At 47.1% G+C, this 70,663-nt stretch overlaps 1 protein-coding gene across 2 annotated transcripts; it reads left to right on the plus strand.

Annotated features, from left to right (window-relative positions):
- The first annotated feature begins 15,472 nt into the window (after positions 1-15,472).
- On the plus strand, positions 15,473-45,663 carry CD82 (CD82 molecule). Of its 2 annotated transcripts, none has more exons than XM_032189153.1 (9): positions 15,473-15,570; positions 28,672-28,753; positions 33,127-33,199; positions 35,553-35,677; positions 36,502-36,576; positions 42,409-42,513; positions 44,338-44,520; positions 44,765-44,848; positions 45,397-45,663. In XM_032189153.1, exons 2-9 carry the CDS (start codon positions 28,691-28,693, stop codon positions 45,472-45,474), a joined length of 786 nt encoding a protein of 261 aa, XP_032045044.1. In that variant the 5' UTR covers positions 15,473-15,570; positions 28,672-28,690; the 3' UTR covers positions 45,475-45,663. The 2 variants fall into 2 exon arrangements, with proteins under 2 accessions (XP_032045044.1, XP_032045043.1); XM_032189152.1 differs by having other exon boundaries at positions 15,473-15,558; positions 28,670-28,753.
- Positions 45,664-70,663: the final 25,000 nt, after the last annotated feature.

Raw genomic sequence — 70,663 nt, forward strand, 5'->3', positions numbered from 1 at the left:
GAAAGGAGATACTGGTAGAAATGGTCACGTCATCAGACTTGTGGATAGGTAGAACAAGTTCCTGATCTCACATATCCTATTGATAAGTATAAAATAATGGAATGAGAACTCAGGTAAATGAAACCCTTCTCTTCCTCCTCTTGGAAACACCAGCTAGTTAGCACAAGCCAATGCAAACAAGCAAACCTTTCAACATGCACTAAAAGGCTTTCAGCTCAGCTGGGAGGAACCTCAAGATACCTCTACTGAGCAATTCCTGTGCTAAGACATGGAAATCTGGAGACCAGAGGCAAGAACCCTTCAGAAACTGCTAGGTAGTGGGAGAGCGCTCATGACTTTAGCCTGGATCCAACACAGGAGGTCTAACACAATGGAGAACATCAGTAAAAGATTGATTTGTCAGTAGTGATGAGGCAGTCCTGGACAGTGGATGTGACGGGCATTAGAAGATAAGAAGTTATTTTTAAAGCTGCAGACCCATTTGCAAATATCAGGTGGGTTTTCTGTGGGTACCCACCCAGGAGGCATCACCCCAGCTTTTCTGGAGACAGGCAGAACTGCAGCATTCCCAGACATTGTTCTGAGCATCCACCCCTGCAGAACTGCCCAGCAAATGCCTCCGTAGCGTCACTGGCAGTTTGCAAGCTCCAGATAATGCTGAAGCTTAACCACCTCCCCTAATTTCTCCCTGACTCCCTTCCCACCTCCCCATCCCATCTCCGTGCAACACAAGCAGCAGATCTCCCTTCTCAGGGCTGTTTTCCCAATTTTTGCCTGTGATGCTCTGTTCTGGCATATGCCCCACACATGTCCACAGAACTCAGCTCCTGGGGCTCCTGGGGCTGCAGGCAGGGGGGCGGCTGCATGGCATGGATGCCATTATTAACCCATATTAACACACCTCCTCCCCGGGCCATGAAACTGGATGTCTCCAAAATGCTCGGGGGGCAGAGGGGCTCTCTGTGGCTTCTCCTGTGCTGTCTGGCATGACCATAGGGAAGGGCAAAGCCAGGTTTTTCAGGGGCTGCTCCTTTCCCTTCTCGCTAGCCATCAGCACACCCAGCGTGTCCGTGCTGGAGCTGTGCAGGCAGAGCGTGGATGCAGTGCCCAGGCACCCTGAGCCAGGAGGGGGTGAGGAGCCCCTCAAAGCCCGGAGGAGCAGAGCCCTCCAGCTGAAAACCCAAGTGCACCTCTGCGATGCTGAATGACAGACACATTAAAGGCATGCATTTCAGCTCCTTGGAGCCAGATGCCTCCTCCTTCCTCCGCCGGGCAGAGATCCGGCTCAGCATGGAGTATTCTCTCCCATTTCCTAGGGATGTCAGTCAAAGCCAGGCTCTTGGAAGTTCAAGCGTGGCCAAAAGGAAGCAGATTTCAAAACACACCCCTCCCTCCGTTCCCCCCTTCCTCGGCCTTTTGTTTCCAGTTCCCCCTCCTCCCATCAAAGACAGAAACAAGAAAAGATTCTGGAGTCACCAAGCCATGATCTATCATTCTTTCAGGGGAGTTTCTTCTAATATTAATCAACACAAGCCTCTCTCTCCCTGCCTCCTCTGCCCCAAGGGAGCAGCGGGCTTGGAAAGCTCAAGCGGGTTTCTGATGGGTCTTGCGGCAAAATTCCTCAGTTCTCAGCTGGAGCAAGATGGTGTTGGGGCAGTTGCCAGGCTTTCTGAGATTTTTGGAAGATAAATGAGATTCACTGCCTCTTGCCTAGTGCTGTGAATACATAAGACACCCAGAAACTCTGTTGTTTTCTGCAAAGCGACTGGCTTCTCCATCCCATGAATGAGAGCCAGGATCCCCGCATCCCTGCCATCGTCCCCAGCGAAGAAGGTGAGGCTCCGGCCGGCAGCTGGTGACACTTTCTGTGTTTTGCTTCTCGGCCCTGGACCAGACTGCAGAAGTGTAAAGATTATCCTAAATACGTCAGCTGCTGACAGACCTCCAGGGGTGGTCTCCCAGTAACAGAGGGTGAGAGTAGAGTTTCTCAAGCCACTTTTTTCCCTTTCAGTTCCCTCCCCTCAGTCTCTCAGGGAGGGCCAGCAGAGCAGGACAGGAGCAGGCCGCTCCCTGCCTGCGCCTGGTGGTGACAGCTTGGGACAAGAGGCAAGCTGGGGCTGTTTGGAGGGTGCAGAGGGACTGAAGCGAGGTGTAGAAGTTGCCTCATCCTGCAGTCTCTCCCCTCAGTGCTGTATGAATGCCCCTGGTGCTAATCCCTGCAGATGAACTAAAGAATGTCCCCTCTGGTTGCCAAGTGGGACACTCCCATCTCTGCAGTTTCTTGGAGACATTGGTTGGCCTCCCTTCTGGCCAGGGTTCAGGTCCCAAATAGCAAGATCTCCCAGCTCCTCCTTACCAAGAGGTAAAGCAGGTGGCCAGTCAGCGTTCAGCCTCCCGGGGAAGAAAGAATGCTTTTGGGTTTCCAGATAATCTTAGAAGGGTCTCTTCTCCCCTCTGTATCTGGCTCCCATGCCATGCCCTTCACTGGGGATGGATTCCTTTTTGCTGTGCCTATCAACGCTGATTTGTCTGTTTTGCAGAACATCCCTTGCAAAACCTCACGCTCATGCTGTTAATATAATTTTGCTGCTAGTTTTACTCCAGGCCATTAAAACCATGGTGAAGGTGCTTCAGTCTTCCAGGAATTGTCACAGGCTCTCCTGACTTCAGGGGCCTTGCCATGCTCCCTCCCAACTACACTTGGATTTCTCCAGCACTTGGCTCTGGTCTATCCTTTCTTTTCTTGTTTTGTTAGTTTAAGCATCAACAGCCATGAAGGCACTAAGCAATTGTCTTACTAATCCTCCTGATGGCCTTAAAAGCACAGCAGACAAGAGGGAGAATGAAAGGAAACCTTCCAAAACCCCACATGAGAACCTGGGTGCTGAAGCATAAGTGGACCACACCACCCCTGAGAGATCTCCTTGCGGGAGTCAAAACCAAGCCACAACAGGGCTGGCATCCAGAGAATTTGCTGAAAAAATAATACAATTTTCTGACCAGTTCTGCTGAGAGCAGAACTATTCAGTCTGATGGATAAAAATGGTGACCTGACCCTCCTCCAATGCCAAGGGTAGGGCCTGCCGTTAAACCAGACCCATGTTAGTGCTCCAACTGGGGTGCAAAAGTCATCTTCGTAGACCTCGTAACAAGCCCTTCAATACATGCTATCAATGATAAGGAATCCTGATTGCCAGAACACTCTTGCCATATTTTATTCAATATTTTCCTCACTCTACAAGGAGATGATTTCACATTCCTTGATTTCTTATTTTCACTGTAGAGGCTTTGCCCTGGGCCACCAACTCAAAGTGAAGTTGCGCTGGCACACGTGAGGAGAGCTCGCTGCAGCTTTGCCAGAGGAACCCTCACCTCCGTGCTAAATATAAATATTTTAATATACATACATAGTGAATATACCAGTGTTTATAGTTTGCCTTGTGATCTCTTTCATGGCTCAGAGTGCACCCCTGATACAGAATTAAAAACACAGCCCGTGGCTCGAAGATGTTACAGTCTGCCTGAGATAGACCCAAATGCCTCTGGGCATTTTGAGTTGAGGTCCAACCCTAATCTAAATTTCCATGAAGCCTCATCTGCTGAGGCTCATTTGAGAAGATTTTTGATTGGATGTTTGAAACACTTTTCAATCACTTTGGGGAAAAGTGTTGAAAATGTATTGATTTTGGTGAAAATTCCCACAGAAAAAAAAATTGATACTGTATCTTTCTCCAGTTTTAGATATCATGCTGTAATTTCAGAAGTACTATCTTGATTTGTTTTGCTTTATTTCATTTTATTGTATCATTTGTATGTTCTTGTTCTTTCCATTATGTCATTGCACATCACTATTGGCAAGGAAGGCACATGGTAGTTAGGGACTCAAAACTAGCATTAAGAAAAAAAAATAAATAAGCAAATATAATATAAAACGGAAGGAATTCAAAATGGTATTTTGAAATTTGACGCATTTCCAAAACTGGAAGCAGTATTTTTTTTTTTCCTTTCCTGAAACAAAAGTGTTTATAATGTCTGAAATGATCTTAAAATTTTGCTCCACGGAAAATCACAAACATATTAGTTTTCATTTTTGGTTTAGCCAGCGAGGCAAATTCATCAACGATGACATCTCCCGTACAAGCGATACTGGGAGGCCAAAGCATCCCCCAGTCTGCGTCTTTAAGAAGGAGGGATGACAAGATGCTGGCGTGCGGCGGCTGTTAGCATTTCCAAGATGCTTTGTATTATGGCAGGGCAGAAGAGTTGACAGTCTCTTCTCAGTTCTGTGGTTAGCTGGCTACAGGCATGCAGTCATTACTCTATATTAATGTGAGATGTGAACATCGTTTTGCTGGTTATAATTATTCTCCGAGTGGTACAACCTTAAAAATTACAGCTTTGGAGGATCTCTCCCTCTGTAGTTCTTCCTGGGAGTCCCTGCCTGGGTTGGTTCCCAATAATGAGATTTGCTAAGGGGGCCGGGAACGTATTGATTGATTTATTTGCTTTGGGATGCTAATTGACTTTGATGTTCTGCAGCCACGCTCCTGGCTGCCATGCTGCCTGCCAGGGAGCAGCGGGGCCGGGCCCTCGCGGAGGCAGAAGGCCGCAGTGGGGCTGCGGTGGGAGCGAGGCCTTGCAGAAGCCAAGGCTGGTCTGAAGGGCTTCCACGTGAGGTCCTGGTAGACAGCAGTGGGGACATCCCACGCACCAGGCCTCAGTGGATGGAGACACCCCGGTGTGGGGCTGCCCGCCAGTGAACTGGGCAGGGAGCTGCCCGAGCTCCCCCCAGGGAGCCGTACCTCCTGGCAAAAGCTGTCCCACCACCGCCAGGGCCCCCCCAGCTCTCCCTCCCTCCTGAACAAAGGAAGGCAAAGACATCTGAAACAACTGCTTAAGCGGTGATGAAAGGGATCAGCCTCCCTTTATCTCTGCAGAAGACACTGTGTCATCAGTCTTTGCACCATATTTCAGCACTATCCTCTCCACTGCGCCTGCCAGCAAGGGGCTGCGCGGCTGTACGAGCAGATGTGGTGATGGGCTCAGTGCTGCTGAGTCTAAGGCTTGGAAGAAAACCAACCTGCTCCTCTCACACAGGCAACAGCCTCCAGCAGCGATGACCTCCGGTAACATGTAGCTCTCAAAAGGACTCCAACCAGCAGCAAAAATCTGTCCCCTCCATCAGCACTCATTGAAATGAGGTGCTGAAAGCCTAGAAGCCCACCCAAAAGCCCTGCTAGGCCTCCTAGCCTTACGCCGCTGTGGCACACCAGGTCTTGGGCCTGCTGAGGGTTATTTAGGAAGGAATGTAGGTGGCTAATACCTCAGCCCAAAAGGCAGGTAGCCATTTGCAAGCTTTCCAAAAGTGGCTGGCCTTCAGCTATAGGCCATGTGCTTCATGGTCTGTGAAAGGCTGCGGCATCCAGACTGCTTAAATGCTGGCAGTGCAAAAACGTACTTCTCTTCATTACTGCCCTGCTCCTTACTCATTCTTCATTTTGTTTTAGTGCACAGTAAGGTGAAGTGACATAGCAACAGAGGGATATACTCATTTCTTCTGGTAATGGAGAAAAGAGGTGCCCTCTTTAGCAGAGCAAACAACCCTGATCTTGCAGAATGCCATTTTAAGTGCCCTCGTGTTAATGTTTACACGATGCTGCATCTACTGGAGCAACACATGTGATCCCCACATTTATGGTAGCCACCTCCTCAGCCATCATTTTGCCACACACATCATAAGTCAGCACGACCTCCTGTGTGTTGCTCGTGGAGCTCTGGCTCTGTGCCTCTCCCCCAACCAATTTATACCATACCCTGAGCATTGCATGGCTTGCCACAGTGTGGAGCCAAGCCATAAATCCTGCATGGGGATTCGTGCTGTAAATGCCCACTTGGAGCTCTGCACCACTGGGATGAAGAAGACTGACCCCTGAGGCCACCACGAGTGGCCTCTTCCCTGCTCCCAGTCATGGAGTCACCCCCAGCATGGGAAGGGCCAGGTGCCTGCTCCTGCTGTTTAGAGAGGATCCAATGTGTCTCAAGCATGGTGGTGTGTTCAGTAAATGTAGACAATTAATTCCTGGGCAGGATGTAGAGAGCCTTGCTGAACTTACAGTGAGACAATAGCAGCTCTCCTCCACTGGGATGGATCTAGCATATGTGGATGGTCCAGCAAAGCAAATGCAAATGCTTTCACACTGCAGTAAAAGATGAGAAGGGACAAGAAAAGCTATGGAGATACCCATCCCTGACCACAACATGGAATCAGAAGAAAGCTGGTGCTGCTCCTCAGCTGGATAGATGCAAGTGTCCCCCCAGACAATACACAAGTAAAAAGGTGCCATCATTTATTCACAGTTAACCAGATTCTGGGCTACTGCCTTCTCTCTTCCTAATCTTCCTAACATCCCCCAGAATTATTCAAATATCTAATGCCTGTTTAAACTTAGAATTCCCATTAATGTTAATGAAATGTTCCTAAATAGGAGACAGATGCCTAAATCCTTTAGAGGACCTGGGATCCTGGCAGTCACAGATTTCTGTCAATTATCTCATTTTTTCTGCTGATAGAAATAAGAATTTATCCCATTGCTCTCTGGGCACTTAATGGGTACATTTGCTGCTGTACCTTCAATGAATAGATAACTCCAAACACTGTGATGGCTACATTTTGTTCTCAGCAGCAGCAGCAAAACCTGATTCCTTTCCACAAAAATTATTTCTTTAGAAGTCTCTGATTTATATTTCATCACCCCTTTTTGTGTATTCACTTTGTGTCTTCCATTTAACTGCACTCTCTTTCTTCTTCCTCACAGTTTCTGTCTTGAGATCAGACCTGGAGGTTATCAGTTTCTGTGTCCTTCTCCATCCTGGCAGATCCATAAGGTCTCCGAAGGAAAACAAGCAAGCCAGTAGAGCAGGACTAATTTTTATTCTTCCAAGGAAGACCAGTGAAACCATCAACCTTTGTCCTCCTAAACTTTCTGGAGCACTGCAGAGAAGCAAAATGCATTCACTCACAACAGAGTACTCCCTTTCTCTGTATTTCCCATCCCATCCGCTGGATGGCTGAGGTATGCGGGATGGATGAATCCATACCTCACGGTGTCTGTGGTAGAGTACAAAACTGCCTTAATGCCTCATGGCATTTAATTAATTAATGCTCAGGACCAGCATGGTAACCCCCAAAGACATGCAGAGGTCTCCAGCAACATGACACAAACATTCAAAATCAAGCCTCGAGTGTCATTCACCCTGTCTCCAACACCACCCAGTCTATGTGAAAGACTTTGTGAAGCAGCAGCAGCTGAGCTGGATTTACCAGGGCTCTTTTAGTGGCCATCAACTGCACTTGAAATCCAGATATTGGCCAACAGTCTGAGCTGTCTGCAACAAATGACTGGGTGCTAAGGGATCTTTCTCTGAGCTCTCAGACAATGAAAGGACTTGTTTTTCCCAAGCTTGCTCACTGACTGCCATATTTAATGAAGACACATATTGGGACAGTCAGCACCTTAGGTGGTGAGACCATCAGTTGTCTTCTGCAATGAAAGGGGCTCTTTTTTTTCACCCTTCTAGTTACTGGAGATTATTGAGAGAGACTGCAAGAGATGAATTATCCCAGCTGAAAAGTCTGGGCCTGTTAAATCTTGTAGGGTGGCTAGCTGGGCAGCACTGTTGCAACACGGAGATGACTCAGCCACATAGCATCTTTGTTGGCATCCTATTAGCTGCTGCGGAGACGAGTATTTCTTTATTGCTAAACAGTCTGTCAGTGGCTTGGGGCACTTATGTGAAAAATGTAACAGAGACAGAATAATAATTCAAAACATGCCAGACCAGAAAGCCATGGCTCATCGTATCAAGCTCCTTCTGCCTGAAAATCAACCAGTCCAGATTGCTCAGGGTGGGAGACCCAACGCCGCAGATGCTTGTGACTTCACCAGAAGCAGTGCATCCTTCCAGGAAAGCAGGATCCCCTTCTCATACAAATGGCCTTACCAGTAACAGAAGCAGAAGGGAGCAAAGAAATACTTTGAGTGGAAGCTACATCAGCAGCACTGACTCAGAAGTTTGCCTTTCAAAGATTTCCATGAGGCGTCAGCCGCTCCTGGGTGAAGTGATGCTAGCAGGCAGCGTCCCAGTTACTTTCCCACTGTGGGAACTGAGCCCTTTTAAAGCTGTTTTGACTGTAACCAAGGAATTAGAGAGATGGATGAAGCCAGCCGAAAGTGTGACAATCTCCTAAAGGCGCACAGATGGTGAGCAGACCCTGGAAACTGATTCACTTTGAGCGATCGCTTTCCTGAAGCACATTTTGGACCATTTTCAACCTCTCTGAGGACCTAAGAAAACCTGTAACTTCTCCGAGGCAAAACGGGGGGCATGGGGGAAAAAGGGAAAAAAGCATGATTTTTCCTCGAAATGCACATTCCCATATAGTTATTTATTTACTTGCCCTTTGACATCGAGAGAAGCTCATATCTCAGAGAACGATCACCCGTGGCTCAGTCCAGATGGAGGTGGGATACAAATTTCATTGCCAGTGCTAACCATGAAAAGATTTTCCTGTTTTACCAGAAACCACAATCTCCCATAGTTCCCAGACTGCTCAAGTGATGTATAGCTTGGTAATTGTCCTGAAAGATAAGGGAAAGCCTCCTCTGCGGTTGCATTTGATATTGGCCTGATGTATGGGATCGCTCAGTGCCGGCTTGGTGGAGGGTGTCTCGAGACAGCGTGGAGTATGCCTCTGCCTTCTTCTTCTCGCTGGGGAACCTCTGCTGGTGGTAGGCAGGATCCTGAGGGATGCAAATTGCTTTCCCACATCTAACATCCCTTTCATAGCAGCCTCAGCCAGTTTTTGGCATGAGGAGGGGAGCTACAGAGTGGTTTATAGCCGCTCTGGAGCCTCCTCTGCAGTGCTGCCACCCCCGTGGCACCCCTGCGCTGGGGACGGGCAGGGGGGGAATGAGAGGTGGGAAGGGGAAAGCCTTGCAAGCAGAGGAGGAAGAAAAGCTGCTGGAGAGAGAAACCTTCACCCATGGAAAGCAGCAGGAACCCCTTTTCCTGGGTCGGTGCTAGGGGCACTGGACAAACCCTCCACCCACTGAGTATCGGCTGTGGTCAATCCTGCCAGCCATCCACAGCCAGGTACAGAGACCTTCCAGCTCCGTGCTGTTTGGGAACGATAGCCCACGTGAAATTTTCCGATAAGAATCTGCTGTGCTTAATTTTCCACTTCCCAGAGACAAACGAGTATCCCGTTAAGAATTTGGGCTGACAAAGTCCAAGCCGCGCTTTCGTGCTACGAGCACTATGGGGACGAGCAGCCGCTAGATGGCACGTCCATCCTGCTGCAGCCTCAGCATCCCACAGCCACGAAAGTCCAGGACGTGCCTCTCATCCCACGCAGGCACAGTAAAAGGATGAAATGTTATCTCAGCGTCTGCTTTTAGCAAACGCTGGCACGCGCTGCAGTTATTTTGCGTTGGGGATCTGCAATCTGATGAACATTCCTCTGCGATTTTGAAAGGGTTTAAAAATAAGCTACACGCAGATTTTGCAAACTTGCTCTCGCTGGTTTCAGTGGAGATGTACTAGGACTGCAGAGAGCATTTATGTGCAAAACAGCTCGTAAAAGGAAATATACAGTGCTTTGTTCTCCCACAGGAGGGCTAGTGAATTATTTGGGTAGAACCCACATGAAGTAAGAAGTTATTGGTAGATATTATTTTCCAGATCCTCGGCTGCTGTTATGTGGTATACTTCACTCGTTTATACTAGCTGAGAGTCTAGTCTCTAGGTCTCCAGATCAGAATTAAGCAAGACACCAAGAAGGCTTTGGAGAAAGGAGCTTTTATTTGAGGGGACTGCCAAGCACATTAGATCTGGACCACTTTCTCTCAGAGATTTAATCTCAGGGGAGCTGGCAAAACAGAAAAGGTCCAGAAATGGGAGTGAATCAGGCACATTAAGGCATTTATGCTGCGAGCTACAGTGTTTTCCATGTGCAGCAGCAAGTATCTAAAGAGTTTCACAGCAAAGAGTTTCAGTGTAGTTTTTGCCATTGAAAAGCTGGCTTGCACTTCATAGCAACTGAAAAGGAAGCCAAGCTTATGGGTTTCCATGTCAAGTCAGTCTAATGTACCATAAAGATGTTGGGTTCTGGTGCAAAAAGGTTTAAATCACCTTCCCTCCAACCCCCACCCCCATTTTTTCCCACTGCGACATGTAGAAGAATTAGAAGCATTGTACGGTGCTTTTAAATTCTTCCCCATGTCCTATGTTTGCACCAAGGACAAAGGCAGCATTTTAATGTGACATTATTTTGAATTCATCCCTTTAAAAAATGCTATTTTGTGGATTCAGTGAAATAATGCTTTGTGTTTCACTTGCATGCCTGTAAGCTCTCGCGCTGGTGAGAGGGTGAGGCAAACCAGCCCTAGCCTTCTGTATCATGGATTAGACCAAGTTGCACACAAAAAACTGTTATTTCCATGAAAAAAAAAAAAAAAAAGGCACACAAAAATAAGTATTTGAATTTTCTGAACACATTTAAAATGGATGGGGAGGGTGCAGCAACACTATACTGCCTGGGAGAGGGGGAAGGAGAGTCTCATGTTCTGATGGTTCTGTACATTGCTGATCCCTACGGGGCTGTGCTGCCAAACCTAAACTTTGGGGTACTTCTAAAATGCAAACAACAAATAATAGTCCCCCAGGAGAGCAACACGGGAGATCCAGCCCCAGATTTGAGACTAAAGAGAGACACCAAGTGGAAGAAAGGCACAAGGGCAGTTGCAAGTCACCCGCAGGCCCCGAGGTTGTGATTTCTACCAGCGGTTCGCTGCAGCTGTACCAGCATCAGTAGGTGACCAGGGAGGTATTTTGGCACTGCTCTGCCCACGTGGACATTGAAACTTGTATCTGTGTGAGAAGGAGCAGGGAGGCAAAGGCAGAAAAGAGACTTCTTTCAATGCAAGTTTTAAAATTGGCTCTATGTAGAGAGGTACTTGAATGCCTTCAGAAATGAAATTGGAGGGAATTAAGTCTTTAAATACTCCAGTGGACCTGAGCCTACGTGAGAAGTTTTAGTGTCATAGGATTGCTTGTTCCGCTCGCCTTGCTCCTCCAGGTAAATCATGCCAGTGTTGCACACATTTCACTGAGAAAATATTCAGCCTGCCAATGTCAGCTCCCGAGAGTTTTCATTTCCTCTGGCAGCCTTTAAACCGGGTTCTCCTTCCCGAGGTTTTCTCAAGTGTTTATGTTAGCTGGACTGCAAGGGATAACTTCTCACCAGTCTCTGGGGCCATGGGGTGTGGAATTCATACTGCCAAAGCAACAGCATCTGTCCCAGCTCATCCCCAACACAGACCAGCAAGGACACCTCTCTCTATTTCTGGGTAACGTTTTCTCCTCTCAAGCCAAGGTGCTTACTTCAGTTCAGGTGTTTATCCATGCAAAGCGTGCAAGGATAATTGTAAAATTAGGCTAAGTCCTACCTCCACCAAGGCCCACAAAGTCACACCATGGCTGTTGTTAGCCCAGGCACTAACCAGAGCTCAGCAGCATCAGCAAGGGCTTCTTAAGTGACGATGATTTCTATAATTTAATGACGATGAATTCTGTAATTTAATTTGATGATTTAAGTAAGCGATGATTTCTGACACTCACCTGGCATTTTCTGACATATCCAACTCAAATCAGCAAGCCCCTAAAAGTAATGATGGGCTCTTCTCAGTCCAGAGATGTCTGTGACCTGCGCACACTCTGTGGAAGACCTTTTGAGATTTGTTTGTATGATTTTTTATTATTATTTATTTTTAATTTTATTTTTATTTTTAACAGAGAAATTCTGGAAATCAGAGGATGGCAAATCTTGATGACACACCTTGTTCCAGCAAGTTTCCCATCCCAAAGGTTAGACAAACATCCACCTCATGGGGGCACATGCTCTCATACTTTCCAGTGCTCAATGGATCGCAAAAGCTCAAATCACGTAGTGCCTAGGAAGACACGGCCCCGTGTGCTACATTTTCCAGCGCCCATAGAGGGGGCAGCAGTGTTCACTTGCAAAATACTGAGTTTGGGGGTGCTGAACCCTCCTGTAGCAGTCAGCTCTGAGGCACTCCCACCCCGGTCCCAAACTAACAACCTACAGAAGCTGCTCCCCGGTTCTGGGGTGTCTCGGGGCACCAATCTGGCTCCCTTCGCCTTGCCCAGGTTTCACTTCTGCTGCAAAATTTCAGTTGCCTGCATTCCTCACTCCAACCAGGGGAGGGCAACTGGTCATCAGGAAAATTATTTCAATGTACTGCAGCTCACTCCTTTTCTCAGAAGCCATAAAACTCAGAATTGTTAGGAATAATTAGTCCTGAAATAGAACAGACTACTTTAAAATCGTACCTTTTGGTAAACATGTTTTTCCCTAATGTGAGTTAAAATAGTCTCCACTTGCCTCAAGTGCCAGCAACCACTGCACTTTTGTTGCTGTTCACTCTAATCATTTTTTTTTTTTTTTGTATACAATTAATCCACATCCTAGTTTTGCTAATAAAAGCACAGCTTTGGGCAAATAAAAGGGGTGGATTCCACTTACGGTGCCATGAAAGCACTTCTGCCAACATTAGACTTGACAAAAGCTATAATCTTCAACCATGCTTTGCAGTCTAGCTCTTATTTTACCCTGTGCTATTAAACAGACACTAAATGTGGACTGCAGGGTGGTTTTTTTTTGTTGTTGTTTGTTTGTTTGTTTGTTTGTTTTAACCTGGAATTTAAGCAGAACAAATACAGCAGTTCTTAGCTCTGTTTTTGATTTTTTTTTTCTCTTTAGGAGATCAACATCAAAAGCATATTTTTTTCAAAGTAAGGCGGTGTGTAGGGATTGTTACAGTGCACGTCACTGTATCCACCTAGCCCCTCACTATTTGAAATCCTGCCCCTCTGAGATTAACAGCAATTCAAAAATATATATTTTTTTAAGGAAATAAATCTGGAAACATTATGGATTCGCATATGTCTTTCTCCTAAACTCTGCTGTCCTTAATGCCAAGTATTTGTCTGAGGCTGCCTAACAGTGGCCGCAGCGTTAGGACAGCTGCTTCAGCAACCGCTGCAACGGTGAAGGCACAAACCCAGGGCTCATTTCCTGCTCTGGTGTTTGTCTTGTCAGGCAGCAACCTGTGCCAGCTGAGCCTCGGCCCCCTTCTTCTCAGAGAGCCTCCAAGAGCAGAGAAAAGCCATTTGAGCTCCCCTCTCATTTGAGCTGATCTTGCTGCAGGACTCCAGCCCTGAGACCTCCCATCCCCGCTGCACAGGGAGCACTGCCTGTGTGTGCGCTGCTGGGGACGTGCTTGCTTGCAGCCCACCGGCCCAGCATCGTTCCTTCCCAGCCAGGCTTGGTTTTACCAGCAAAGAAGGGGCGTAGGTCCCTCAGCACCGTACACAGGCACCTGTGCAGGGCCTTTGCTTTACATTGCAAAGCAGAAGGGCTCTGAGGGCTGCGCAACTTCTCACAACACACAGCAAGGCTGCAACCGGCTCCAAAGGTGCAGCAAAGCCAGCTGTGTGGGGCATTAGTAACGCTCTGTGCAGGCATTAGGATTCCCCATGCTGAAGGGACCTCCTGTACTACTGAAACAGGCTGCATCCCAGGGACCTGGGCTGGCGAGCAAAGGCTTCCCCTGGTTCCTCGCAGAATAGGCCATCACTTGATTGAGTAAAGAGATTAATTCCTTCTAAAAAGAAAGGATTCATCTGACAGGGAACGGTTGTTTGGTTTGCAATGAAAATGACCCGAGGCCAAAGCAGATTGCTTGGCTGAGTGACCTCTGGGCGGGCGTCTAGCCGCCTTCGAAATGGCATTCGGTCTTCGGCGTGACACACCACATAATGGTGGGTTTCTCCATTCCGTGTGTTTTCTTACAAGCACTTTGGTCTAATCACTAGCTGAGAATCCAGCCTACTGTGTACATTGTAAAAGATGCTGTTTATACTTGGGCTTTTAGTTCACCATCTGTGCACAGCTCAGCTGCAACATCTCCGCAGATCTGTTTCTGCACCGTTGCCAACTCCCTGTTGCAAGCCCTCAGAAGAGCATGATTCACATTGGACTTTCCAGCAAAATTCAAGCTCTTTGCGAGCTATCTTTTAAAGATCTATCCCCTGTCCTCAGAAAACTCAGTGATACAGACCTAATGCTTTTCTACAGCCTCACTTGTTCATATCTGAGCAGCAGTGAAGCATAACCAGCTATACATGCAGCCACTGATGCATACATACCTCCACGCTGCTGTTCCTAACATGTATCCTATTCTCAGAGCCATTGACACAAATTCATTTGGGCACCAGAGCTGCTGGCACACGAGCAATCCATTTGCGCTGCACCTTGCAATCTCTTTTTATTTTAAAACCAACTCTTTTTTTTTTTTTTTTTTTTTTTTTTTTTAAAGAGCCTTTCCACTAATCCTCAGGGGCAATATTCTGAGCCCAGACTTCCTTCCTCAAAGTAGGACACTCATAAGAATCAGAAACAAGCTATGTGCTCAGCGTGTATAGGTCAGACACCTGAGCATGAGGACAGGCAGGCTCCTCCAGACCCCCACACATTTACAGGTGAGTTTACTACGGGCATAAGCCTGACCAGGTGCTTTAATTAAGGACAAAGCCTATTAAAGAGGGAGAGGGGGAAGAGAAAGCCCCCTTAATGTGCTGTTTGAGTGTTGGGGTGGTTTTACTCAAGGTTAACTCTGCTCAGAAGGAGACGCTGGGATACTGCCACCTTCCAGAAGGACAGGTAGGAGTGCGATCCCAAGGGCTGGCCCTAAACGTGTTTCCAGATATGGCCCCAGCAATTCTGACGCAAAATGTATCCTCAGCTTCGGCAAACAACACTTTTAAGGAGAAAAAGGAGCCTGAGCAAGGCCAGGTTTCTGAGACAGTTTGTTTTCAGGCTGGGACTAGCCTGGTATAGCTACAGACAGCTGCAAATGGGGGTGCCGAGACTGCGTGAACCTCCAAAACCCCAGCGTGGCGTGCGTCACCCCTTTCACTTCCACCTCATCTCCTCTGTTCTGCCTGGCACCTGCAGGCCGGGCACCTTCCCTGGCCAGCCCACAGCACAGCTGCAGCCCTCAGTTTCGCCCTGCTGGCCCCCATGATGTGCATGAAGGAGGCCGGGGGCTCGTGTTTGCCCATCGTGTGGCCACAGTTACAGGGCGAGGGGACTCCCCACCTTCCCTTGCCTTAGGGCTGCTGTGGTTTTACAGCCTGTTAGAGGAGGGTTTAAAGTTTACATGGCAGCAAAATGCCGGGTGTTTAGCAGGTCGGGGGGCTCCCTGCCACTCTGGGGAAGGGCCTCGGGCCTTTGCTTGGCACATGGAGGGGCTGAGGGGGCGGTGGGTGAGGGGGAGCCCGCCCCGGGGCCGGCCGAGCGCAGCCTCCAGCTCCGCCCCGCGGGGTTGGGAGCCCGGCCGGGGACACGGCACTGGAGGGAGGCAGGGAAGGGAGGAAGGAGGCGACACAGCACAGCATAACACAGCCCAACACAGCCCAGCACAGCAGGTAGGTGAGCGGGGCGGCCCGGCTTGTTTAGGGGGCGAGGGCTGCGGCCCCTCCGCTGGGCTCCGAGCCCCCCCCCCCCCCGGTCCCCCCCGGGGGCTCTTCCCGGAGCTTTTCGGGGCTTTTCGGGGATTCCCGAGCTGGGCTGGGCCGGCAGCGGTGTGCTCCGGAGCCTGGCAGCCCCGCTGGGGGTGGTTTGGCGTAAAATGGAGCAAAGGGGACAAAAAAAAAAAAAAAACCTGCCCTGGAACCGAAGCGTTGGTTTCTGTTGCACAGAGCTCGCCCGGGATGGAGCGTGCCCTACCCGGGGCCAGCTCTGCTGTTTCCATCTCCTGTTTGAGATCAGAGCTTGGGCTGGAGAAAACCCTGCGGGGCTTGCTGGCTGTCCAGGAAGCCTGGAAGCCCTGCTCAAACTCCTCTTAAGGCATTTTCCAACCATAGCCATGGGTTTCGGTGTCTGGTGGGACGGTGGAAGGCATCCAGCAGGGGTGAAGGTGGCTGCTGCAGCAAGGACTTCAGGCACTAGTGGTCCTGGACCTGTTACGGAAAACCCAAAGTGAGGTTGGGCATGTCCCTTGCTATGTGACATGGTCAATATTGGTTTGCTTGAGTGGTGGCTGAGGTGTGGCAGCTCCTGCAGTCGGTATCTGAGAAGCTCTGTCTTCTCCTGGCTTGGATGTTGACCCAAAGAGGGGCTAAAACGAAGCAAAGGTGAAAAATCACAGTCTGTTCCTTGGCACGGGAGAAAAATAACCCTGGAAGCACGGCCAGCAGTTCCTGGGTGAGCAGTCAGCTGTGGCAGAGCCTATTTGCTGCCCAGCTCCGTGCTCTGCTCAAAGTCCCCTGGATTATCAGGGCTGAGGCACGCCAAGGTGGTTAACAGCGGGCTCGCACCTCGGCAGGGTCACCAGCGAAGCGCAGGGCACTGCGTGCTGGAGATGGCTCAAATCACTGCTTGCACGCGCTGACAGCTTCAGGGCTGGCGAATTGCCTGTAAGACAGATGAGGCATTGCTGTGGGCAGCTCTGCAAGAGGGGCTGGTCTGAGGGTGATAGCAGGGGAAGGGGATAAAACCCAAGCCTAGTGAGATGGATGGGGACCAGAGCCATGATCTCGTAGGGTCTCATTGCCGTAATCGAGCATGCACGCAGCAGAGCCAGGGAAGCTGGGCTGCTCAGTGCTCATCCAAGGTAAATACAGGGGAAAGCAGAGAAGTAAACTAAGCCAAAGGCAGGCTTTCTCCTGTGGGAAGAGGCACACGTGTGGGCTGCCTGGTTCTAGTTCTTTGCTCTCCTTGGTGGAGCTCCAGAACTGGGACACCACTGATTAAAAGCGAGTCAAAGCAAAGCGTGGTGCACGTACGCTATTTCTGACACTTGCTGCAGAGGTAAGCGTCCTGCCTGACTTTAAGGAGCTCAGCAGCTCTGCTATGCCATCAGGAGCATTTTAAACAGCGAATACCACTAGTCCTTTGCCTGAGGACACTGCTGGGCTGCTGTTTTAGTTTCCCTGCAGCGCAGCAAACAGGTGCCTAACGAAGGGCCTGTTACTCATTACTGCAAAGTTGTTGCCCAGCTGCAATAGACTGCTGATCTCTTGCAGTACGATGATAATCCCATGGCCATGTGTACCGGAGAAATGCTGAGCTGAAAAAGAGCTATACACGTTGGGATACCCAGCAGCCCAGGGATTTGCAGTTATATAATGCAGAGTTCCCCTCACAGGCAAAAATAATCCCTCTGAAGTCAGGGGGAAGAGTCTCCTGAGCAAGCGAAGGGAAGGTTGAGACTTGGGAGCAGCAGCTGTGCACCTTCCTACAGCTTGAATCCATCCTCCTTGTCCCTGTGGCTGCCCAGTAGTGGCCCTGGAGGTGATTTGGGATTTGGGAACGGGGAGGGAGAGCAGTGGTGTGCTGTGAGGCAGTCCTGCCTGCGGGGAGCAAGGGAGCCTGTTTCCCAGGCTTGCCCTAGAGAAGGGGTTTGTGGTCACTGGGTATGGCTGTGTCCTCTACCAGCACAAAGGCTGCTGCTGTCATCCCATCCTATAAGAACATGTAAATCCCGAGCACCCGGAGCCAGCCTGTCTCCTGTGATGGATGAGTAGCAATTTGGTTGGAAGTCAGTAGTGAAGCCTAACTTAACGAGAGGAGCTCTACTGCTGCATAAAATGGCTGAATGCTGCCTTTCAGACATTCACGTTAGTCCTTTCCAGGACATTCCTGGAGCTTTTACAGCATTTCGGTTTCTGGGTTGCTAGGTGCTCTAGTCCTAGGCAAAAATATCCATGCTGGGAATGTTTTATCCCCTACTTTATTTTTTCTGATTTCTCCCTGGTCCAGCAGCTGGCTTAGCATTGCTTGGAACATGAGGGCTGTGCAATGTGTGATCAGAAATTGAATGTGGAGGGGATTTCCTATACTCAGTGATGTCAGTATCGAGTATGTACTGGGACTTTGGTCCCTGGAGCTCATGTGCTTGTTTTTGAAACGTGTCCTGTGATCTGCTCTGCTCATCCCCGTCCCGCTTGTGATCGAGCAATCTGTAGGCTCCTCTTCACGTCAGAGGATGCTGTGCTGGCAGGACGCCATCCCTAACGCTGTGGTTATAACTTCCCACTGGGTCTGAGGCTTGTTTCATGCTGGCGGTGTGGCGCAACCGGGGCACCCTGAGTGCCGTGGAGCTGCTCATGTGTTGGCGTGGACGGGGTCACTGGCAGTGAGTCAGTTCCCCCCTGCTGTTGCCTTGAGTTTTGTACTGACCAAGCAGAGCCAGAGACTGCTTTACAGCATCGACACCGTGCTCAGAGGGCAGGCGGTAATTCTGATTGTGCTCATTTCTGAAGCTTCTCTGGGAAAAACCACCCAGACCCAAAGGGACTGCCTTGAGGTACCTTCCCAACAGCCGAGGAAGCTGCTGAGCTCTTTGCGTTCAGGCTCCTTTCTAATGCAGGCTTTGCAGAGAATACTGCATGTGCAATAACTAAAGAGCTCTCCGAGTTGTGCAGTAGATCCGTGTATTCCCTCAGGAAGCTCTTTTAATTAGAGAAGATCTCTGCTCAAAGGCTGCTGTGCTGAACAGCTCGCCGAACCAGCAGCTGCCTGCAGACCGCGGTGCTGAGGAGAAGCCCTGGTGGTGGAGCACATGAAGCGAGGTGATGATGGCACAGCCTTCCTCCTCCCGCTCCTGCGAGGCTCTGCTGCTCCTCTCCAGGAGCTGGGGCTTCCCAGAGTCGCTGCTGAGAGGAGGAAGAGGAGAGGGGTCTGCTCCTGCCTGCCCTAGGGACCCGGCACGTCAGAGCTTCCTCTCACCCACTGCTCCCCGGGGGCGAGGCGTTTTGACTCACAGCTTCCTGGAGCAGGGCTGGGGGGACTGAAAGGCTGCTGCCAAAAGTACCTGGGGATTTCTGTGTGTTGGAAGCGACTGCTGCCTTGGCACAAGAGGCTATTTCAAGGGAGGGCTATTTCGAGGAATGGCAAGCAGCTTTAATGCCCGAGACCTCAGGAGCTCCTTTGATGCCGCGGTTCTGTTTGTGGTTTCAGAGGCTGATCATTCACTCCCGGCCCGTCGTGTCACAGCTTCGGGGCCTCCAGGGGAGGCTAGCCTGGGCTGTCCCAGCAGTGCTTTACACTTGGTTGTGTTGTGAAGCAATCAGTTCCTGCTTTGTGTCCGTCCCAGGTGGATGGGAAGCTTCCCACCCAGCCCAGCTGGCGGCTACGAGCAACACCTCGCAGAGCATATACAGCTTGGTGCTGTGCACCCAGTGCTGTCCCCTGGGAACCTGAACAGTTGCTCCATGTTTGCTCAGAAAACAGAGGACTTTTGCCACGAGGTGCTTGCTGTCAGGAGAAGGAGCCTGCAGAGAGGTGACCGTGTGCCTGCCCAGCATCTTGCTGAAGAGCTCTGTCTGCCTGGGCTGCGGTCCTGCAGGGGGTCATCCTCCTCCTGGCTAAGGAGGAGACCACTTGTCCTAACTCGGTGGTGTTACCACGTTTGGCTTGATAAATATTGCAGAATTAACGTGGAGATGTTTGCCTTCAGGGAGTGGGCTGCGGGGGAAAGAATGTGAAATGGTGGGACAGAAAAAATGTTATAAATAAATAAATGTCTTCAGCTCTATTAAAAAGTAATGTTAGCCTCAACCATGGTTTACTGATTAAAGACAAAAAGAGAGCCTTGCTTCTTTTTCCTCCCCAAAAGTGGGATCACTTCTCTCTGCATTGAGGCTTAGTTGATGCTTGTGAATTCACTGGTTAATCTGGATGAAAGTTCATTCTTATTTTTTTTAATATTTCCAAACTGCTATTTTCCATCTCTTCTAGCTTTGTTCCATCAAATAGTCTTCCAAAAATATTTGTGCTCTAAATTTGGAAAAGGAGACCCTTTCTGGCAAGCCCTAGAGGCCACCCGGCCTCCCCTGGTTCTGGTTCAGCCCAGCCTGTGTTGTTCCAGGCTGCTGCAAGCAGAGCACCGTGCATAAATCCCCCAGGACAGCAGGGAGGCCCCTCCTTTTCCCTGAACAGACCCAGCTCTCGAAGCCTTGCTGTCTATTTTAACTGCCAAATTCCTGGGGAACTTATCCCATATGTCTGCTCCTCTTGGCTTGAGGCAGCCCTGTCCGTAGCCTATGCGTGCGGTGCTTGGGAGAGTGGCTTGGTTTTTCATCTTTTTTCATCTCCTGCTCGGTGTTCGGTGGAGGAGTGATCCTAACTGCAGGTGGCAGGTCTGAAACTGAGTAATGTTCTCACGTGGCTCCAGATAAGCCTGCCGTGACCGCCTGCCTGGTAACCCAGCACTCCGCCAGGGAGCAAAACACCTGTGTGCAACCGTGTGTGCAGTGCCCTCTGCCTCTGCTTCCAGGGCCACCTCCGTCAGAGCGAAACTGAAAGGTTTGGAGCCTCTCTTCCAGCTGGTCAAGCCTCGTCTAGAGGCAGTCTGTGTCTGTTTGCTACTCCTCGTTGTGGCATTTCACTTCTGGAAAGGCTCAGGTTCGGAATGAAGCTGCTCTGCTGCAGTCTCTGCAAATGTACCCTCTTTCAGCGCTGCCCTTTGCTGTGAAATGCTGCTTTCTGTTCCAGTTTATTCCCCCTGTAGGAAGGGCTTGGAGAGAGGAGACAAATCTGCAAAGGTGAAGGGGAAAAGCGCTAGACAGAGCTGCAGTAAGTCTTGGAGACTGCAGGAGCTCCTGCTGGGACCAGCAAGAGTTGGCTTCTGAGCAGCATCCTCAGAGCCGTCGGATCAGCGAGCAGTTTGGCTGCTGTGGCCGGGTGCTGCCAGTCACAAATCTGAACCAGGGATCTTGGAGGGGGGGGGGGGGGAAAATGTGGTTGCAGGTGGATATTTTTTTATTAGAAGGGAACAACTGAAAACATCTGTGCTCTAAACTCTTGCACTTCAGGGCTTTTCTCGCCCTTTGCCCTCTCCGAAGCCTTGTTTTGGAAGGAAGGCCTGCTTGAGACAAGAAGGGTCTCTCCAGCTTGAGGTTTTTTTTCATAGTGCTGCCTTTCCCTTTTCATTCGTGCCCGCTGGTAGTGTCAAGCAGTGTCTGCGGCCTGAAAGGCAGGATGTTGCGAAATGTTTGTCCTCCTGCTGTGGCAGCACTGCTCCGTGGGGTGTAGGTCTGGGGCTGTGTCCCTGTGGCCTCGGGGCAGCCTGACAGGGATGCCGGGGCATCTGGCGGGCAGCCCCAGGCATCTTCAGGCCCTGCTGAGGAAGAGTGGTGGTCACAGACATCCAGCTACGGTCTTTTGAGCTATGTTGATGTGTAACAGTGCCAATGTCCTCAATATCCTAGCGTGAGAGTATGGAGGTTGAGCAGCTGTAGGCATACAGGCAGCTGGTAAATGGGAAATGGGGAGGGTGCTGCAATTAGCAGATGGTGTAATTGTCGAAAACAAGGCTCCTGAGATCGCAAACAGCAAGGAGCGTGTTTCTGGGAACCAGCCAAAAGGTGCATCCCTTCGTGGGCTGAGGCACTGCGGCGCCAGTGGGACTCGTGCCCCTTCCCAGCCCTACTGGGCCTGCCCGAGTCCTCCAGCTCTGTGGGGTGAAGGGTTAACGCTGTGGGTTCTCAGGGTCAGCGCCTTGTTGTCAGCAGAGGATCCAACACGAAGCATGTGATATGATTAGGCTAATAGCCTGTCTCATCCCCGCTGGAGAAAGCTGACTTAAGTCTGAAGCTCCACAAATCATTCCGAATAACAAGCCGGAGGACTCTCCCGTTCGGTGGTTGTTGTTCTTCCTTTCTGCTGCTGCAGGATCACGTGGATGGGCCCTCGGGGAGATCTGCAGCCCCCCGGAGAGTTGGTGGTGCCCAGCAGCAAGGGACCTGCACGCCCCAGAGAGTGCTCGGTTAACCTGGCAGGGTGTCCACGTTCCTCCCAAGGCTCCGTCCCGGGGAGCACGAGGGAGTGCTCGTCCTCCTACGCTCCCCTGGGCAGGAGCTGCCTGGTGCTTGGCTTCCAGCGGCCTCTGGCTCCAGCTGGGGACTGAACTCTTGGAAACCCTGCTATTGCTGGGAAGGGCGGTGGACCTGCACAGCTGGGGTTAGCTTCCTTCCCGTCAGGGTGCCGGTGCCCTGCCTCTGCTCTGCCCCCTCTGTCAGTCTGTGGAGATGGATGCAGCCGGTGGGGAGCTCGGGAGGGTTTTGTCTTCCCTTCTAGACAAGCTGTGCAGCTTCCCATCTCTAAAGTAAAGCCTCTCCCTCCACACCTTTACTACATCCTCGCTGATTCCTGGAAGGAGCCCCAGAGGATAGGAAACCTCGTTTCCCGGTTGAGGCAGATGCCTGTAGCTTTTTAGAAATATGCTTGGCACGGGTGCGTTGAATTTAAACACCCTCTAGTTATCTGCCCGAACATCTGAGAAAATTGAAGTGACTGAGAACCAGTTTGTTTAGAAAGGGAACTTAAGAGTAGAAAGTCCTTGACTTTGACCTCTTGCATCCTATGGTAGGAGGAGGCAGAGATACAAATCAGTTTTACTACCTGGCTCCTAACCGCAGACACGGGGAATCTGTCCCTTAAGCTGGAGAAAAGCTCACATGAAGGCTTTCTCCGCACCCAAGGAAGTGTTTGTGCCACGGAGCCCCAGTGATCTGGGCAGGCAGCAAAGGCTGCCGGGTCTCAAGGAGGTATCTCCAAGCCAAGTGGCCTTGGGAGGCATTGTGCAAGCTCTCAGGTGAGTGCCTGGCCCCATTGGTGGCCTTGTGGGCTTCATTTGTCCATGGGGAGGCTGTGGGGCACGGCAGTGCTGGGGGCGCTGCCTGTGGTATCTGCTGCAGAGGTTGGGTTTACAGCATAACAGCTCTCAGTGGGAGAGCAAAGCTGACCTGGCTTGGCTTTCGGAGCCATTAAAACCCCAGCATGGTCGAGTGACAGAGCTGCCCGACCAGTTCCCTGAAATGCCTAAATGCCTGCGTTTTTCACTGCTGCGTGCTGTTTGTAGTCACTGTGGAGACCTCCCCCTGGCCTCTACCTGCAGTGCTTGCTGTACAAATAACAATCTGGTACGTGGTAAGCAGGAAACAAAAAAAAAAAAAAAAAAAATTCCACTGAACTACTTTTGGCTTTTTCTGCTGTCTGCTATTTCTGGTAAGTTTTGTGTGTTTTTTTTTTTTTTTTTGTTTTTTTTTTTGTTTTTTTTGAGGGGGGGTTGGCAGGGGAGGAACCAAAAGAGTTCTGGGATAGGTTGTATGGTTTTTTTTTTCCCCTTTTTTTGGCAGACCAGTACATTTGGTCTTGCTGAGTGGAAAGATTTGCTTAAATTGGAGAAATGGAGTGTCCTGCAAATATTGTCATGCTGTACGAGCATGACTGTATAGACCGAAAATAGCAAGGAACTTTCCCCATTTCCAAGCTGTAGGGACTGAAGACATACTTAAATGCGGACTTTCATACAGAACTGTGAAGTCCAGATGTCCTTAAAATCTGACTGCATCCCTTGCGAATATGCAGAGATGTTAATGGGTGCTTCTAAAACCTGCTTTGCTCTTTGATACCAGAATGCAGGCTGGTTTCTTTTTAGTGTGTGGCGTTTAGCGGTTTATAAATATCTAATCACTTCCTCTCGTGCATCAGAAATGTATTTCTAAAATACGTATTTCCGTTTTCCAAAATGCACAATGTATTTGCTGTTGCAAAACGTGCTGAAAAACCTTTGTGATTATTGACAGTCCTGAGGGTGCTTTCTAATCTGGGATCTCACAGGATGACAGCGTCAGATTAGTGAACATAACAGTGTAGTAACTACAGAAATGAAGCAGAAAAAGCTTCGTGTCTTATCAGATAACACTGCTGAACTAGATTTCCCCCCCGTGCAAGTTGATAGAAGTTGATTCCTGAGAAATCTGGAGTGTGAGTGACATTGCCAACTCTTCTTGCTCCGGTCTGCCCCCCTCTTACTCTGGGGATAGCAAGCATGCAAGGACTGCATGCATGCCTGAGCCTCTAATGACGTGCAAAGGTCTTGCTCGTGTTTTGAGGCAGGTACGGTGACACCCTGCTCGGCGAGCGCTAGCGAGATCAAAGTCTGCTGGCTGCAGCAGTTACAGGCTGATACAGCTATGCTGCTATCTCCCCGTGCTGAGCCCCCATCACAATTTCCTCTAGCTTAAAGCTAGAGGAAAAAAAGGCAATGGTTTAAAAGGTGATGGTTTCCACTTCAGAAGCAACTAGCTCTAGCGTAGATGTAATGACAGAGTTTCTTCCGCATAACTTTTTCCCCCCCTCCTGTTTCCAAAGCTTGTATTACTCAGAAATACATTTTTTTTTCTTGCTTTGCCCTGATGCTTTTATTAGAAACTGTAGCTGACACAGTGACATTACCACATGCATAGATCTGCACCCACAAAAGTGGCCGGTTTGAGCTGGCAACCTTAATTAGCAGCCATAATTTTGGGAGTCCAGTTTCTCCCTCAAATCTCTCTGCTGAAACTCAAGAAGAGACACCGGTTGGAAAATCTGCACCATGAACATGATCATGTTTACGCTTTCAAGGTCACTACACCGCTGCTATTATCTCAGTGAGCCTGAAGAAAAGTTCATTGAATTCAGACCCGGATATTTTATTGGCTCAGCAGTTATTTGCTCACGGGAGACAAACTGTACTTCCCAGGTGTGCCGAAAGTCCAAGACCTTTGAATTTTAATGTCAACGAGATGAACTCCATTGTATATTCTTTGTGCGTTACCGGAACCGTGCCCTCAGGGCAATGTTGTACCTGGTTACTGGGAGGCTTAGCAACTCGTTGTTCATTAACCTGTGAAGCTGTCAGGGCTCCCCTGCCAGTGATCAGGAGCCCTTCTGACTGCCAAGAGCTTGTTCCTTACCTTCTTGGGTAGACAAATGTTCCCAGCAGCTGGGATCAGTGGGGTGGCTCTCTCCTCTCCTGCTGTGGCAGATCATGCCCCTCTCCAGTTCCCTGGGAGCAGGGGTGACAGTGTTGTGAGCAGCTCCTGATCCCGGCTGCTGTCCCCTAGTAGGTCACAGAGCTGGTTTCTGGGGTAGGGAATCTTGCAAAAAGGCTTTGACCTCCTCCTAACCCGGTGAAAGCTGGTAGCAGCATATTCTATGGGGCCTGCCTTTGTTTTATATCCCCTGGGGTGGTTAGAGCCTGAGAGGTGGTAGCAGGGAGCAGCTGGCTGAAGGGCAAAGAAACAACCTGCAATTTCTTTGTTCCCTTCTCTTAAGGGAGAGATTTGAAGGGAAAGGGACCAGCACTTTCCAGGCCAGGCATGTGCGTTCAAACATGAACCCTCTTCTGCCCAGCTCGGCGTGTCAGGGCCGACTGTGCTCTCTGAGAGCCTGCGGAAGCTTTGGACCTGCAAATGTGCTGAGGTGATTTCCACAAGCTCATCTACTCTGGCTGGCGTTAGGGTTGTTCCCGCTTATCTCCTCTTTCGCTGCTCTGGTAAATGAGTCCTGTGTTTGTGCTGCTTGTTAACTTGGCAGCTGAGGTGCCAGAACTCACCAGGAAGCCACCCGCACTAAGGAGCGAGGGCAGGCACGTACTGCACTGCCCCCAGCCAAGGATCGCAGACTTCAGCCAGCACCACGCTAGGTATGGGCTGCACAGGATCGAGTTCACGACAGCAGAACTGCAGTTGGAGTAGCTCAGCCTCTCTGCACCTCGACTGCTGTGGTTACGACATCCGCACGCTCGCTCCCTCCTGCGTGGCCGCGGTGCTGCTTGAGGCATCCTCGCCACAGCCTCTTCCTGAGAGAAAGGGGCTGGGGGCTCTGCTCTGGGGGCTCGCTCCTCTCACAGAAGGAGCTGCTCCCTGAGCCCTGGTGGCACGCCTGTGTGGCTGCTGACGAAGCCGGAGCCTGCCTGCCCCTCCTCACACATGTATCCTGGATTTCATGGTCCACGTACCAGCTTTGCTGTCGTGGCTCTCGCTGGGAGGATGACAGGCCTGAGAGCTGGAGGTGGCAGGATGCCATCTCTTGGTGCTCCTTAGCCTGTTTAGGCTCGTCTTGTGCCTTGCCTGTGGGAAACCCCAGCGGCCTGGGTCCCCTAAAGCGTCTCTGCTGTTGTTAGCCCTCCCTCCACATCCTGGGGCTGGAGCCTGGCTAAGACAGACCTCTGATTCGGCTACACCAAAGCAAACCAGGTCATGTCAGCAACCAGGATTGTACTGCAATAGTGCCTCAAAATGGTGGACTGCTAGATGGCCATAAGCAGTCCCGAATACCTTTACAGGATGGGACACGAGGCGCTGGGAGAAACGCCACCGTGTAACTTGACAGTAGGGTCTCTTAAGAGATCCTCTGCAGAGGTGTCATCAAGCTAGAGAATGACATGGAAAGTTGGAGGCGTGTCAGCAGGATTGGTGAAAAGCCTGGGTGGGACCGCTTAGTAAAGAAAGGATGTAGTGGAAGCATGCACAAACTTAAATGGTTAAAGCAGTTGGGGTGGAGAGGAAAAGAAGGAAACAAACAACCACGGACAAACAATTGAATTAAAAAATTGCAGACGTTGTATATTAAACCTTTGCACGCCTTTCTGCAGGATGTTAAGGCTTAAAAGTTATCCAGCTTCAAGAGGTGAATGGTCAGCTCTGACTGCCATACTGCATGGACAGCATTTTTTTAGATTTTTTTTTTTTTTTTTTTTTTTTAAGAATAACAGAAGAATTGGAAAATGTAATATTTCAGTATGTGGAACCCTGAGGTATGCTGAAAGCTCAAAGGAAAAAAAAAAAAAGACTATAAACTTGTTTTGCTTCTGGCTTGAACTGTCATTTGAATTATTTCTTTATGGCCAGAAGCTATGAAAGAGGTATATCTCCCTGTGGCGAGAGTGGTGCATAATGCTGCAATGCACAGTTGGTTTTTGGGTTCTTAATAAAATATTAAAGCTAGCGTGCCTTACACAAATAGCTGGGAGTAGATGAGCCTTGAAAGCAAATCTTTTACTCTGTCACCTCAGGCACAGCTTTTTCCCCTGCAGCTCTTTTCAACTTGCATGACAATGTAATTATCGTAGATAACTATTGTAATGATCCTAATAGTTCTGGAAATCTGTTTTCCTGACTAATCAGAATAGCACGGGGCCAAGTAAGAAGCAGCACGTGGCTACTCAGTTCTTGGAAGCAAATATACAACTGCTGGGAATTGCTCCTCAAGCTTGGAAATAAGGATTGTACCTGGGATGGGACGTCTTATGGGAAGAAGGCCGATGGCTTGTGCAGGAGCCGTCTAGCTTATTTTGTGGCTGGGTTGAAGAGTCAAAAAACTCTTGCATCCCCCACAACAGACATTCATCATCGCTCGGGGACCTGGCTGCCTAAATGTTCTGGTTGGATTGCCAGGCTCCAGTTTGAGATACTATTAAGAGGAGATGTGTTCTTGGTGAAGCCAGAAAGTAAGCCAGCTGGAAGGGGAAACTTGTCTTGCATATCCTCTCCAACTACAGTCTCAAGCATTGGTCCTTGCCAGGATTCGTGGCCTGAGAAACCATTCCTCCTCCTGCGGAGGGAAGGAGGGGAACAGAGGCTGGAGGAAGCAATGTTCGTGCTGTCCCTGCTCAAATATTTGCTCTTTTCTGAGATACCTTCAAAGGGCATTGTACTCTTTGGGTTACTGCTGTTGTCTGATGGTAAGCTGGCAGGTTATTTGTGGCAGGAAGGTGTTCTAACCTAAGCAAGGCTTATTTAATAAACTTGCTGCTATTAACCAAGGGTGAAAATCTACTAATAGGGTGTCTTTACTCACTTTTCAGAGGTTGGTAGGGGTGCAGCTGCAGTACAGTTCATCTCTTGCAGCATTTTGACCTGAGGAGGTGATGGAACAGAAGGTGATGGAGATGGCGTTAACCAGCGTGTGCAGCTGGGGCTCCTTTCATGTGACAATCACTATATAGATGGGATTTTTTAAAGATCAGCTTGTGGCACAGCTGGCTGATACTGAGGTGGGAAAATGACCCAGAAATGCAGTGGCATCTTGTGAAGTGCTGTGCGGCTATGGGCTTAGTGCAGCTTCTAGCTGTGGCATCCCTTAAGTCCGAGCAGCAGTGTTGTCTCCAAGCACAGAGCTCAGGCTCTGACTCCCTCCTGGTAGTTGGAGGGTGACCATTGCTCGGTGGGAACGCTAGCCAGTTGCAACGAGGCCTTCACGTCAGTTTAGCTCCAGAATTAACCTAAATTTTTAATAAGATTAAGCAAAAGCCTTTGATTGAAACAAAAGAACGTGCGGTGCTCCAGTGACCCTCAGTACACCCCGGCTGGTGGCAGGAAGCCCTGCTGACCTTGCTTTCCACGGGGCTGGTTCCTCCCAGAGCAGGCTGGTGCCCCCAGCCTAGTCCTGCTCTGCCTCTGGGTGTTGCTTCTTAGTATATTTGTGATCAAGTCCCTTCTGGAACTTCGGATAGCTCTCTGTCACTCTAGGATATTTTGGCAACAGCAGCTGTTTGTATTTTAATGACTGTGTTGTCTGTTGTGCTGCCCTGAAAAGGCAACTCAGGTGGTCTTCTGTTGAGCACATGCTTCTTATATGCTTGTTCCAAGGCCAGCCAAGAGATCCCAAGCTCTGCCTGGGGTGTAGGAGTCATTCAAACTGCCTGGGAGACTTGACACTAATAGCTGGGTGTTTTTCTGCTTTCCCTTTAGATCCTGTGAGTGAAAGAAGATGGGGTCCGGCTGCCTGAAAGTCACCAAGTACTTCCTCTTTCTCTTCAACCTCCTGTTCCTTGTAAGTATTGTGGGTGTCTGCAGAGGAGATGGAAAGGCCTGAGCTAAAATTAGCTGGAAAGGTGTTTTTCCTGGATGCTGGCCCAGCATGTTGGCTAAATAACAGAGCCAGAGTTTTTGGAAGTAGGGAGGGAACCCCTGAAGCTGAAGGACATCAGAGCTGCTAGGCGACTCCGAGGCATGCTGAATAGCTCTGCTCCCAGTACCCACCTGCTGTCACCAGTGCACACAGCTCCCTTCCTGCAGTGGGAAGGGAAAACCAGAGCTGCTGGCTTTTACTGGAAGGAGAGTAGTTGTAACTTCCTTCTCTGCCACATCTGGAGCAGCAGCTGAGCTGCCCCTGAGAAGCAAAGCTCCAGAATCTGCTGCGTAACAGCGGTGCCCTCCTAAATAGGCCAGACAGGGCTTCAAAGAGCAACTCTAATTTTGTTCGAGTCCCTAAGGCTGGTTCTGATTTTTAACAAGGTGAATTAGTCCAAGTCCCTTATTTGAAATGGAGATGGAGAAACACAGCAGCCCACTGCATGCAGCTATTCTCAGGCATGAGGCTCAGCAAAAGGTGGTCCAGTCTGAGCTCCTTTTTGGATCAGATTGGGTCTAGGAAGGCACACGTTCTCATGTGCATCCTGTTGTGAAGTTCAGGTACTCTGTGTCATGTGAAGAGTGAATCTGTGTGGGGCCAGTGGTGGCACCGCTGATGCTGCCCTCCCAAAGTGCGGTGGTGTTCTGGGGAAGGGCATGGCTTCAACTTTCCACATACCAGAAAAAAAAATAGCCTGTCTGATATGTTACCCTCTGTGTAGCACTTAAGGGGAAGGAAGGGCCGGGCAGGGAGGTAAGTCAAGCGTGGTAAGGTGAGCACTGCTTTCTGGTCCGTCCCTGAACGCAGCCTCACTCAGCCTTCCTGCACGCCTGTGCTGTGCTGCAGGCGCTGGAGCATGGGCTGAAGGCACATCTGGATCTGGTTGCTCTTGGCTTTCTCTGCTGGCTTTTTCCTCTCACGTGCTGCTCCCATTTTAAGAGAAGTTACCTACTGAGGGCTGACGGTCTGGGTGCTCAGAGCAGAGATGGGGTGGTGGGGAGGGGAAGAGGCTTAGAGTGACACTAGATCTTCCAGATGATTCGGCCTGCTTTGTGAAGTGACAGGCACAGTACCAGGACTCAGATGGCTCGTAGACTAGCCACAATCTTTACTAAAAGCACTGTCCTTTATTTCCTCTTCAGTGGAAGCTTGTCTTCTGTTATTATCTGCCTACAACTTCTGTCAGAGGGGAGGCAGTAGGTAAAAAGCACAGGCATGGTCTTCCCATCAGACAGCTCTGGGGAACGAAGGTCTTGTGGCTGCTCTGTTCTGCTGGGGAACTTGATGCTTCTCTAGAGCAAAGATTTTGAGCGTGTGCCTGTTTGAGCTGATGGCAGGCTTTTTGCACGTGCCAGATCCTGAGGAAAGCAGTATCCCTTACTCTGTTGCTGTCATAGGAAGTAGGGGACATGAGAAGCTTTTTCCTGTTCACGATTTGAATGGGGATGCTCAAGCTTATACACTGTGGGTGCTTCTGGATCAGTGTTACTCTACTGGAGAAACTCCTGGGAAGTTGCTGCCTCTGTGATCGCACCTCCTCTGTCAGGAGGGTGTTCTCCAGCCTGACGGGGAGCTGATGAATTAAACCTTTAGTGACACCAGTGACTCTTCTAGGAGTTAATCACTGAAATAGCATTTCTCTACAGCTCGAGGACTGTGAGAAGGTCCTTTGCCGTAGCTGAAGTAGTTCAGGGACTTAGTGGCACTTTGCAGCCTTGGAGTCTTATTTCAGGGGAAGGTTTGACCTGCTTTGATTAAAGGGAAGAAGTTTATTTGGACTGCTTACCTACTTGCCTCAGAAGATGCCAAAAACATAACTTTAGGGTATAAACTCAGTTTCTCTAGTCAAATCTTTACACATCTCTAGGCCTTGGGCTCAGCTGGGCCTGAAGTCCAGTAGCAGCGTGGTCCTTCTGTACCTCTCCTCATTGGGCTGTGCTATGGGAAACTGCTCGCCCTGCCTACAGGGAGATGCCACCTCCTGGTCTGGGTTTGGATGGGGATCTTGGTGAAGTCTGGGCTGAAGGGCAGACATCCACGCACTGCTTCAGGGGTGTAAAGCAGCGGAGCAGAGGAATTCAACTGTAGGGACAGCAGATGTGATCCCTCTGTGGAGGGTCTGAAGCCAAGCCGATGGCAGAAGCAGCCTCATCATGCTATGGAAAACCCTACAGACACTGAGCACAGAATCCTGCTAGGAGGTAACAATCCCATTGTAAACGGAACAGCGTTTTCTCCGTGTGCTTCCTTTTCTTACTGCCTGCCCCTTTTAGTGTTTTCAACAGCAGCTCCTGGCAAACGCGCGAGCTGTGGACTAGAACAAGATCAGAGTGAAAACAGGCCTCGGGAAGCCGGCGTAACCTCCTAACTAATAACTTCCCAGGACCCCAGCCCAGCAGGAGCTCTGTGCTCTGTCAGCAACACCAAAACCGAGGTGGCATCTCAGGGTCAGCAAGCCAAGAGAGATGTCACATAAAGACGGGTTTGCGTCTTTGTTTCAGGCAAATATTTTATTACGACTGGTTTAAATGTGAGCCTGCCTCAAACTGTCAATTCAGCAGTTCTTGTGAATGCAAAGTTTGAGAGGAATTTTTTTTTAGGAGCCTCCAGCTGTTGTATGTACAAGGGGCCTTTCTGGTTTGATCAGCAGATGCGGTGCAGCACGTTAGGACATGAAGCAAGAGGGGATTCTTGTTACTGTCATCTTGTCGAGATTTTATTTTTTCTTCCTGGGAAACAACAGCAGCATGCTCTCTGCTGCTGAGTCAGTTGGCTTCATCATTCTTTCAAGCATTCAGAACTTGCTTGGTGACTTTCTAATCCAGCCACCAGAGCTACCTTTTTGTTATGCCCGCTGCCAAACAAGGAAAGCTTGCAAGCAACTTATTTCAGTGCTGCTGTGTCTTTGCTCTGAAAAGCATCTTTGTATGAGGAGCTGAAGTATAATGTAAGCTTTCAAAGTGCCGAGACAATGCCTGGCCATATAGCTGTCTGCCAGCCTGCTTCAGGTGGTGGTTTGACACTTTCCTTGTCTCCCAAATGTCTGAGCACTCTCTGACGAAGCACAGGATTGCCATCTCTTCAGACCTGTTGATTTATTTAGTGTTTTTCTTCACCCTATTCTGAAATCCTGCTGGTGTAAGAACCACTGCCTGCAGCTCATGCCCTTTGGAAGCACCTCACTTACTCTCCTTGTCCTTCCCCTGTTTATTCCGGGCGTTTCAGATCTTTGTGCTTGTGGTTTCCAACACTTTGCAAGTTTCATTTGTCTGAAGGGCCCAAGTCTTGGCTTCTTACCAAACCTGCAGACTTAAAGACTTCCCAGCATAATGACTTTATTATGGTTTAATGGTGTTCTGCTCCTGATGGGGGAGTTGGGGTGACCTCCACGTACCGTGATACCTAGATGCTGAAACAGCATGTTCCCCCACCCACGCCCCTCCTTCAAAACCAGGTGGGAAAGCTGGTCTCTGCCCTTCTCAATTCAGTGTCTGGATTCAGCAGAGCACTCACAGGGGCGTACTGCTCTACTAATCCTTCCCCTAGATAAATCTGGGGAGTGAGGCAGAGGCTGTGGCTGGTGTTTCACAACAGCGGTGTCTCTTTTGGTGGGAAGATGTTGGCTGGAGTACTTGAGGGGCTTAGGTATTCTGGCATACAGTAAGGTCACAAGCCAAAATGCCTAAGCCTGGCTTTGGAAGAGGAAAAACCCTTCGCTCATGGGAACCTGTATGCAAAGTGAATGCTACTGTTTTTGTGCATTTCTGTGGGCTGGAGCCATAACATCGTAACAGAGCCCGACAAGCCCAAGATTTCCTTCCTGGGAAGGTTCCAGCTGCCAGATATCTAATCCTTCAGCAGCTGGCTTCCAGCCTGGTCCCATACGGTCAAGGATTTCTTTATTAAAAAAAAAAATGTTTCAAATCACATGATAGATGTTCTTGACCTTCTTCAGAGAAGCCATGCACTTACCTTGTGCAAAATTCTAGCAGCATCTTCTCATCAGGCTGTTTCGAACCTTCCACCATCATGTGTCATGCATCATGTACTACTTAAATATGGTGTGAAGGTCTGCCAAACAGAACCTGGGGTTCCTGTGTAGTTGGCAGAAGCTCTCTTCCTGGAGTCATGCTAATCCTGTTTTTGTTGGGAGGCGTACCATGGGGGAGATGGGTGGGAACAGCAAAAGAATGGTTGTTTTTCCTCTGGAAAAATGAAGGATGGTGACTGCTGCTGCTTATACCTGGCTTATTAATTGAGACAAATACTTATTCTTTTTCTTACTCTTTTAGATCCTGGGTGCTGTGATCCTGGGTTTTGGAATATGGATTTTGGCTGACAAAACCAGTTTCATTGCAGTTCTACGTAAGACCACATTTCTTTATCCTCTTTCTCCTTTTGAATGATTCTAGTCCAAGGTTCTGCATGACCACTGTTTAGTTTGGGGATGACAATGCTTTTATGCAGATTTTGTGACCTGAGCAGTAACATGGTATTATAGCAAGAAGAGACCCTAGCAAAGACAGGGTGAAAGGGAGCAACCCAGGAGACACAGCATTTCTCCTAGTCTTGTGTATTGCAACAGCAGGGTCAGACTGAGACCTCCTCACCCGTTGCCTTTTCACCCAACGATCCATATACTTCATCTTAAACCTAAGGACTAGTATTTCATCCCATTTTAACTGCACACTGTGTTTCCACAACAGCTCTGGTTGTCACCAAATTAGTAGTTCAGCTGTCTTCAACAAGCTCTGTTTCCTCTGTGGCTTTCCCTAGACAGGGCTTCATACAAGTTCAGTTACTCATAGCTAGTACCTCCAGAATTGCCACTGCTGTCACTGGTTTCAGATGCTGCAGGATGGCTGTGAGCAGGCTGCTTGCAGCCCCAAATCTGTTGCCCAAGGAACGAGCAGTAATGGCATTTGTAGTCCTCTTCCCAGCTACACTGATCCTGCAAAAGGCTTTATCTCCTGGGTCCTGCTGAACACTACAGCCTGCTTTGGGAAGGTGTTGGGTGGAGAGAATACCTGCACTAATACAGGTACACCTGGACACTGCTGTGTGTAAAGTGCAGTTATGAGCAGAAATGTACTTAAATCACCATCCCTGGAAGTCTTTAAAAGACGTTTAGATGTAGAGCTTAGGGATATGGTTTAGTGGGGACTGTTAGCGTTAGGTCAGAGGTTGGACTCGATGATCTTGAGGTCTCTTCCAACCTAGAAATTCTGTGATTCTGTGTAAATGCATACTCGAGATGTGTCCTGTACCAGTGGTCCAGCAGCTGTTCCCCCAGGCCGATGGGTGCCACCGCTGTTTGTGAAGGCACAGAGCAGAGTCCCTGGGTTTGGCTCCATTTCTTCCCATTTTACCTAGAATCTCTGCTAGCAGAGCGTTTGAGGATTTAGCTTCCTTCCTGGCAATTTCCAGCCTCAGCTCTTTCTCCCTGCCCCCTCGCTTCCTTTCCCATGCCTGCCTCTCCTTCCCTGTGCCTTGGCACCCGTGTGGTGTCGAGGCAGCTCTGCAGCAGGGCCTTCCAGCCAGCTGCCAAAGAGGCCGCTTGTGCTCCTTGGCCGCCAGCCCAGCACAGGGGAAAACACGGAGCCACAGCAAGCAGGGCAGGAGCTGTCTCAGCGAGAGAGTCCCAGGACTGGTGAGGAGGGGAGCAACGCCCTGGTTCCTGCGGTGTAAGTCCATGCAGGGAGAGTCCAGCTTGGAAATGAATCAGGGCTGAAGTGTCTGGTTTGACCTGTGCAGCAAACAGGTCTGGTTCTGTTTTTTTTTTTGGTTTGGTTTGGTTTGGTTTTTTTGATAATTGCTTTCTCTTTCCTCTGTTCAGCATGTTGTAGGGAAAAAGTTTTGAAGCTGGTCGTCACTTTTGGTGTATGTCAGAAGTGTGGGAAGGTGGTTTCGTTGGGGAGAGGGGACAGGATGGGATGACAGTATTAGTCTAGATTACATTGCTGTCTTGTTTTAACCTATTTCTGGAGAAGCTCAGAGGAAGCTTGTCTCTTAGGACTTCTTTCCAGGAAACTAAATGCTCCAGGAACATTATTTTTATTAATCACTGGCCATTCCCTGGCACTGTGCAACTCACAGGTTTAAGAATGATGATAAATGAGGTTTGTGGTTAATATTTCCAGATAGTATCTCTTTGACTTTCTCCTTGCTTCCTCCAATCCTATTTTGCAAGAAAATTTCTCTGACCAACCCAGATGTAGAAGCTTTTTTCCTTTGTTTCTTACAGTACTAAATGCTGGTACTGTCAGTCCTCTCCTATCTACATACATGAAATAACATTTTATCAGCTATGTATTGGTAATATTTTGTGTGAGAGAGCACAGTCATTCCAGACAATAGCAGGAGACAGCTAAAGGATGTGTAGAAGTAGAGAATTTGGGTGTGATCCTTGTTTAGATCCCAGAATTAACATCTATTTGCAGGGGTCATACAGAGGTTATGCAATGAGTGCACTTGTTTGGAGTTACCTTGAGTCTTCCAGGATATAAGATAATGGAGATTTGTAGGTTGTCTTTGAAAGTCTTCCCTCAACAAAAGACACACAGAAGCTGCCTTCTGTTTGAATGTCCAACAAGCCTCCATGCAGCATCTTTGTAGAAGACAACAGACTATTATGTGGATATAGAGGCAATTCTCTAGATGATGGCAGACGTTACATTTGTCAGTGGTTAATTTTTTTTCCCTGTCCTGACCTTTACAGAGACTTCATCTCCCTCCCTGAAGAATGGCGCATACGTCCTCATCGGTGTTGGGGCTCTCACCATGCTGATGGGCTTCCTGGGCTGTCTTGGAGCCGTCAATGAAATCCGATGTCTCTTGGCTCTGGTGAGAGAATTCATGTCTCTTAGATACTCCTTTTTAGATCACCCTTTGAAATCTTTCCGGCATATTGTTGAATGGTAGTCTGGGGCTCAGGTCTCCCTGGGGACAGTACTTCTGCCAGGTCAGCTCAGAGCCAATTCTTTATCTGTGTAAGTTAAATTCTTGACAGCCAACCCTCTGCAGCAGCAGTTCTGCTTCCATGGAAAGTGCAGGAGTTGAGGGAGGCTTAACCAGGAATGCCCTGTGTGTCACAACCTTTCCCCAAATGCTTCATCTATGCGAAATTTTCCCTCTGTGAGGGATGAGGTGAAAACTAGCTTCATAACCCTCAGCCTGCTAATTGACTCCTGCTTATTCAGAGCACATACGTATGTGAAGCTTGGTATGGCCACGCCGTGTGTCCTGGTGTTGGGAACGTCTCAGTGTTCAGTGGTTGTTGAGGCCTGGGGGGGACAGATCTCAAACAGGAGAGGTCACAGTGGACTTGTAATGGAGCTGGGGGTGGGAAAGGGAGTCCCAGCTGGAATGACACATGCAGATTGTGCTCATAAGCCCTCTGCCTCCTGAAGTCTTGCTGTTGTTGGCCTGATGGGAGAAGTGCTGAAGTGCACAGGCCTGGTAAGTTGTAGCTTCTCTTTGTACTTGTTCTTAAGCCTTTCACAGGGGAGAGCGTTTCTGATAGCAGAGCTTGCCTGAAGGCATTGAAAAATGTTGGCTAGTTGTTGTAACTTTCAGTGAGATCTCATATGCAGAAAAAGTTGTGTTGTTACGTGCAGGCTTCCTAAAGGCTGATTGATAATGGTCCTCTCTTCTCTTTTTGTTTCCAGTACTTCACTTGCCTCATGGTGATCCTCATAACTCAGGTGGCTGCTGGGCTGGTTATCTACTTCCAGAAAGAAGTGGTGAGTGTTTCTTACCGTGTGTGCTTTCCTTGGTCTTGGTCTGAGGGGAACAAGAGACACCCGGAAATTCCCTCATCCAAACTCAAATGTACTGTTAGCAGGCATAACTGGATTCTCCTTTCTTCTAGCCCACCTTAGCAGCTGTGCTGTCCACTTTGCTTTTCGTGCATCTGCTAGGCCCAGGAGCACTGCTTTCTCAAGAATTAGGAAGGGTTGTTTGGTATGCAGGCTTTATTTTTGAGTAGTGGGACCGGTTTTAATAAATAAAAATAAAAAATCTGAAAGGCTTTTGTCTACATCTCTTGATCCTGTTGCAAGCTGCTGTTTGGGTATCTAGTAGCAGTAATTACCACGTTGTCATCACTACTGCCTTGATGGGCCCCCAGTTTCATTGTTCAGCACAATGCCACGTGGTGTGGGACATGCTTTTGGTCAGTGTGGGCCAGCTGTCCTGCTTTTGTCCCCTCCCAGCTCCTGGTGCACCCCCAGTCTCCTTGCTGGCAGGGCAGCATGAGAAGCTGAGTAGTCCTTGGCCCTGTGTGAGCACTGCTCTGCTCAGACACAACAGTTTGTTAGCAGCAGTGTTCTCATCCTCAATCCAAAGCACAGCTTTCTTTCTAGTAGCTGGTACGGTGCTAACTCTGTCCCAGCTGAAATCAGGACATTCCCCAAGAGCAAGCATGCTAAAACTGTGGTGTCCCTGCTGGCTTCTGTCCTGGTGTACAGGTTTTTGGTACCAGTTCTGGGTGACCCTGTCCTTTGCCACATGGCTGTGTATCCATACCCCAGTGATGCTAAGCTTTCTTCTCCCAAGCCAACCTCTCTGCTGGTGTTCACGGGCAGTGGGTAGTAGGGGAAGTTACAGATGGGGCTGGGAAGTGGAAGGTGCTGCCCCGGTGTAGCTGATGTGAACTTTGTGCAAGCGGCTGCGGATGCTGTGAGGGGCTGTTGGCTGGGTTCCTTGCCGAGCGGGGTGCAAATATAGCTTGCTTTTTGGGCTGGCTAGAGCTGGAGGAGAAACCAAAATGCTGTCTATCTGCTGTGGAAAGTTCAGCTTCGAACAAGCTGCTGACTTGCAACAGCTCTGACTAATGTAGAGGAGGAGGCGTGGGGACGGGCATTCCCCTGCCACTGGGGAAATGTGACTTCCCAGACTACGAGGTTCTGTACCTTCCTCAGTATTTCTCCTCCAGCTGTTACTTTAGGAAATTCCATTTTTTCAGCTGTAACTCTTTGTTTGTGCCTCACTCAGACCAGGGAGAGAATGAAAGCACTGAGGGTTGTTGTGCCCAGCCCTTAGACCAGCATGGCTGAGACCATCGCTTGTCCAGATCCAGCAGAACACAATTTATGGAAAGCGAACACAATTTATGGAAAAGCTCTTCTACAGCCCTTGTGTTTCAGGGATCCTCTGAAGCACCTGCCTGAAACACAAAGAAAAACTGTTTCAGGAAGGTCTCGGCCGAAACTTCTCACGTTGGTTTGTGGCCACGCTTCAGTGATGCTACGCGTGTTGCTCTGCTTCACTTGTTATACGTCATCCCAGGGCCGCACAGAGCACAGTGAAAACTGCTCAGGATCTAATCCCTTGGTGCCCATTGTGTTCTTTGTGTTTATTTCTTCATTCTGACTTCAGGAAGTTGGTTAGTTAGAAAACAAGGAATAGTAAGAGTTGAGGAAAGAATCCTGGATCCAGACTGCAGCGAGGTGATGATGCTCCTCTCCTTGTTGCTGAAGGCTTTATTTCTCCTACTGGAGGAGAGGAGATGACTGCTTATTCCTCCCTACCTGCTCTCTTCTGATTAATAGCTACTTGCACAGATTCACTTGCTTGCCTATCTCCCTGGCCTTACAACAGGATCGATGTTTTTGTTGCAACATCAGTTCACTTTCAGCATGCAAATCCTTCCCTGCCCCTGACATATGAAAATATGCTGGAATAGAGTTAGTGTAAGTGGAAAAGGCTGAGTCTCTGACAGGAAGGCTGCTGTTGGGCCTCCCTTTGGGGCATGGCTGTAGGAATGCCCCATCAGACTGGAATTGCCCAGCGCTGGGAGGATGTTGAAGGAATACCCGTTTCCCTACATCCCTTAGCTACTGAAACTTTGTGGTGGGGTGGGTTTTTTTCAGGGTCAACATGGTAGTAATGTCACAAGTTTTACCAGTGGTGTGGCATTCCCTGAGGATCACACCCCTCTGGACCTGTGAGAGCCTGGGCAAGATCCCTCTGGCCTAGTTCATGCGTTTCTCTGCAGTGTGGCTCTGAATGCTTTGAGCAAAAGAGAGCAGTGGTGGCCTTTTGGGAATTGCCCTACTTGCTAGCTATTGTTTGGAGCAAACAGCCTTGCTGGGGGCTGCAGAGTGTGCATTAGCTTCAGGACCTGCAGGGACTTGGGGGTGAGGGCCCCCTCCTGCTTTTTGAGCCTGTTTTTGCTTTCAGGCTAGATGTTAATAAATGTGCTGGGGGAAGGATCTTGCTTGAGTCTCAGAGGGATGGGGTAGATGATGGATGCTCTCTGACAGTGGAAGAAGCATGCATGATTCATTTTGTGATGAAGGCTGCAAGCAAAGACCCATGCTCTTGCCTCAGGCACTCAGTTTTTCTCCCTCTCCAGTCAGCCCATGGGAAATGAAGACTGACAAACCCTGCTGCTTTCTGGATTTCCCTGGCTTTCGTGGCCAGGCTTCGGACTCCCCTGCAGTGTGGTGGTGGGGTTATTCCTTCTGGCTCCGGCCACAGGTAGCAACTTTTTGGAGCAGTCATGCTCAGTGCAGCGCTGTGCCCTTAATGGGTGAAGACAGGAGAGGTGCTGAAAGCCTGCCGAGGCTCAGCATGCCTTTCTAGCCTGCTGTGTTTTGTTTCCCTGTGCTGAGTGCAGAAGGGCGTTCAGCTGCAGGTGCCTGCTTCCCCCTTGGGCTGCTGTGCCAGCTAAACCCGCCAACAAGCTGTCTTTGTCTGTGCTCTCCAGACCTGTGCTGTTGTTTGCGTAATAACCCCCTCCCTTTCTCCAATTACTTTCCAAAACACCTAAGAATCCCTGTCTGTCTTTCATTTCAGTGCCTCAGCTTTTGAAGCCAGAGCTCTTTGTAAGACTCCTTGTGTAAGAATATAGGAAGAGCAGAGATGCAGCTTCCTACACAGCTGCACTTGGGGACGTCGAACTCGGGCCCTGTGTCTGCTTGTGGCACGGCCCTGGGATGGAGAACAGAGGCTCTGCTTGGGATCCTGGCAGGAGCAACCCTTGGCTCCATCTGGCCTAACAGCAAACGGGCCAGTGGGCTGTGGGATGGTATCCACACCTCTCCTTGCCTCCCTCCCGACGTGCAGGGCAGAGGCGAGGGTAGGAACGCAGAGCTCCGTAGCTGCCGAGGCTTACGGCAGCAGCCGAGGCCAATCTCATTAGTAGGAACCAGGTCAGGCTGCCTTGATTTGAAGGGAAGGAAAAGGGGAAGCTAAGTAATTAAAAGAGGAAGAGTCGGACATCATGAGAAGGAAGGTCACGCAGCTCCCATCTGTCTGGCCTGACATAGCTGATCCCCGTGAGCTGTGCCCAAGTCTCCCAGGAAGAACTGCTGGCGTAGCAAGTGAACGAGCCACGGCCTGAAGCTTCCCTCTAACAGCAGGCACTGCTTTCTGTTGCTGGCTGGGGTTTGCCATAGTCATCTGCAGTGCTTAGCAGCAGGAGGAAAGAGGAAAACCTTTTACACTGGCCTGAAGTATACTGAAGCACTACAGACAACAAGGTAACACGCAGGGGTGGAAGCATCCCAGTGCTTGGGCTGATCTAACTGCGTCCCATCCCTCAAGACATCTAATGATGCTTCTCTCCAGTCGCTTGTGATCTGGGTCTGTCCTTAACAGTGGCAGCTGTGTTAGCTGTCCCCTGTGTGCAGGGTGGCTGAGAAGAGCTCCAGAGTGAGGTGGGAAGAAGAAGGTTGAGGAGCCTGCTGGGTGGTAGCTTGCACCCCCCATCAAACTGAGGGGTGCTGTAAATCTCTCTGGATAAGGGATGGGGGTGAAGGAGTGGCTTTGTGATTAGACTGTTAGCGGGCAGTTTAGGGAGATGTAGTACTTGCTGTCTCAAGACAGAAGCAAGCAGCTGAAGGAGTCTGGGGAGAGGTAGATCAACACCTTGTGAAAAAGGGAAGTTTCCACCAGCTGTATGTCAGAAAACCCAGATGCACACACACAGCAGCTGAGTGACTCAGAGCTTCCCCAAGAGGCAGCAAAGGGCCTCGGCTGTACGGGAGACAAACTGCAGCGTCTGAGATCCTACATCAGGCTCGTTTGCAGCACAAGGTCAGAAATATGTTGCCCGTGAGTCCACAAGGCAGCGCTGTCCTTCACCTTGCACTGATCCTTCCCCTCTGTCTCACCCGTGGCAGGCAGCAGTTGTTCAGCCTCTCTCCTACCAGGATAACCGTACCCTGCTCTGTTTCCCTGTTGCTCATTGGGTTCGTAGCCCTTCTCTGTGCCTGCAGGAGGACTTAGCAAAGCTGCTGTCTTAGCTTTCCTTCAGGACTGAGACTGTGTACATATATCCCCTTATTTGTACCTGTTACTTCGTAGCAGCTGGCTTTTTTTAAATATTAGTGACTCAAGCTGCATATAACATTTAGGAAGAAACGCAGTTTGTGCTTTGCATACTTGTTCTACTATTTTCCTCTCTCTCTTATGGAAGGATTTTCCTGATGCATACTAGACCACCTGTTTCTGTTCTCTGACTCTGTATCACTGAAGCCTGTGGGTTGGGTTTTTTGTTCACCTTTTTTTGTGGTCACCGTGAATCCCAAGCTTTTTGTGGGAGTTTTTCAGTTGTCTTCCATACACCGTAACATTTGCCAATGACTTCATGGCCTTGCTTTCCTGTGAGAAAAATTTACTTCCCTTTCTATTCTGGTTTTAAGGGGTTGTACGATTGCTGAGTCTGATGCCTGAACTTTGTGCATCAGAAGTGCTTCTTAACACTATAACAAACGTAATGTGTTAGTCAGAACAGGAAGGAGTTTATTCCAAGCTTCAACTTCTGAGGAACAAGAGTAGCAGGCTCTCATCTGCTCAGTAAACCTGAAGTAACTGATTGGCGGAGGAAATGGGACTTTGAATTAACTCACTTTCTCCAGAACAACTTCCCTCTTACGCAGCAGCAAGGCCATACATCATTGAAAGCTGGGGCGGATTTGTTGTGTTTACTTCTGCCTGGAAAATAATTCTCAGCAAGAAATACCATCTGGTCACCATAGTGGGATTTTTATCTTGGTAAACCCATTTTGTATTTCATCTTGTTGGTCATATTTATCACCTGTTCTCAAAAGCATAGACAAGGCTGCAGAGCAAGATATTTCAAGGTCAGTCTGGGGGATTTTCCACTGTCTGGCTGCTTTTCTCCTTATTGTTTATATGCCAATTACAAACAGCAATAAAATTATTGGGAAATAAATATCTGTCTTTTTGCTGCAACTTAAAAATGGCAGTATTGTGGAAGTGTGGTAGCCTGAGCACCTATTACTGTCTCCTTCAGATCCTTTGGAAAAGGGCTAAGCAGAAGCTACTGCTCGTTCCACTTCTTTTATAGTGCTTATAATCTCCATCTGCAGTTTATGTCTTTGCTCTAGCCTCATTCACTGGATCCTAGAGCAAAGCAAAGTGTTTCAACACCCATGACTGTGATGAGCCCATGCTCCTTGCTATGGGAGGGGCAGACTCACAGTAGGACTAACACAGCTGATCAGGAGGAATGTCATGTACACAACTCCCCTGTCTCCCCCCAAAAAAAGAGTACAAGGAATTGACTAATCTAACTCTCCTGCCTTTTTTTTTTCCTTTACCAGCTGAGAGATGAGTTGTCCAAAATAGTCGGAAACCTGATTGTAGACTATGATCCTGAAAATGGTGATGCAAACTTACAGGACGCATGGGACTATGTGCAGAAACAGGTGAGACAAGCTGCAGCAAGGAACGGTAACGTGCTATTTTGCCAGTGCAGCAAATGGCCTTTAAAACTAGGCTGAGGACAGGGAAGCAGGTATTGTAAGTGGCCTGACAGTGATTCTCAGTCCTTTGTCATATGTCATACCTTTCCAGTTACATATGTTTAGGTTACTGGTGCTCACATCTATTCCTCAATGTTAACAACCTCCAAAGGCTCCCCCATAGCCCGTAGTCTATCCATGTTTCTTGGTGGTGGACAGCAACTATCTCCTGTACTACTTAACTCTCTGCTCTACACCCATTAAATGTCTTTAAAAGCTACATTTCTAGCATTCTTGACTGCTGGATAGCACTATGGCACACTGATTTGTCTGATCTATGAAGCTGCCTGTGATAGCTGGTGTCTGCAGACCAGAAAACTGTCTCACTTGCTAGTGCTAGGTAAGACCTTGAACCACTCCTGCATGCTGGTTGTTAGGACTAGCTAGTATTGGCTGCAAAGCCCAATGTGTCTGTTTTATCAAACAGTACACCAACACTTCTGCTTTTCATCTGTAGTGTCTCCAGAATGCCTTAGTCTGCGTGAAAGTCACAGCGCATGCTATTTTTGTAGCAAGTAAAATCCCTAGCTTATTGCTAGGCAAGTCAACAGTACTGGCTGCCTTACTACTTGGTGTGGGTTGCCTGCTTACTCTGACAGCTTCTTTGCAAGTGTCAGCGTTTTTGGGAGCTATCCAACTGCCCATGATTCCTGCTTTAGCATCAGGGTCAGTGCTTGAGCAACTAGGTCAGTGTTGAGCCACACTGGAGTCATGATAGCTGCTTACTGCCAAACCACAAGTTTGAGAGCTGGCTGGCTGCTGTGTTTAAATACATGACCAGCATGGGACTGATGTGTAATGAGTACAAATAATAGCATTTTTCCTTCCACTCCTTACTGCAAAACACTGACCTGCAGTACTCTTCCTCCTTGGAGGAAGGTTTGTTCATGTTTTATCACTGTACTTGCAGCTTCATGTAGAGGAATCAAGAGAAGGCTGAGCTTACTACAGAGAAAGGATCCTACATTTTTTATGTAGGAGCAGAAGAGAAAAAGTGTTGTGGAGGAGTGGAGTGTTAGGAATCCAGTTCCCCTCATACACCAGAGTTTGCATTTGAAAGGGGCTGGGGGGAGTTGTTCTGTCAACCAGTGACAGGCGTTAAAGTCCAAATCTCTGTGAGGCAGAGGTAGTTCCTTCTGGAGGCTGGATTTTCAACACTTGTTTGGAAACCAGTTGCTAATCCTGGTGTGGGTGTTCAGCTGTTAGTACCTCCACTCTTCTGTACGTTACGTGAGACTGAAACATTACATTTCCCTTCTGAGCAGAGGGTTTTTTCCTTAACTTCCACCTCAAGTTTGATAGCCTCTGCTCTGGATCCCCTTGCTTGCGTGGTGCTACGTGGTTACAGATAAGATCGCAGTCTTCGCTGGACTTCCTGATGTGCTTTCCCCTACAGCACTGCAGTTTTATCACGTGAGGGTATAGGAATGTAAACGTCTCTTCGGGTGGAAAACTTTCCTCATCTCGACTTCCAGCCAGTCCCAAACTGCAGCCAGGCGTGTGCAAGCTAGCTGTAGCTCACTGGGGCCCGGCAGCATGTCCACGCCACCGTGTGGTGGCCGGCTGCTGGTGTGTCAGGGTGGACAAAGCTAACCTGAATGGTACCTTGCAACCAGATGCTGAAAAGTTCTTGCTCTGTGTTTGCCTGCTCCTGTTTCCTGTTTGTTTTCGCATGCAGGGTGTTACCAGTGTGAATTGTATGACCACAGTGCTCTCTTTGCTTATTAGATCTCCTGCTGTGGCTGGAATGGAGCAAAGGACTGGGAAGATAATAAGATTATTAAAAACGAAAGCATGCTTCTGTATCCCTGCTCCTGCAGTGTCGACGTGAAACCTGAAACAGGTTTCTGTAAACTAGATGGCCCACAGAACAGCACTGCATCATCTGATGACTGGCCTGTTCATCAGCAGGTGAGTGAATGTCTGGTGCACGTGAAGCTTTTGCTGAAGTTGTCTTGTCCTTACTCCTCTGGAAATTATTTTGGAGAATGTTTTTCAATCTAGTGAACAGGGTGACAAATTTCTACTGGGAGATTTGGTATAGCACGTAACTGGGATAATCTCTGCATGCACGAGAAGAGATGTGTTACAGATCTTTACTCCTGAAATACTTGGATTCCTGCTTCTTTCCCCTGTGACCATACTTTCTCCATAGGGTTGCATGGATGGGGTACAGAAGTGGTTGAAGGACAATCTTGGTATCATTCTTGGGGTCTGCACGGGTGTTGCTGTTATAGAGGTAAGTCACTCCCTGATATGTGATCATATCCTGTACTCCTATGCATGTTCTTTCAAAGGCAAAGCTATTGTATTTTTTTTAGTAGTAGACACCTGGTTTAATGCAGACAAAACTGCTGTTTTTAATAATAGGCACCTCACTTGATGGCAGTGCAGTTCTAGCTCTTAATGTTGTCTACCTGGAGCTTTGAACTGTTCCTTGCCTTGACTGGATTAAGCCCTGGCTACTTGTGGTTCCTGCTGCTTTGTTTGGCACTTCTCTCATTCTTCCTGGCTAGGCATGCAGTGAATTGACAAGCACCATCCCACTGGTGAAATCCCACCTTTTGCCATAAAAAGCCCATAACATAGATTCCAGATGAAGGCATGTATTTTTGCAGTAGAATATTTTTGTCATCCTGACTATTGCATTTTCCTTGTATGCTGGGTCAACTCTGTTCACCTGAATAAAAGGAAACCCTTGTATTCTGCTCCCCTGTACTGCCCTTTCTTCCCACCTTGTTGTCTTTGGTTGCTGACTGACTGACCATTCCTTATTACTCGTTCCAGCTGCTGGGGATGATACTGTCCATTTCACTCTGCAAGAACATACACAGTGAAGACTACACCAAAGTGCCCAAGTCTTGAGTTTGCTGACTCCAGAGCTACGGCACCACAGAGAAAGGAACAAACAGAACATTCCTGCCTCGCACCCAGACTGTCCAACCATTGACCATTATTCCTGTGACATCCTATTTCTGATACCACTCTGCTAAGAACTATTAGAGTTGCAATACAGCCTGATCTTCTGGCAATAGGGCCCTTGGGCTACCTGCATCCTGCCTCTGGATTATTTCTACTTCATGAAGCAGAACTTAACTGTCTCACATCACATGAGACACTTGATTAACCTGAGGGGACAACGCTTTTGCTGCCTGCTCCATGTTAAATATCATATTCATATCTCAATTCTACAATCCACTTGGCCTAACATACTGTAACTATTCCTCCTTCCTATTCTCCCAGTCTTTCCCTTCTACCCCAGAAGAAATACTTCCCTTTTGTCCCATGAGTCAGGATTGCTGTTGAGATTCCAGTACTTTGGTATCTTTACCTGCTTCACTGATGCAGTGGTGGTAACTAGTTGTGCTTTATAGGCCTTGTTCCTTGTGATTAACCTGATTCTGCTTCTACTGTGCATCTTCCAACCTAGACTCTCATCTCAGCTATTGAGCACTACCCTCATAATCACTTCTCCTGCATCTGGAGCCCGCCAAGCCTTGCCTTCGGTGGAGCTCTTCCCTTTGAGTGTGACGAGCCACTGGTAGAGAGGCAAGCCAACTTGTTCCTAGTGTGGCCTGGCAGATTGCAGTGGTGGTGCTCAGCTGCTTTTGGAATGGGTCTCCTGGGTTCTGGGTCTGATGCTTACAGTCTCTCCCATCTGCCTCTCTCTTTCTTCCTCCACTTCTAGCACTGCTTTTCTGGCTCCTGTCAGCCTGGAGGCACTTTGGAGAGTGCTGCATGGTGTAGACTCAGCCCCAGGCTGGCTCTGCTAGTTGCATTCTTGGGTTGCCAATTTTTGTAGAGGTTATGGTTAACTGGATTCTTCCCTGTTATGAAGTGTTAACTGTTTTTTAATAATGAGTGTGGAGGGATCTGACTGGATTGCAGGCATTGTATATTGGAGATATCACTGCTACCAGTGCCCACTTTAGGTTCTGTAGTTTGGATGCAAGGATAAACTGCTTTTATTTTCAGTTGTCCAGTCTTCTGACTCCACTGTAGTCTGGAGCCATGACTGCTAGTGGCTGGCCTTGAGCGTAAACACTGCAGCAGAGAGAGAGCTGGTTTCACATTCATGCAGGCTGGGTGGTTTGTGTACTTCATGGCTGGGCTGTTCACTCCTTTCTGCCAGCGGCCAGCAGCAAGGAGTGGTGTAGAGCACGAGAAAATTAAGAAATGTGCATGGAAAAACTGCCCCAACTTCTTAAATAAGGGAGCTGGGCAGGAATCCTCAGTCCTTGAGGTGGCTTGGGCACAACAGATCTCCTGCAGTTGCATATGCATGCAATAAATACCTTGGCAGCAAGAAGCTGTGAGGGAGAGAAGTGGATGGTCCTTGCCTGAGATGTGATGCGAGGTACGTGGTGAAGAGAGCCTTTGCCTTACAGAAATGGTCCCAGGACAGTCAGCCCTGCTCTTGTCAGGGCTGGGGTTGGTAGGAATAGCCCTAGCAGCAGTTCAAAGGCATGGCTTCCCTACCCACTCAACTCCCCTTCTGGCAAGAAAGGCCTGTGCAGGAGGACAGAGCCCCAGCAGTGGGTCCCTGCAGTGTCCTTTTGTCTGGACTCAGTGGTGATTGGGGAGAGTAGATATGACTGGGCAACTGATTTATTTTTTTTGGAAGTCTGATAAGGCTTTGCTATTCTGAGACCCCTGCCCTCTCTTGCACAGACCCTTCCAGCTGACCTTTGGCTATAGCAGAAGGCACCTTTCGTAGCAGTAAAGCTTGCTAGCTTCCATAGCATAAAGTCTATTCTCTAACGTGTTCTTATTCGTAAGATTCCTGTTAAGTTACAGATGCCAACGCTGAGCAGCAAGTAAAAAGAAGCCCATGCTGGGTTTCTTTTTTTTTGTTTTTTTTTTTTTTTTTTTTTTTTTTTTTGTCTGTTTTTAGCAACATCTTCCGACTGGAAGAAATGCATGTACAGATGTAAAAGTCTAGAGGGTGAATATTTCTGTAATAAAGACTTTGCTAAAAAAAAAAAAAAAAAAAAGATACTCTGGCTAAGCCTTGTGCATTGTAGTGGGTTCTCCTTCCTTCCTCTCTGTCCCCTTCTGCTTTACATGCAAATCACTGACACCTTGTTTGTTTAAAGTAGCAAAAGCCCTGTCAAAAAGCAGGAAGTATGTGCCATTACCCTTTGAGGTCTTCAGAAGTTCTTCTGCAGTCTGTGGGTGAGATTAGTGTGGCCTATGAAAATACTGCCCCTCAGAGGGAGGTGACAATTTTCCTAGCTGTGTTCTAGCGTAAACTTTTGCTTTAGAAAACAACTAAATGTGACGCAAGTCCTCAACGTTCAAAAAAGCAGAGTGAAGTTTGCAGAGAATGAAGTGCTGGGGTGCTCCCAGTAAGCACCAGTGGCAGCTAGTCTGAAGTCAAGACTCGAGTTACCCTGATCAGCCAAAATGGAGCAAGAGGTGCTGGAGTGGGTCTTGGACTCGGGTAGGATGCACTGACCTGTCTGGGGAGCAAACTTGCTCCTTCAGACTGTGCTGGGCCCCAGCTGCCTGAGCTTTGTGGAAACCACTTGCCTTTGGCCACTGGAGGGAGGTGTTCCACCAGGAAAGCTCAAGCCCGAGTTCTGTGGTATCACCAGCCTTGACTGGTCCCTTGGGGGGTGAGATGATGACACTGATCACTTCCTTCTGCTCCTAGTTACTCCTGGCAGCAGGGTAGCTAAAATAACTTGTAATTACAAATGTATTCTCATAAACGATTTGCACTGCCTGCTTGGCATTTTAGGGATAATTTTCCCTTCCATCTCTTGGAGCAGCACACAGTTGGATATTTTGCTGTGTGTCTTCTACTACTGTATATGGGTTGTGCTTACGTCTGGGGCTTCTGCCTGAAGTAGCTCTGGAAGTTGAAGAAAGCACAAGGAGCCTCTGCTGCTGCTTTTTTTCTTGTCCCCATCTTTTTCTTGTTTTCCTTTGGAGGGTAGGTTGGGAGGAGGCTAGGAGGGGATATGATACTTATAAATGTGTCCTAAAAAGCACTCTAGGGGGAAAAAAAAAAAAAAAGCCCTCAGACTGTCAGAGAGCAAAAACCCTCCTGCTGCTGCTCCTGAGGTGTACTTGAATCTTGGTCCAGGCTCCTGGCTTATCTCCGAAGGTGAAGGTTTGCTGCTGGAACTAGAAATCAGAGACTTATTAGGAGCTGCAGTGTTTGTCTAGCAAAACCCAGAGTACCAGCCTCTGCAGTAGCTCAGCACATGGAAGTATTTTGTGTGTAACGAACAAGCTGCTATATAGCTGTCCCAGGCCAGTAATTAATATTGTACGAGTACAGTTGTGACCTCCCTGTGGCCTGAAGTAAGGCCCCTGGTAATGAACTGGTGACATTCTTCGTTCTGCATAATCACGAGGAACTCGGAAGCTGCTATAACTCTTCCCGTGAGGCACTTTCCCTTCTGGAAAGAGAAGAGGAATTGCACTAGAGTTAGTATGGGTTAGTCTGCAGGTCACAATGCATCTTGTTCTTTGTCATGGTTTCTGCATGGCACGTACTCGAATGTGATGTGTGGCAGCTGTTCTCGTCTCTGCAGCTCTCCCACATGGTGGTGTGCCTGGTCCTGGCCAGCTTGGCTCAGGAACTGAAGATGGGTTTGATAGTAGGCTGAATTCTGGTTGCTGATGGACAGACTGCAAGCAGTGGTGTCAGACTGCCGCGGCTGGGAAAGGTGAGGAACAGCAGCTATCAGGGCTCATTGCTGGAAAGCCCGAGGACCATGGGATTCCCACAAATGCATTTTCACAGCCAGTTGCTGCCACTAAATGCCATAAATGGAGAACACACCCTCAATTATTCATGGTCTGGCTCTAACCCATTAGCCTCTAAGACTCTTGGCTCTAGCCCTGGCCTTTTATTACAAAGAATAAACCTCAGATGGCAGCCAGGGTTTCTGAATGAGATCTTAAGCCAGGTTGATGCTAAAAACTTGTCAGTGCAAAATCTGCTAACGTGGAAGTCCTCAAATATTTGTAAGCTTGCAAAACATGCCTAGCAAGAGCTACGCTGTCAGTGAAACCAAGCTGTTAGTAAAATGGTGCTAGTAAAACTAGCAAGCCTGGTTTGGTCATTGTAAACCATTTCTAGGAGTGGTGTGCTGGTAGAGCACAGGCAAATTCTTGCCATGTGGTAAGAATCTCTCCTGCCAAAAGGAAAGGGATTAAGGGAATAGTGGATACTCTGGATCTGGAGAAAACGTATTCTCACTTCTCCAGGCAAAATATTACCCCTTTTTAACACAGGGATTTAAGAGAAGGATAAGGCTCAAAGTTGTATGTGGATGCTCTAAGAAGCATGGAATCTGAGAGGGAAAATTCTGCTTTAGACCCCAAGGATGGTATTTGCTTCAATTTAACTTATCTTTGGTGTTGTCTTTCCTTTATGTCCCTTAGAACATCATGAGGTGACTTGCCTGCCCACAACAGTCCACAGTTAAGCTGAAAATCTAGAAACCTACTTCTGTAACTACAACAGGTCCCACCTCTAGAAAACTAAAGAAAAGAGCGTTTCCCTTTCATTCCATAAGCTCCAGGTGATACTAACTCCAATTTCTTCACAGTGTTCTTTCGAGCAATGGCAGCAGCTCAGAGGTTATCTTGATACTGCTCTTTGTTCTGTGAGTGGTGTTGAAATGGTCACCAGGTTAGGAACTATTGTATGGCCCCCATATGAGGCCATCGTACTGCTGCTCCAGACCTGGATCAGATCTAGACCTGCCCTAGGACCCTAGATCCTCCCTATGTGACCACTGTTGCAGACCTTGCTCATGATACGACTCCTGTCAGCACTACCTGCTGTTCATAACCCTAGGCCTCGTCCGTGTTGTCTCTTCCCAAGCAATTTCCCTGGAAGTTCTCTGTCTGTAGTTCTTTCTGGATCAGGCACCAAGTAACTAACCCCAAAACAACAATTGTGACAGTCTGGTGCATGTTCCTCTGATCTCCAGCACTAACTTTTTCTTCTTTTTGGCCTGCTTAGAGTTGCAGACTGGACATATGGAAGTTCTTCAGAGACAGCAAGAATCCCAGAGCATGTGTTCATATGAATTGCTTACCCAGCATGCTTCCTGGGTATTTTCTACATAGCACTTCTGGAAGCTATTTAGGATTTACTAGGGTGGAAATGTGAGGTCCTGTCAAGACCATGTTATAGTACAGGCATGTGCTTTGGGCAATGCACTTGCAAAATGATGTCAGAATAGCGTAACTCATGCCGAGATGTCTGCAGACAGCCTGGAACAATAACCCAGCAGAGAACAGACCTTTAATTTTGGCGGAGCCTGTTTCACGATGCTCTTAAGTATTTCAAAATAATTTGTCCTTTTAATACCATGTTGTAATTAACTCTGGTTAGCACTGGTTGGAAATTCTTTTGGCAGAAGAGTGTTTCCCTGGAGGGCGTAGGTTCTTTTAAAACAAAGTGGGTTTTGTTTTGTTGTTGTTTTTGTTCTCCTGCTTAAACAGGACTGAAAAAAGTTTGATAACTTATAGAGAGGTTTCTCCTGCTTCCTTAGTGGATGCTTTGAGGTAAACATTATGTAAAAGAGCTGGAATTGGACAAAATAGAGTTGTAAAACCATATTCTAAATATGTGACCTAACAACAGGATGTATTGGTATTGAGAATATAGACTGGGTTAGAAGGGTAAGTTCTCTCCCATGTGAATAGTGAAGAGTGTTGGCTGCATCTGAAAGAACGGGGTAAGTTTTTGCTTTTAAATACACGTTTCTTAAGATTTGGGGGTTGAAAGGGGAAAAAAAATAAAAGAAACTATCCAAATTACTACTGTTGCACGTAAGCTGTGTGGAATTAGAGATTGGGAACATTAGCTGCTTCCCCTTCAAGTAAAGGCACCTGCAACAAATCTGTGGGACAGGCCCGCTTTGACTTTTCACTTCCATAGAAGAAGCAAGCTGAACACTTGCTCTCTGTTTTGGAGAGACTCCTCTAGACCTCTGTAGGCCATTCTCCATACCTGCAGGACTTGGCCAGGCTCAAGCAGTGCAGAGCAGCAGTCAGGCGGCTGCTGCGTGGGGTCTGAGAGAAGCCGCTGGAAGCAGTCAGTGGGGGCCCTTTCCTTAAAACTCATGTACTTGATGTAGTCACCTGGAAATAGCAAAGTGTTTTCAGGACCTATGGGAAGCACAGATAGGAAGTATCTGTATACTCTGTTAAAAGTAGTACCTGTACTCTGTTAAAATTTCTCTGAATGCAAGAGTATGAAGCTGTGTGGGGTAGCTTGGGCTAGCCAAGCAGGAAGCTCCTGTGCCCTTCTGATAGAAAAGTCTTAAATCTCTCAATGCCCAAAGGGTATTTTAAACCATCTCTGTGTCCTGTGAAGAATTTCATCTGCACTGGTGTGTGATGGAGATTCATCTCTGGGAAAGAAGGAACACATGAGATCCTGGGAACCCAGTGAGGAAGGGGTGAAGGACCATGTTCAGGGATGTGTTATGAATGTTTGTCCTTGGAGGTTTATCATGGACTGACTTGCAGGGGTGCTTTGAACATAGTTTGCCTAACAATAAAGAATCTGATTATTTTTAAAACAGAATGCCACAAGTCTGGTGCATGAAGTTTGCAAGAAAGCAGTGCTATGGTCTAAAACCATGTAAATAGGAAATCCCAATCTGAAATGAAATTCTGACCTGAAATGAAATCCCATCTGAGGTAAACCCAGCTGTGTGCTGCATTGTGGCACTATTTAACTGAACGTCACATGTTGCTCCTGACGCAAACGTTAATTAGATGTTTACTCAACCAAGGGAGGAAAGGGATCTCTGTTATGAAATCAAACTTAAAATATGATACTTCAATATTATGACAAATTTAAATGCATAAAAATCACGGGCTCCTGCTGCCACTGTTGTTTTTTAACATCCCTTGCTGCAACTTCTCCAAGCAGTGTGTAAAATTAGGAAATGGTACAAACCTATTATACGCAAATGATGCGATTAATTCAGCAACTCTGAAGGGCAATATCCCAGGACTATGTATGTCTGACATGCTGACAACAGCATTTCATCAGTACATGTTGATATATATATACTCTCTATCTGTGTATATACATATATATAATTTTTTTCATAAAGTGAGAGCACCCTGTTGCCACACCTATCAGGGCAGAGGGACGTGAGGTGAGCAAGTCTTTCGATCTTAGCAGCAAACTGCTGCCTGTGGACACCTGTGGGGCTGGTTTTGTGCTTGTGGAGGGTCTGCTACTTCCCAAATGAGAAAAAAATTGATTAAGTCCTCAAGAAACATGTTGATCTTGAACTCCCTAGTGGCCCTAGGACCAACCTGTGCTCACAGTCACCTAAAATGAGCAGCTGCAGGGCTGGGCAGCATGGAAGGCTCTGGAAGCATGAAGGCCTGTGTGCCTGGGCAGGAGGGGCACCCTCTGATGAGCACCCTCTGTGGAGGCCAGAGAGGTGTCCGGGGCTGCCATGGGGTTTGCCCTGAGAAACGGAAGCATGGCTTGGAGCTGCTCATCTTAAGGATGAGTGTGGTGGCACCAAGGCATCGCTTTGCCCTTCTGCAAGGCACTGAGGATGCAGCAGGGACAGGTCCCGCCTGCAAGGAGATGTGCCCACAGGTGCCTCAGGGATGGACATGACCCGCACAGCAGTGGCCACAAGGGATGCAGTCAGTAGGTTGGTCTGCTGGCCAGCAGGACAAACATCTTCCAGCCAAGGTGAGTGTGACCATGTCAGGCCACCACAAGGTTACCAAGAGGGACCAGCGCTGTGCCTGGGCAGGAGCACTGCGGTGCAGTGTCATGCAAGGCGTCAGCAGGGAATGAAGAAACCACAGCACCTTTATCCTTCAGCATCTCTGCCGCCTTTCCTATTCGTTTTAGGATCAGTCTGAAACCAGTTGTTTATAAAACATTCTACTAGATTGCCTGTGTTGCCTTTTTAGTACATCCAAGTGTTGGCACTCTATTACTTTACACAATCTCACTGCAGCCTTTATGGAAACAATCTTCTGCCTCCCATAACACCCTGGTTTGAATGTTCTTTCTCACAGATGCTGGCTATTCCTGAAGTCCCCAGCAACTCCTGCTTTGGCTAGGAAAGTGCCCAAACTTGATGAAGATGTTTGGCTGCAGAAAGCAATGGGCTATAAGCTCTCAGTAGAGTCAATTTGCTCCCTTGATTGCAGAGATTCTCCCTGGGCTGACGAGCTGTGAGCAAAGGTGGGAAGACATCGACACAGGACCATGGCTGCAGACCTGAGCAGTGTCTAAGAGTTGGAAACCCTCTCTTAATTTCCTTGTAACTTTTTCTCAGTATCACAGTGGTCGTTAAAAAGAGCCTGCACTGTGTTAGAGTAGTGAAGAAGCTGGTTACACCAGCTTTTATGTGATGAGAAGATGCAGAGAGCACATTGCTGATCAGATGACTATCATAAAATTGGCAATTTCATGCCTGGCTGTAGTGGAAGCTAATTAGCTCAAGGCCATCTCTCATCTGAGCAAGGCAACAGCAGGATTACATTGTATTCCTATTAGGCAATAGCCTTGCCTGACATAAAATGAGATGTCTGGCGATTCTCATAATTGCATACAGCTATTTATTTTTACCACAGCTAGATTGTCTCACTCTTTAATAGGCAGCAAAATGGTAATGAGATCTTTTCTCCTTTCTTCTTGAATTCATTGCAGGCCATGCTGAAGGCTGCTGTGCTCCAATAGCAAAGAGGAGGGCAAAGCAGAAGTAGAGGAGAGTGCAATCTTTTAGTCTACCTTGAAACCAGCTTGGTAGGAAAGGGTAGTCTGCTAGTTCCTCTCTTGACAGTGAAATCTGTAGGGCAACTGCTTCCCGCTCCCAAACTTTGTTCTCCCAAACTGACAGAACTTCTTTGTTGCTTGCTTCTTTTGGTGCCACCAGGACCTTGTAGGAACTTTGTAGTGTTGCCAACAATTCAGTGCCATGCAAACCCAATTCCAACCCTGTCCTTGATGTGGCAGCCTCTACTGCCCTCTCCTACTGTGTGTGTGGTCATGCTAGAATTCGGCATTAAAACTGTCTGTCTGCAGGGAAAGGACTTCAGCTGAAGAATGTAGTTGGTTTATAATACGCAGACAATGTTTCACACAGAGATAAGAACCAAGGGCCAGAAGGGTTGTGAGAGTGGCATATTTCAGGATCCTTGACAGCTTGCAGTGCTTATGGCTGGTGCTGTCAGATTCCTGTAACAGGATCCATCAGTAAAGCAAACATAGCTTACTGGAGAGGAAAGATTGTGGTCAGGATCCAGGCAAGGAAAAATAAAAACTTGTTAATACCATAAAGTTCACCTGTTTATAATGGACTAACTGGTGACAGAAATAGAATGTCTTGGTAGTCTTTTAGGGGGTGGGGGCAGGCTGTATTTGTGTCATCAAGCCTAAGCCTAACTGGCAACACCGCTGCTGTGAGACATGCTTAGGGGAGCAGCCCAACATGCCGTGTCAGGTTTAGGGTTATCCAGAATTTGGGCAGGAAGTGTTTGAAGTGCTCAATGTGCAGTAATGAATGAAAAGCATTGATGCAGGATCCAGCAGCCAACGTTTCTTTGTGGAGTTCATTGCAACTAAGAGCTACCAAGAGGATTGGAGCAAGAAACATTGAATCTGGGATTTGCCAAGTCCTCAGGAACGGATGAAAACTGGTGTTGATAGGATTCAGTGGCTTCAGTAACTTTTCCTCCACAGAAATTAAATGAGACATGAGTTAGCAGTGAAGGATGAAAAGCAGTGTGAGGAGGTTCTACTTTAAGAAAACTTGCGCTAATGAAAATTAGTATTAATCTGCGGATAAATTTAATATTAAACTTTGTGCTTTGGGATGGCATAGATTGGAGAACGCCTCTTACTGTTGAATTCTTAAAAGAAAGAAAAAAAAAAAAAAAGCACTGGAAAGAGAAAGGTCGACTTCTTGATTGGATTAGGTCTAGGCAGTAAATATAAAACATTCTAGAGTCAATTGGGTCCAAAGGTTTTTTTGTTTTGTTTTTGTATTCCAAAAGTGTTTAGTTGGCCTGTAAATAACATTATACTTGGATTTGGGACCAAAAGGGATGGAACATTATCTTACAGAAATAACTAAAGTGTTTGGATTTCATTTGTGCAATTCAATTACTTCTAATCATTCCTGAGCTTAAATGTATGGCCAGATCTCCACTGATGAGAACAAACGCTAAAAAGCTACCTTTAAGTGTTCTGGTGTCACTAGTAGTAATTTGGTGCAATTAAAATTGCACCAAAATGAGTACTTTTTTTCTCAAGTCCTAGTATGACCTTTGACTGAGGTCTGCTTCAAGCCTGTGCCCAGAATAATGAGCAGCTGGGGGCAACCAGTCCTTGGTTGGGCAGGGAAGACAAAAGTTCAGTCTGATCCTTCCCAGGCCTAGCCTTTGTCATAGCATGGCTGTCAGGGAAGCAGCTGCAAGCTGTGGGTTCCTAGTGCAAGTAGTTCTTTATCCGTGGGAGTCTTTTATGTGTAAAAACAACACACGTTCTTCTTGTTTTCTGCAAACCCTGACACATCATCATGACTGCTGAGAGTCTGCATCTAAATAACACCCCTGGATGCTGCTATTTCCTTGTTCAACCTTCAGAAGCCTCAAGGACATAACAACTGGCCATGTTCTTTACTTTTCCAAAAGCAAAGCCCAACCCCAAATACAGCTCTAGTGTTTAAGACAGTTTGAAGCTGCAGGCTTAACCACAAACAAAGCACAAGCCCAGGAGCCCTAGTGCAACAGTTCTTACCCTCTTCTGCAAATTTCTGGGATTCATCAGCAAAAGGAGCTCCCAGCTACTTCCTATCCATAATCCTAATTTTAATCAAAGGCTACTGAAGCTCTGTGTCCCTGAAAGTAATCATGGCTTAAAGGAGCCTTCTCTGGCTTGAGGTCACAGCTTACTTTTGGAAACCTACATGCAGGAGACAGACCGAAACTCTTTGATGCTTATATTTTGGAAAAAGGAGGATAATGCCAATCTGAACCCTGGAGTTCACTTAGCGCTGAAACAGGCCTCCCTGCAAGCTAGGCAGAAGTCACTGGGTCCTTGCCACAACTCTCATTATGTATGCAAGCCTTCTGGTATTCCAGTAAAAGCTGTTCTTTACAGCTGCCTAATGCTAGTCTAAACTGTGGTCTGCTGAAGCCCAATGTTCTCAAAGCAAGCAGTGGTAGTTCCTAAGATGTTCCTCATGTCTACTCTTCAGTATTGTGGCTGTGAATCCAACTTAGGGTTGAGTAATCATATTCCTAACTCTTTATGTGAGAGCACAGTCATAAGGCCGCTTTGAAATTAAGTGAAGGCAAAAGGATGCTGAACAGAACTGTTCGGTGGCTTTTCACCAGAGCCAAGGTCAGGATTTGAGCTAGGATTAAGATTTATCATTCTGATAGGCAAGAATAAGGGCTGCTTCCAAGAGGACAACAGATGTTCAAGTCCCAGGGCAGCTTGAGGCAAGGCTGGGGTTGGGTAGCACTTGAGAGAGCTGGGGACTGAGAGGGATTTTGATGATCTATTCAGGATTTGTAATATTAAGATAGGCTGATGAAAGTCTCAGCATATGCATGAGGCTTACTATGGGAAGTGGTCACTGTAGCTAGTAGTAGCTACTAAGAGAAGAGACAGCAGGCAATCTAGAATCCTCTTGAGGCCTTGGATATACTCGTTGTGTGAACATGAGTCTTAATGTCTGGAAATTTTTCTTTCAGAAAACTTAATAGCATTCAGTTCCAGAAGGACCAAAATCTAAACTACATCCTGCAGTCTTAGCAGCTCGTCCCGGGAGCCTGCACATTTCTCATCTTACATTTAGCCACTACAGAGCCTGCCTCTATATGATTCCCATGAAATATCAGAGCAAAGCTTGTCATGATCTGAAGTTTCACTTCAGCCACAAGCTGATCTAATCTTTGTGTGGAAATTGCACCAGAACAGCTTAGCCGGGTTGCTGCAGAGTCATCAGCTGCTGCTCTGGCTGTCACTATTGTCCTGCCATAAGTACCTGAAACAGTTCTATTATATGCCAGTACACAGTGTGTCAGAGTGGCAGTTCTGCTCCTTGGAAATCAAGAGTTATGCTAGGTGATAACTCGCGGATTTAGTTGCTCTAGCCTCATGCCAATGCCACAGTGATATTTTGTGGTAAATCGGTTTTCAGTTTCTGAAAATGTCATCGCTTCGTCTCCTAGTTGTTTTTCCTGGGTTTTAGAAAAATTTCTCTCTTCCTCATTTACCCTTGTCCTCAACCATTCTCAAACTAGGGGCTTGAAGAAGAAGGAGCATGAAGGCAGTGTTGTTTTATATATCCCATTTTGTCATTTATGTATTGCCATATATATAGTTGCAGAATGAGCAGCTTGAATTGTTCTGATCTCTTAAAAATGCAGGGAGTGGGGTGCTTTGGCAGGAATCTCTCTTTTCTCTTCTCAAAGGTCTCAGACTTCATTAGACCTTGGAAAGGAGAATGAATTTCAAAGGCCTCTGAGGAAGTTGCTTTGATACAAAAGGGGCTCAAGTTCCTGTGATCTTGTGTGTACGAGGATTGCTTTCTTGGAATCAGTTCCTCAGGCCCATGTGGCAGGCCGCCTTGTCGTCTTAGTGCACTAGTGCTCCCTTCCAAAATGCTCCAAGGGGGGTTGTTTTGGTTTAAGGAAAAAAGGAAGAGGGAGTTTCCCTTGTGCTTGCCAAGGTAAGAGGCAGTCCTCTTCTGAAGCCCCCATTACCCCTTAGTGCTTCTTGTCATCACCTGCTATTACCAGAGAGTTTATGAATTTCCTTAATGGCTCGTTTCAAACTGAAGTACCCATGTTACTTCTAGAACCTGCTGCTTACCAACTTCATCCCAAGTACAAGGGCATTGGAGAGATTCTCAGAGCTTCAAACTTTGCCCTAGCCGTAAGATCTCAGCATATTCCATCAAGTGCTGCCACCAGCTTCAATCAGTGAGCGCCGGGTGCCTCTCAGTAAGAGGAGATGAGAAGCTGGTTTGATTGGGACATCCAAAGCTGTGGACTTGATTAGGCCATCTTGTTCATCTCATCCAGAGAATCGCTGCACATAGCCCAGGGAAAGCTTTATGAGAACAGTTAAATATTTGCTGCTACCTCTGGTGCTTTCCCACACAGGTTGTAGCTCTTTAGACTACTTTAAACTGATGCTAGGCACTTTTTTCTTTGCCCTTTTTTTTTTTTTTTTTTTTTTTTTTTTTTTCTTTTTTAATCATTTACAAGAGCTGCTCCCAGCACCCCTCCAGCAGCTTTGTGCCACATGCAGCTCTGCTTAGCTGCTTTCCCATGGGGACTGTGTTTTTCCTACATGCGATCTGTAGCAGAGCGCAGCAAACCACTGTTTGGGTCAGACACCTCATCTAAAGGTAAGGAGATTGCCAAAGTATTCTTACCCCCAGAAAAACTCAGCAGTTTTAGCACCTTCCAAAGAGGTAAACAGGCTTGTTTTCTTTTGTCATTTATTCTCCTTCCGGCAATAATCTGCAATCACTTTTACATTTAAAAGAAGCAATGTTTTTGACTGAAACACATACAACCTTTTTTGTGAAAATCAACAAAATCTGGAATGAGAAGAATGAAGGGGATGTGCATTGCAGATTTTTTTATCTTTTTCTGTAACTTAAAAATCTTCAAAAGGAATCTGTCATACATTGCCCTTTCTCTCTAAAAACAAACAAACAAAAAAACCTCTCTTGTTTAGCCCCTGTGTTTATGTAAAACACCTTGCCCTTCCCATCTCTAATGTTAAGATTTATAGGCCTCCTTCCTGGCTGCTGGCCTTTCAACCACTGAAGAAAATAAAAACAGCAATAAATAGATTCACAGTACTAAGCCTATAAATCTATAAATTCACTTGCCAAAACTAATTTATCATTTTAACATAGTCACAAACTCAGATAAGATGGGGATCTGCAGAATTCAGCACATTCCATGAATTTTTATTTAGTTACTGCACTTAATCCATTGTGAAAAATTTCCATTTAAAATAAATAAATAAATTGGAGAGTAATTTCCCAACTGACATTCCCATAGCAGTATCAGAGGTGTTACCCACCAGGCCCATGTGTCACAGAGCTGTGGCTCTTTGGAATAACTGTTCTGCTGCTTTTTATTTACTTCAAGTCTCAGTCCTGGGTATATAAATTTAGAGTGATGTTTCTCCTGTCTTTCTGTTCCCTTTTCATTTATATGCACTATAAAAACCCACAGCATAAAGCCCAGGTCCCAGTAAATATTTCACTGTTTTAAATCTACTACACAAACATTTGTGACGGTTTATACACATGCATCATTTTCTTTATCTCATTATCCTAACGGGTGTTCCCTAAATTAACTTCTATTACCCGAGTACTGTCTCGGTATGTATAATTGAATTCCTGCTTTCGAGAATTTTAAAGAAGTGGTAAGTCTTCAAACTTACAGACTTGAAAATATATATTTCAAAAATGTCTCAATTAAATGCATGCATACAAGACTGATTTGCATTGGAACTGCATGAAATACAGTATGAATGCTCTGTGGACCTCAGTAAGCTTCCTCTGTATTTAATTTCTTCTTTGTTAATCGACATTTAGCTTCCTAGCTCCTGACCTGACCTGAGGTGGTATTTGCTCCTTAGCGACCATTTAACCTGGTATACTTTGGATTTAGCTAAAGGAGGAGAAGCTTGCTGTTATGCACAGGGAGCTTCTGTGAAAATCAGTTAACCAAAACGGCTCCCTCAGGGCCTCACCTCAGTGGTAGTGGGGAGGGGAGGGGAGGAGCAGGAAAGGAAGGGACCGTGACATTTAAAGAAATGTTTAAAAAGCTAAAAGTCCCCCCAAGTGAGCTTAATCTTTCTGGCTTTGAGGGTGTAATTGAGGTGCTGAAATTGATGGCCTCATCACAGTTGAAAACCTAATCTAATTTGGGAGCTGAGCCCTTCGGTAGCTGATGAAGAGAGACTCAGATGATAGATTGGAGGCACCACTACGGGGCAATTTGTATCTCCTTATCCATTGCCTGTGGGGTCTGAACATGGGTGACTCCATTACACTTAGTGCACACTGTTACCCTGCTCTTTGATTAATCTCAAATTTAGCTGATTCTTTTAAGTTTCAGCCCTCAAGTAAGATCTGGAACTCCTCATGCTACGCTCATTGCAAACATATGTTGGGGTGTAGACCACATCTGTGCTGGTAATGGGGGAGAAAAAATGGTATGTGGAAACTTCTCTCTCCACCCTCTTTGTCACCAATCTATCTCCATGGTTTAACATTTGTGATCTGAGGAATCTGTTCCCCAGGCCCCATTTCTGGCTCGCTCTGCAAGTTATTCCATTTTACAAGCCTTGCCAAAAGTGGTTGATGCTAGCATGAGGGAAATGTCTAATGGCTTTCAGCTACAATATTCCTATTGAGCCTCTGCTATAGAGCTGATATTAAGTGAAATTGCTGCTGAACTGCAATTGTCTTGTATTTTACAGAACCTGCTCTTACTGAGGTGTCGCATCCTTCCTGTAGTGTCAATGGCATGCCATGAAACTGTGAAGATCTGCAGGTCTTCCCTATCTATGGGATCATCTGGCAAATATTTTTGCTTTGCTGATTATGCTAGAGACGTGCTGTTTCCACTTCACTGAACCTATCAGATCCCAGACTACTAGTTGTGGGTTTTTTTAATTTTACTTTACACTACGGTTGGCTTGGATCTGAAAACCTCAGTTAAAATCTCAATCTTCCTGTCTATGCTGCCTGACACCAAGCAGGAAAGGCTATTTCAGGCACTGTCAAGTAACGATGGTGAAGACAGTCCAGAATTCCTTGCTGAAAGCAGGCTCTAAGCCGTGTTGGTTGAAACCAGAGAAATCTGTTAGAAAGCCGTGAGAATTGTTTGCTGGGAAGCAGAACGATAGGGGTGGGGACAAGGTCATGTAACCACTGCTAATGTCTCAGTTCTCGAGCTTTTGGATGTTTATGAACTCAATATAGAAATCCAAGGGTCAGGTTCAGTGATAACATGTGACATGGGAGTGGTGGGCTGCTCTGCCATGCCGTTGCTTTCCAGATCACTAAAATGAGCAGAGTCAGCATGTGATAGTGAAAGGGAGATGAATGTTAGAGCATCTCTGTGTCCTATAAATTTGACTAGTTCACCAGCACTTCATAAGCACATGGTTAGTTCTCATCTAAATCAAAAACTAATCACAGTTTTTCAGCTCCTTCCCCACTATGCATTGCAGTAGCTTCAGAGTCCTCAGTTCTAGAAACAGTTCTTATCCTGGCCATCCTGTGACCAAGGAGAGCAACGGAGCTGGTCTGGTAGGTTCCAGATCCTAGCTGCTGGCCCATGAAAGGGCAGAAAAGTCAAGCTTTACTTCAGGGATCTTTATTAGACTACAATTATGAGTAGATATGAGTAGAACATGTTCTGGACAAGAACACTAGGCTTATTAGAAAAGTCATCCTTTCAAAATACCCCAGAGCTGAGCAAGGTAAAAAGAGCATCTACCAAATAGGGACAATCATCAACATGTAGGCTGTTGGCAACAGCATGCAGAATAGAGGTACATCCTGGTCCTGCTCCCTAATATTCTCCATTAACAGCCCACAGGCATCCTGGGGAAGGAAACAGAACAGACCAAAGGCCGGGGAACAGACAAAACAGGAAAAAGGACAAGCACTCAAGACCCCTTGCAATGAATCTGATTTATTGCAATGCATCCCACCTTCTGTCCGAAGTTTTATCAAGTGCCCTCCTGACCCTTTGTCCCTCTTCCTCTCTGCTTTGAAACTGGTTGCCCTGTATGTCGCCTAGCTGTGAGTTCTGTCTCAGCATTCATAACCATCCCATTTTATCAAAAATAAATAAATAAATAATCTTGTTCTTTAACCAAATGTTTTTCTCATGCCCCTTCAGTTAGGCCAGCTGAATTCCCTCTCTGATTTTCCTTGGTCTCCTGTAACTACTTTTTCCTCTGTTCTCAGTTAAGGAATGGAGAAGTTTGCCTTCTTTTTGTCATTTCTCTAACTCCTTCCAAGCAGCTGGAATTTATTTTAATGAAGTTCATTTCAATAGAGCCTGGAGCCATAATACATGAGGCTGTGATCTCAGAAGAGCTCATAAATTAAGTAGGGTCAGCTCTGGTCAATGCAAGCATAGGAGACCTCCAAGGACACCCTGTGTGCTGATGAGCCTGTGCCAAGGATATAGGAACTGCCAGACTGCGTCTGCCCAGTAGGCTGTCTCTTTTTTTGTATGCTATCTCTAAACACTGCCAAATGCTTCAGAGGAAGATACATGATCCCTGTGGTGGGCAAGTTATTCTTAACTGATCATATTATCTTCTAGGCGTTTGTGGCATGCAGCTGTTTGTCTGCTCTCTCGAGTGTGCAAAGGTAGTTGGGGGGCACCGGACCCTGGCTGCTTGCACAATGCCTGCTCGTACCAACTCTCATGGGCTGCTCCATCCCAAACTTCACTGCCTGGATGGACACATTACAGAGGTATCTTGACCTCACAAGGAGAAACATCCAGCTTGAACATGCCAACCCAGTAATACTCTCCCCTGAAACTAAATAGCAAGAGTGTTTTTGAAAGATTCATGGTCTTGTTATAAAATTGCCAGAAGATGGTGACCTCCCCAGCTAAGCTGTGGCAGTTCCAGCTGCCCGTAAGACAGAAATTTGTCTTGTTCAACTTCCAGCTATTGGCTGACATTACGTCTTTGTCAGAAAGACTGAAAAGCCTGCATGCTTGCCACTTCTTCCTATAAAATGCTTTTTCTATGTGTAACTCCCTATATTCAGCAATTATGTCACCTCTAAACCTTCCCTTCTGTAAACTGAATCGAACACATTAAGCCATACATTCTAAGTCTTGTTTTCTAGTTTCTGTGTTCTGTACTACAGATAGCCCCACACAGTGATGAATCCTGTGTGCCTTGAAATCCACAAAAAGCACTACTTTTAATTTGCATTATAATAAAATCCACATATTAATGTTAAAATAAGCTTCAAAGCTCGTTGACAGTTTTTCTTTATCAGTGAACCTACTACTTTAACCTTTTCTCTTCCAAACCAGGGAAGCTTCTGAAAGCACTACACATTTTCTCTAGTTCATGTTAACTGCTTTCCTACTACCTTGACCTTGTCCAGGTGGTTGAAGTCAACTATGCGGCACGGTCTGTGTTCTGTGGAGCAACACAGAGTGGAAAGCATGGCCCTCGAAGAGCAGGAAGGCCTCCAGGTCAGTAACTCTCAAAAGCTGTCCTGTGACCTTCCCACTGTAGAGGGATGTACCAAGCTCAGGAGAACCCTCTTCCCCTCTTTTATATCCCTGATGATGGTGTTGAGTGAGATAGGGCTATTTGTTTTCCTCCTCTTGTTGTTCTAGTCCCTTTCCTCTTGCCACAATGTGTTACTGCACCAGCCCTGGCATCAGATTTTACCCAAAGCTATTACTCAGCAAATGATTTATGTCTTATCACTGCTCTGCTTCCCAGTTGTCTGTCTTGTTGTGCTTTTGTTTGTTTGTTTGTTTGTTTTTATAGTCTTAGGACTGTTTAAACACTTCTAAAGCAGAAGCAGCAAGCTAGGGCCAAATATTGTTTAGAGATTGTATCAGGTGAGCTTTTTCCACCAACAAAATTTCTAATGTTTCTCATTTCTGTCCAGAGGTTCTTGAGACTACCTTAGGGTTTTTTTCAGTCTAGGGTGAAAAATCTGCTATCTTGCTGGACTGATGGTTCAGTTTTTATTGTTTTGAATGTGAAACACATCAGCAACAGGTTCTAGGGAACAGGCAGAAGCTGATCTCCAGCTCTCGCCTGATTTTGATTTTGTTGGATAATGGAATCCAAGTCTCTAAGGGGCTATGACAGAAGGACAGTGTTAATTGGTGTCACCATTTAACATCATCTTCTGGGTGTCTGTCTGTCCCATCGCCTGAGTTATGATGCTTGAACAACGTAATAGCAGCATAATTCAGAGTCTGCATACTAGTGCTGATGCACGCTCCTGAAGTTTCCTCTGAGCAGTGGCAAGGATTCAGCCAGATGGCTTTGCTTGTAGCTGACCAGATTTACTCAGTAAGGACTGCATTTTATTTTCTTCCTGAAGCAAATAAGATGTTTTTCAGTGTGCAGCCTGCTTTTCAGTTATAATTTTTCAGAGGTTCAGTTCCCAGGGTCCACTACACATTCCCGTATACCCAATATCTCTTGTATCTTGTGACATCTGTATCAGAAGGCTGTCCATCAGGATCCCAAGGCAGCATTACACAGTTTTGGGTATGCTGCAGGAGCCTTCTAAGTAGTTATTTGGTGCCATGGATGGATGGGTTGAAGTGGAAGAGAATGTTATGCAACTTTAGGTGGTTGATGTAGGAGAAAGGTATACTTAGCCAAGTCAAACTGAATGGAGAGTGGGAGGAAATTGAATCAGAAATGCTAAACATGCAGTGAGAAGGAAACTTCAGGCATTTTTTCCTTCTCTTTTGCAGAAACAAATGTAATACTGTAATAACCTGTAACATGTCTTGTGAAAGGGTGTGGGTGCAGGTGTCCCTGTTTCAGTGCCTCTCCGTAATGCGCTGTTTCTTTCTCTGTTTGCGTGTTTGCTTTGGAGATTTCACTCTGTTCTGCTGCTGAGCCAGTAAATAGAGATCTATGCATTGTTTTCCAGACCATGATAAAATAGCATATCCTTGCTCACTGGGCATCCCTTGATGGAGGTGTAGCACCCACCTATTTGAGATACACCACCTTTTGAGATTAAGAAGAGATGGGAAAAGAAGAAAGAACATCGCATCAGTAATGCTGTATGCATGGATAGCTTTGGGGTGATGCAGAAGAGTCATTGGCATGAAGTGGGTCTAGGGACCTCCCCTGTGCCACAGACAGAGAGCACCAACATGGTTTTGCAGCATTTTCCTCCCCCCGTAAGGGCTTTGCCTGTGCCCAGAGCCAGCTCTGGTACATGCAGCTGTGGCCAGGGGTCAGGCCGCTGTGAAATGAGCTGTGTGAGAGCTGTGTGGAGCCTTACCAGGGATCTCCCCCTTCCTTTCCTTGGGAGCCACGTTTAAACTCTTTGTCCTGGCCTGATCTACTTTGCAGGGTCCATTAAGTTGGACCCTGACCCTGTGACTTGAATTCCAGGCTTGACTTCAGACCTGCCTTGTCTTTGTGGACTTGTCTGGCAGTCGCTGGACTGAGGCTGACTGGTTAATGTCACTGAACCTGCCCTGCTCTCCTGCTTGGGTACTGTGGGACTCTGCTCTTGTTGGCAAGGATCTGGCAAAGCTGCGAGTGAGATATGCAGGCTGCCCCTAGCTTGTAGTAATAAAACCCCTGCAACGTCCCATGCCACAATGCACTTTTGAAATGCATCAGAGAGTTAAATGCTTGATTTGAAATACTAATCATGTCCTTTCTACAAAGCCAAGATCTTTTGCAAATATCAGTTTAGCTCTTCAGGGTTCAAAGCCTACATAATAAGCGTTGGGAGCCTTTTAAAACAAAGATAGGCTTTTCATACCTAGGATCACACATTTGAAGTCTACTGGCTAGCACTAGTAACACATGAATTATTGCAAAATAGCTCCATGTGCTAATATGTTTTGAGAAATCATCTGTGCCTTTTGTGTGCCTGTTTAAATATATTAGATTTTTGGAAAAACAGATAACAGCTGACCCAGACTCTATGGATTCATGAACTGTACACTGCATTTACACAGATCCAAGCCATACAGTAGGTACAGTGTCTCACATGACTCTTGACATGTATCACAGGGTTCTGCACCACACAGACTGTTTTCAAATAGGAGGTCTTTATAGTTTTTATTTCTAGTCTAATCGATGGTGCTGACAACACTTCAGAGGCTTTGCAGTTCATCTGAGCGAACCCTTTACCACACTTCAAGCAAACGGCAGGAATTAGTCTGGTCATCTTCCACGTGTGCTGGGCTGAGCTTGTTACCATGGCCTATAGGAAAGAGTTTTCCAGCTGCTCCTTTATTATCTAACCAAATAGATTGAGAACAGAGGCTGGAATAAAGAGCACTTACGGGCCCCTGGAGGAGATATGGAGAAGCTGTGTGAGGAGGGAGCTTTTGGCTGTGATTCCCTTTCTTGCTTCCAGAGTCTTTGCCACATTCTGCATTCCCCTTAATCCCCCAGATTTATATGCGAGCATCATTGGGGCAGTCTGTGGGTCCTTTTCCAGCTGGCAAATGGAGCAGCTTGCTGGCTGAGGATGACTGGCTCCTCATTGCCCAGAGAATCTCTGACTGCAGGGAGTAACCACCGTGCTGACTGAATGCACTTTGCTTACCGTATTGAGTCCTGACTTCTAAGATGAAGCCAGTAAGGAACAAAGAGTACACCAGCCAAGCTGATCCCAAACTCCCCAACATACAAGTATTCTGAACTTGGGGAAAAACTCATCCATGCTTCTTGAAGCCTCCACAATCCCTTCTTTGTGTCCTCTTCCAGGGCAGAGCAGACAGGAACTAAATGAGACAGCAATCAGCCTGTATACTTAATTAGTGCAATTTCCATTGAGTGGCCTGTTGCTTTTAGGCACAGATATAATCTGCTGTGTATGATATCCATAGCATAGATATTAGAAATAAAGGGAAAAGTAGGTCTCCTGTTATTTTATGCTACCTCATCCATTCCTCTTTGGTCATTGAGGGGTTGTCCTATACAGTCAAAACCAGGACTGGGGAAAAGTAGTAACGGGATCTCAAAGATCCTGTTATATCCAGTTAGATCACAGCCTAATAGACCTTGCTAGAATAACTACTTGAGGAATGAAAGAGGATCTCCTCTGTCTCTGTAGCCTCTGAATGCAATAGAAACTGGGTGAGTTGTTCCTTCAGTGTGGTTAGATGGTCTGTGCTTGTGTCTACAAGAGGGTCTAAACAGACCAAGAACGTGAGCTGGGAAGAAGTTTTGAATTCCATAAAGAAGCTGTAGGACTAGCAACTCAAGGAGCACTTAGAGGTGCAAGACTGAAGAAGAAAATTTATTATGCAGTAAGTATTGCTCCTGTGCAATATTGCCAACAGAAGCACAGCAAGACATCTAGGCAGCTGAGATACCTCACAGATCATTAAACACACTTAGCTTTATCTGCATTTCTACAAACCATCGCCTGTTCCCCTGGGCAGCAGTAGAAGTCAGCAGGGGCACTGACGTGTATGTTCCCTGCTTGATTCTCTGCTTGCTGCCTCCTTGCCCTGGCTTTGTTACCAAAGGCCTTTGGGATTCTCTTGCTTTTCCCCTGTTCCTTTTGAAAAGATAGCACCCATTGAACTTTGCCCAATGCCTGCAGCAGGTACGCAGCTATATTCTAACGTGTTTAATTTCTGATAATCTCTCTCTTAGCCCTTGGTCCCCATTTACAGGACAGTTGCACCAGGCTTTCTCTTCTTCAAGGCTAGTGATCTAGGATCAAAGCAGCTCAGATTCATCGATCTCTTATAAATTAGCTCCACTTGGTCACTGCTCAGCAGTTAGTTTATTCAAACTGCATGTAGACACAAGGAATAGCACAGCAGCTCCTGAATCAAATGTAACTGTACTCTAACATCATTTACATATCCACTTACTAGTGTCAGCAATGGCTAACCCTATTATATGGTGTGAATTGCTTCACAAATGTACATACTTCCCTTGTTCCTATCCTCATTTCAGAAAGATGGTTTGTTAAACTCTGATCCCACTCCTCAGTTACTACCATTTCTGTTTCAGGGAGCAGCCTGTATCGTCTTAAGGAGCTGTTGAACACACAAGGGGAAGCTTAATGCAAACTTTCATTTAGAAACCAGTAAAATGAGTCATAGTTTTTCTTCCCCCAGGGGATGAGGAGTAATTAGCAATTTCAAGACAGTAAAATAGTGATTCTAAACAAGGGTCTGCAGCCCTTTCAGACTGAACTTTTTTGGTAAGTATTTGGAATACGCTTCCAAGTAGCAAATTAGAAGTATTAACTAGTGGTTAATACTTTATGACAGTGCTAGAGGGCACTGTACTGTTGAAGGTACTGTTTGTGGATCACATGTAATAGCTACGAGCGAGACAGTTTAATGGCTTGAGATTCCTTCGCACTTCTTGTTAGAGAGAGATGTTAATCCTGACAGCACTGTAAATCATAATAATTGCATTCTTCCTGTCTCAGACATACTGTGTTTAATTCTTTGTTATCCTGACCCTGTGGACTCCTTTCTCCTGAAGATGTGCAAGAAAAATGTAAACGGCTGCCCTTCCAGATAGAAAAACATTCTGCATGCAGCTCGCACCAGTGCAAATGCCTACATGTTGTTCAGGCAACACAAAGTCTGTAATGTCTGGAAGGCCAATAGCGCTGGCTTGTGTAAGTACAACTGTGGGCGGCAGTGCTCCATGGAAATGAACACCTAGTTCAGTTAGATCAGCGTTACTGCTGATGGATAACAATGAGATGTTCTCCTAACTCCTGTCGGTTCCAATAAACAGGACCCAGGACCCTTTTTACGGGATGCCACCGGTTGTCTTCTGACACTATCACAAAGCTGATGTCCACCTCTGTGACTTTAAACAGTTCTCACCTTGTGCACCTCAACGTGTTACATCTTTCTCTGGGAAAAATTGCCTGTTTTTTTCACACTTCATCTCCTCTGCTGGGTTTTTAAATTGGAAATAAGAAACAGTGTCACTATCTGCATAATTCATACCTCAACTACAAAGTTCTTAGTTTTTCCATGCTCTGTTCACAGTGTGTTTTCATGAGAATGTTGTTTCACAAACAAAACGTTGGTATCTTTGTCTAAAATATTATGATAGTTGTTTTTTTTTTGCCTCAGAATTCAATTTCAAAGGCAGACATGAATTTTCACTTTTGAAAAATTGTTTTGATTTTTTTTTTTAATTCTCGCTTCCATTTTTTCTTAGTAGAAGGGAAAAAAACAGGAATTTTACCTACTTTTAGAACTCTTTAAAAATTATCAGATTTCCTACAAGTATGTATTTTCTTCTTAAAGTTTTGAAATCTGATGTTTTCACTAAAAGATTGTCTTGAAAAGTAATTTGACAAGTTCTCTTTTTTAACTTCAGTCAATGTTTATAATGTTTGTTCCTGTTTATATAAAATGTGAGGAAAACTAAGTTATTCCTATTGTTGATTGACATCTTAACCTGAAATATCCATCCCTGACTGTGATATCATGATGGCGAACAAGTCTTGAGTGATGAACAGGCTGTGTCTTCACATGGCCCCTAATTAGAAATCCACGGGGTTAATGGATCCATGCAATCCACTGTCAGGAAGATCTGTTGTGATGGGAGAAAGTGCCCTTGGAAAGTGCCTTCTGGCTGCAAGTAGGTCTGTGGGTTTGGGCTTGGGTCACCACCCCTGAGCAGTGCAAGGACAGCATGCAGCTGATGGTCAAGGAAGCTTGAAGCTGTGAGGGCTGGCACCAGATGGGTAGGTGCTGCCATAAAATCACCATAAATTTTAATGCAGTTTTTTTTTTTTTTTCCTTTCCAAATTGTGTGGATTAACTCTGAAGAAAACAGACCTTACTGGAGACCTGGGATCTTTTCAGTGGTCTTCCCTACCCTGTAGAATATGGATTCTTCCTCCATCTTGCATAGCTGTGCCTGCAAATCCCATCTTGCACATTCCCAGGCGCCTGTTTCCAGTGCAATTTCTGCTTGGCAGTGAACTGCTATTTTTCCTGCTTCCCTTCCCATCCCCCAGCTCATGTTCTGAGCAGCTGTGAGGTGGGCTGATCCTGCCTGGAAAAATATCTATCTGTTGGCCTGTCCTAGGAAGAGAATTAGCTATCCATACTGCTCTGCATCCCATGTTTTTTTCTTCATCCTTCCCTTTCCATTCTTATCTCAGTTTCCCTTTTTACTCCACTGCCTTACAAACTATAGTTCTTCCTCATTTTAATCTCTCCACCCCACCACCAGTTTAGTGGATTGAAGACATCAGAATCATGTAGCCAATTATTCCAAGACCCAAGAATTCTTCCTGGCAGTGGCTGGGAAATTTTGACATGT

Source organism: Aythya fuligula, chromosome 5, assembly GCF_009819795.1.
Source record: "Aythya fuligula isolate bAytFul2 chromosome 5, bAytFul2.pri, whole genome shotgun sequence".
Taxonomy (NCBI): Eukaryota; Metazoa; Chordata; class Aves; order Anseriformes; family Anatidae; genus Aythya; species Aythya fuligula.

Excerpts from the sequence above, each read along its gene's own strand:
- CD82 (XM_032189153.1), top strand. The coding sequence starts at position 28,691 with ATGGGGTCCGGCTGCCTGAAAGTCACCAAGTACTTCCTCTTTCTCTTC. Across the intron at positions 28,754-33,126 it reads TCTTCAACCTCCTGTTCCTT|ATCCTGGGTGCTGTGATCCT; the intron begins GTAAGTATTGTG and ends TTACTCTTTTAG. Across the intron at positions 44,849-45,396 it reads CGGGTGTTGCTGTTATAGAG|CTGCTGGGGATGATACTGTC; the intron begins GTAAGTCACTCC and ends TACTCGTTCCAG.